The sequence below is a fragment of the Eretmochelys imbricata genome, chromosome 11 (assembly GCF_965152235.1).
Source record: "Eretmochelys imbricata isolate rEreImb1 chromosome 11, rEreImb1.hap1, whole genome shotgun sequence".
NCBI classification, from domain to species: Eukaryota; Metazoa; Chordata; order Testudines; family Cheloniidae; genus Eretmochelys; species Eretmochelys imbricata.
The window spans coordinates 16,871,593-16,940,512 of record NC_135582.1 but is presented as its reverse complement, the minus strand read 5'-3'; the positions used below and the strand labels follow the sequence as shown (position 1 = coordinate 16,940,512).

General features: G+C 39.7%; 1 protein-coding gene across 1 annotated transcript; it reads left to right on the top strand.

The window, feature by feature from the left end:
• The first annotated feature begins 8,661 nt into the window (after positions 1–8,661).
• Positions 8,662–59,436, top strand: ACTR3 (actin related protein 3). The gene is made up of 12 exons (XM_077829808.1): positions 8,662–8,848; positions 37,867–37,922; positions 44,795–44,919; positions 45,394–45,504; positions 47,380–47,475; positions 49,391–49,498; positions 53,083–53,226; positions 54,224–54,397; positions 55,674–55,766; positions 56,632–56,757; positions 58,130–58,213; positions 58,628–59,436. Exons 1-12 carry the CDS (start codon positions 8,805–8,807, stop codon positions 58,721–58,723), a joined length of 1,257 nt encoding a protein of 418 aa, XP_077685934.1. The 5' UTR covers positions 8,662–8,804; the 3' UTR covers positions 58,724–59,436.
• The last annotated feature ends 9,484 nt before the right edge of the window (positions 59,437–68,920 follow it).

Below are 68,920 nucleotides of genomic sequence, written 5' to 3'. Positions count from 1 at the left end.
CACAGTGTTTGTGCTGGCTCTCTGCACAGGGGTGAATTTTACCCTTTGTAAGGACACGACAGAGAGGAATCTAGTTATCTTTGTGTTCATTATTTGTTGCATTGTTGCTCTAAACGTGAGCACTTTGAACATGACCATACTGAATGAGATCCCGAGGATTCCTCGCTGTTTTACCACCCACAATGCCTTTAAACCATATGCCTTCTCTGTGACTGCTGCTATAGTTATTCCCAGATCAACCAGTAGCATTTCAGCATTTTGCATGTGCATTCTTCTTGGAAAAATCAGCAAATGTCACATAAATATCAGCGATGAAAGTCAGAGCTGACCAATGCAGCTCTGACTTATGTAATTTTCAAATTTGTACCATAACAGTAGCGGTAGATACTCCTTACTTTCTCACAATAAAACAAGTTTGGGGCGGAACCTTAGATCGGGGTTATATTGTATTATTTTTTTTGGTTATCAATAAAGGCCAATCTCAGGAAAGGGGCATACTTGGACACTAATTCAGGGTCTCTGTTCTTTGTTGCAGATGCGATAGAGCAGGGGTCGGCAACCTTCAGCACACAGTCCATCGGGGTAATCTGCTGGCAGGCCGTGAGACGTTTTGTTTACGCTGACTGTCCACAAGCACGGTCTTCCAGTGGCCATGATTCGCCATTCCCAGCCAATGGGAGCTGTGGGAAGAAGCACAGGCTGCAGGGAAGTGCTGGCCGCTGCTTCCCACAGCTCCCATTGGCCGGGAGCGGTGAACCGCGGCCACTGGGAGTTGCAGGGGGCTGTGCCTGCAGACGATCAGCATAAACAAAGCATCTTGTGGCCCACCAGCAGATTACTCTAATGGGCTGCATGCCAAAGTTTGCTGACCCCTGGGATAGAGTATCAGCTAATTCATAACTGGTTTCCTAGCATTGGAAAGAGAAAGGTTTACTTTAAAAAGGAATTAATTGTGGGACAATATTGAGTCTAGTGGTGTTATGCCAAGACTGGGGAAGTCACAAGGTTTTGTAGGTTTTCCAGATTTTAAATTTAGGAGTGGAGCGTAATTGAGGGAGGTTGTGGAAGGCGCTATGGGTACCATTGTGTCTCTCATTCTCCATGCTGTAATGATGTATCTTTAGTTGCTGTGATGCCTTAGGACTCAAAATGGCATATTATTTTACCATTGCTCCACTGAAAGTGTCAGGGTAGGAACTGCAGGCCAAGGAGAGAAGAGAGTAGCATTAGGTCTGTGCAGCTGAGGAGGTGATCAGGGAAGACAGAACTTCTCTCTTCTCCCTTGCAAGTCTGAGCAGCTGACACAGAAGGAACTCCATGTACAGAACAAAGAGCTCCACATAGGGTCCATAAGGATACCACATGACAGCCAGCAAAATTTCAGAGATAGGGAGAAGAACTGATAGCCATTTTGGGACATCCCAATTGTCCAGGCTTATCTATTACCTGACAACATTGTTAAAGGAATAAAGATATAGTGGCATGCAGATTCCTTCTGTCTCAACAAACACACACGTGAATCAAGAGCACAGTGTCATTAAACCTTTGCTATTTAAATATTCTGTGAAATTAACTGGAGAGAAGATTGCATGAGGAATAAAGTGAAAAGAAAATTCTCTTCACATGTAGTTTTTCTAAGTTTGCATGATTAAGTGTATCATCAACTTCTTCTTCTTCTTCGCCACTTCCCTATTTGGGGTCTTTGGACTTCTTCCAAAACTCACAATTGGATGTCTAGCTATCCTGCATGTAGTATTTGCAGCAAAATGTAACATAAACCTTGCATGTTATTTTTTAGGTTCTTGCCATGTAAGGAAGCAATCACATTTGAAATTCCAGGCTGCACGTAATTGATCGTCTGTTTAAAGTATACAATTTTTGATACAATAGCAATGACAATGTCCAATGTACTAGATTCTCCTCTGCCAGAGGTTCTGACAAGGGCTTGGGCCCTTTTCTCACTTTCCTCTAGCTGCTAACGTTCCTATGTTGGCTGGCTTGAAACTCTAGCTGTTGTTGCTGCTTTTTTTCTGCTTCTTCATGATATTACAGATTGCCTAATTTCCAATAAGCTTTGTTAATAAAGTATTTTTACTCACAGACTAGAGAAAGCACAATAAGAAAGAGAAAATCATTGTGACAGGACAAATTTAGGACTTAGACTTTATTGTAAATCTAGGGGAAATTATCTTTTGAGTGATATATGGCATTTCTTACAACTCATAGTCTAGAAACAGTTATGTTCCTATATTCGGAATGTCCAGATGATATGCAATTATACACACATACATACACAAACCTACGTTAAAAGAACATTATTAGGGATGCAAAGTCAAATACTCAAAAATTGGGAAATGCCAGAGTTAAGGTCACCGGTGCAACCTTAATTTGCCCCTCCCTTGCACACACGTATTATGATGCAGTCTTTAATTACATGATCACATTTTGTTTTTTTCCCCACAAACCTCTACCTCATTCAATGTACAGAGTGGACAGTGCTCACTTAATGCTCAGCAATCCAATATTTTATTTTCTCCTAATTGGGCAATATGTGGCCCAGTGCCTTATTTACTGTTCAAACCCTGCTCTGAAGACAGAATTATTAGTTTCCTTTATGGGCTTTTCTGTGATGCTCAGCACTATAGTATCTGATTGCTTCACAAATATTAATGCAATCATTTTCACAATGCCCTTGCAAGATTAGGGGAACTGAGATAGAGAAAGATTAAGGTCCAAAGTATCCACCTAATATTGGGTGCCCAATGTGAGATGTATAGGACCTGATTTTTCAGAAGACTTAACATTAATCCTTTGTATGTTCAAACCACAGTTTCTGTTTACTTCATTTATAGCTGTGAGTGCTCAGCACTCCTGCCAGTCAGACCCCAGTGTATCTTAATCACACACCCAGGAAAATCAGGAATACTCAGTTAGTGACCACCTGTGAAAAGTTTGGATTAAGTGACTTTACTTGCATCATATAGGAAATCTGTCCCAGATTCTCTATTTAGGCATTTAACTTCCATTGATTTCAATTGGAGTCAGATGCCTGTATACTTTTGAGGATCTGGGCCTTTGGAATTTTAGTTCTGTCAAGGTTCCTCCCCCACTCTGAACTCTAGGGTACAGATGTGGGGACCTGCATGAAAAACCTCCTAAGCTTATCTTTACCAGCTTAGGTCAAAACTTCCCCAAGGTACAAAATATTCCCCCCCGTTGTCCTTGGACTGGCCGCTACCACCACCAAACTAATACTGGTTACTGGGGAAGAGCTGTTTGGATGCGTCTTTCCCCCCAAAATACTTCCCAAAACCTTGCACCCCACTTCCTGGACAAGGTTTGGTAAAAAGCCTCACCAATTTGCCTAGGTGACTACAGACCCAGACCCTTGGATCTTAAGAACAATGAACAATCCTCCCAACACTTGCACCCCCCTTTCCTGGGAAATGTTGGATAAAAAGCCTCACCAATTTGCATAGGTGACCACAGACCCAAACCCTTGGATCTGAGAACAATGAAAAAGCATTCAGTTCCTTACAAGAAGACTTTTAATAAAAATAGAAGTAAATAGAAATGAAGAAATCCCCCCTGTAAAATCAGGATGGTAGATATCTTACAGGGTAATTAGATTCAAAAACATAGAGAACCCCTCTAGGCAAAACCTTAAGTTACAAAAAAGATACACAGACAGAAATAGTTATTCTATTCAGCACAATTCTTTTCTCAGCCATTTAAAGAAATCATAATCTAACACATACCTAGGTAGATTACTTACTAAAAGTTCTAAGACTCCATTCCTGGTCTATCCCCGACAAAGACCAGCATATAGACAGACCCTTTGTTTCTCTCCCTCCTCCCAGCTTTTGAAAGTATCTTGTCTCCTCATTGGTCATTTTGGTCAGGTGCCAGCGAGGTTACCTTTAGCTTCTTAACCCTTTACAGGTGAGAGGAGCTTTCCCCTGGCCAGGAGGGATTTCAAAGGGGTTTACCCTTCCCTTTATATTTATGACAAGTTCAAAGTGGGTATGATCAGAAAACTAATGGGGATTTCTAAAGAGTCCAATCCGTCACTAAAGGCAAGCAACTATGGAAAGAAGTATATTAAAATGAGATTCAATTTTTTTAAAATAGTATGAATTTCAGTAAAATTTGATCACACACCCTCCCTGCTCTCTAATGTATGCACACACACACTAAACATTTTTAATTTTAAATATTTTAGAAGAAATAATCTATTGGCTTCATCAACATTTGTTTTAGAAAGACAAAATGCACATGGCACTGTGTAAATATTTAGCTGTATATACATGTTTTCTTATAAACTAATAATAAAAACGAAGGTGTTTTATTTTCGAATGTTCCAGGAAAAGTGAGGTTCTATAATTGAAAGAACATATTTCTGCTTTGCTGGTGTAGTGAAATATTCCTGTCTTTAGGACTGCATTTGAACCCAATGTCATTGTTCCTTTGATTTCCGTGATCACAAACTGCACATTCTGTCTGGAGATCTCAGGCACATACAGAGTCAAACCGATCCCCAGCAGTTCTCCACTATTGCAAATCATTGAGCTTGCAGAGGAATAATACAAACAGCAAAGCTGTAGATTAGCAAGGAAATTTATTCAGTCGTCTTTTGGGAACATATCCCTGCATGAAGGTTAATTTGTGGGTTGTAAAAATTTTGTATGTATTTCTGATGGAATTAAACAATAACTGATTTTTCTAAATCCAAGACAAACTACTAAATGATGATTAGACACCAAAATGATATACACCTTAAATATTCCACATGTGGACACACCAATAATAAAGTTAATAACTGATCTCCTTCCTGCTAATTACTTTATTTTTATTACAAAGAGGACAAATTCTGGACCTGTATGAAGTAGCTCTCAAAATCTACATATGGTACTTATTTGGCTTCCATCACCATAGTATCTGAGCACCAGATAATCTTAAATGTGCTTATCCTCACAACACCTCATGAGGTAGTAAAGTACTGTTATTGCCATTTTCCTGACAGGAAACTAAGAGACTAAGTGACTTGCCCAGGGTTACAAAGGAAGTCAATGGCAGAGCCAGCTGAACCTGGGCCTCTTAAATTCTGAGCTAGCACTCTGTTGGATCATAAGAGGTACACATACGTGCTCCAAAAAGTATCATTCATGTGTATCTGCACAGTTCTTCCCCACCATCCAGCAGTGGCACCTTGTTACACGAAGTGCAATTCCAGGAATACATTTCTAATGCCTTTCTTTTCTCCATTCATTGCATCTTTCTCTTCATTTTGCTCTTTGGGCCTCAATCTATATTTGGACACACATAGCTACTCCTTTTGTATCTGGGAGAGGAGGTCAGTAGCTGGAGGGGAATGGCCCAGCATGTTTGGGACTCTGAAAAGCATCCCATCCAGTTTAGTAATGGCATCAACACTGCCAAAGTTTGGCTCTGGTATCTGGATCCTGCAAAATCCTGGGACAAACTTCCGAAATTGTACTATCAAAACAGAAATAAGGGTTGCTTCTGCTATTACATTGCAAAAATCTGTTCTGGAACACATCTAGTATACAAAATCTCTAATTTGGCATCAAAAATCCCTCTAAATCTGGATAATTTTTGTTTAAATACCATCCATTTTTACCATCTAAAGTTGGTATATATGTAACTTCTCCCTGTCCACCAAAGCAGTCTAGATACCACTGTATCATGGCGTAACACTGCCACAAAAACACATATCCAGCAACTATGTCCTGCTTGGTCCGTCTGGATTTTGGCACTGAACATCAAAATCATGCTATTACTATACAACCATACAGGACTTAAAGTTGAAAAGGTGGGCACATGGTTATATTCTTTGCTGTATTGGGGCCAGAGTGCTCAAAACTTTGAAGAATTGATTAAATAAAAAATGAGAACTCAACTCACAGCTGAAGGGTCTAATTCTGCAGCCTTTTCCCTTGGAAAAGCTCTCATTGGCTTTAATGGAGGTTTTGCCTGAGCAAGAGCTGCAGGACTCCAACCCCTACTTTGCATTGTATTCCAAAAAGAGGAACCTACAATATATCACAAGGTACTGAGGAAAATGCTGCAAATTACACATACTCTATTTGTAAACACGAAAACATCTCAGTATACAGATCAAATCTGTGCTTTTGGCTTTTTGCATGTAAATCCCATTGTCATTTAGTAAAACGGAAAATGCAATATCATTGCTCTTCTGCAATGTCATTTTTAATATAGACTCAGACCAGAGAAGCAACACATAAACTGACAGGAAAGGACGGCAATGGAATTATTTGCTACATTTGTATCACTTTCCACATAAGCTACTCTACTTTTTCCTTGTCTTTGGGCTGTCAACCCACAGAAAATGCTTAGAGCAACAGAAGAAAACTACTGGACGTTTTCCATATTCTGCATTAAAGTAAGTGCTTGTGGGTTTGATTTTACATTTACTAGTAAATGGCACTACTATTGAAAAGAAATAATCAATATACCCTTATAGCAGCTTTTTTATTATTTCTTCTCCATTTCAGCTGTAGTTCTAAAGTGCGTTATGTAGACTAATCAGAAGCATTATGTTAGGATATTGGATGCTAGAGAGCTATTAGTCAGTTATCATGCTTTCGCTGTTTTTCCTGGACAAAAGTCCCTACAGCAAAATGTGATCAAGTACTTGCAAGGGATACTGTTTTGCTCCCTGAGTCACAGTCTCCTTTGATATTTGGAAGGAGGACAGCACTCAGGCTATAGAAGTGCCTTTTCTTTATCCCATGAAATTCCATTCTGCTTTTTCTGAGATATTAACCCTTAAAAACCTTCAATTTTACCTTCCCTTTACTTGCCTTCTTCAGGAAAATGTTGGCAGCACCCAAATGTTCTAAAGAAGCAGCAGCGGACACTGTCCTGAGAACACATGGAAACTATGAAAGCAGCTGTAGCAGTGAGGTAGGAAAGACACTTGGGATAGGTTCCCCATCCGCAAACCACTGCACAGGGTCCCATTGAACCATACCTTCAGGAGGCCCTGAATGAGACAGAAGCTAGGCCAGGCTGTCTCCCACCTCCAAATCCTCCCCAGAACTGTTATTTGAACCCAGTTAACATTCCTCCCACATGGCGGTGTCATGACATCAAGCTTGCTACAAAGCTGTAGATGTGCAGAACCACAGTTACACCAACTCTACTGTACAGAAGTGAAATGTGGGCACAGAGGAGGGCTGAAGAACCCCAGATGGATGATTCTTGTCATTTTCATCAGCTGCTCCACATCAAGTGGCAGGACAGGATTAGAAATGAGGATATTCAAAACCGAACCCAGCAACTGCCTTAATCAGCACTGGTTTGGTTTTAGAGGTTTTCTTGGGGTGGACATATTATTAGAATGACAGACCAATGAATTTCAAAGCATGTGTACCAAGGAATGTGTCTACATGGCTGGCAATCATGTGGGTGTCAAAAGCTTTGGTGGTGTGAGAAAATTGCCAGTGATGGTTATAAACTGAATATACAACTAGGCCACCTTAAATACTTTCCCAGAGATCGATCAAGGTGGTGCTCAATTTGCAAGGAGGCCACATCCCTTTGGGATTTGCGGACGATGGTGATAAAACACAGGGCTTGTGGCAAAGCTGCCATAATTGACCCCCGACCTCTTAGATTGTACAGTTTTTTTGGGTGTAGGGGGTAGGGAAATTGTCCTTCTATGTCTAATGGGAAGCATATGGCACATTTCTCAGTGCTATAAATAATTAATAAAAGGACACTGCCAATTTTTTTAAAACAGGTCTTATTGTTATTATTTTCCCACTTATTTTTAGGGGATTTTTTTATTGTAAGACGAGCTACTTGCTTTTTACCAATGGAAAAAAATGCATATACTAGCTACCACAACGAGTACATGATTCACAAAATGTACTCCTGGGAGACAGCTACATCTGTCTGCTCTTGCATTTGGAGGCTTCAGAGACAGAACCAAGCAGGATACACTTCTGCATTTAATGCGTAATCCATATTTATATGGAAACTGAGTACTCCCTCATCCCACCATTTCAAAAGACCCTAATTACTGGGAATTGAGTTTGGTGGTGCCTGCAGCCACTGTTCCCTCTAAGCAGTGCGCGTACGCACACAGATCCTAAACCCCGCGCACACAGCGAAACACTGCGCACACAAAAATTTGCACTGAATAATTTTTTTGCACACACAGCCTGTCAAAAATTAGAGGGAACATTGCGTGCAGCCCTCCTCCCCAATCCCACTATTTCAACAGGGCCAAATTTACAGGAATTTGGTTGATTGTGGTTTAATCTTTGCAACTCTTCCTCCCTCCATCCAACACTCAGTTGTCTCTGTGTCTTTTCCCAAATAACAGAAGGCGAATAATTCTTTCTGCTTCTTTATTCAAATAACTGACAGATCTTTTTTTTTTAATTGATCCTCCTTCAAAAGGACCTTGAAGAATCAGGTGGTGAAACCAAGGCTCTTTAAAGAAAAATAAGTAGGCGGAGAGGAGCCCGCCCGCTTTACTTCACACCCGCTCGTATGGGCGAGGACGAGAAATTGGACGTCACTGAATGGTTCGGTTGTTGCGCCCTCCCACCTCGCCGTGCTGCGCGGGGAGGGACGAGGGAGTCGGCCATCTTGGGTTCGCCCGGGCTGTGAGCGAGCGAGCGAGCGGGGGAGGGACTGGCTGGGTTGCGGAAGTGACCGCGTTCGCTCCCCCGTAGTGGAGAGAGAGCGGCGAGAAGGAGAGTCCAGGGCCCCCCACCTTTCCCCGGCCAGCACCATCTCTAGCGAGGAGGATGGCAGGGCGGCTACCGGCTTGCGTGGTGGACTGCGGCACGGGGTGAGCGCGGGGGCGGCGAGCCGGCGATGAATGGGCAGCAGGGAGACTGCTGACAGTTTGGTACCAGGCACCGAGGGCTTGGGGGGTGCCCCCCTCCCGTGTGGGTGCCCGTGGGGGGTGGGGTATCTTCTTCACCCTCCGGATCCCGCCCCGGTGGGGAGGCTGCAGGGACGTGTCTTGCCCCACAATAGCCCCCGCTGGGGCGGGGGTGTCAGCGGGGAGAGGAGGCTAGAAAGCGGGGGAAGGGGTTGAAGTGCCCCCCCCCCGTTTCTCCCCCACCATCCCCTTTCCGCGCAGCTCCTTCCCTCCTCCGCCTACGGCTTTGTGAGCCCGGGCTCCCGCCCCAGGAGCACCCCCCTCCCCCAGATCTGGGTGGGCGCCGACTCCCACCCTGACTTCAGCACCCACCCCCGACTCCCTGTGGGAGTGGGCCTCTCCCCAAGTAGCACCGTCTCCCGCCCCCAGTTTATTTTGGGCTGACTGTGCAGGGGCAGGGTCTGCTCTGACCCTCCAAAAATCAGTCTGACTCTGGGGGCAGGGTCACACCCTAAGGTGAGCATTCTCCCTTCGCCCTCTTGGGTTTTTTTTGTAGGGTCTCCTCTCTACCCTAATCTCATTCATTCTGCTCTAGAAATCTTCCTGTCTCGGTCATTCAGGAAGCAATGTTCCCCACCCTTGACTGAGAATCTGTCAAGACCAAGCTTGCTGCCTGTGTCTTGAAGGAAGCAGGCTCCTGCTCAGGGGCTGCTGAGGTTAGGGTGGACCCTACTCAGAATCCAGATAGGATAGCAAAATGATTAAAAAAAAAAAAAAAAAGCATTATTTCTATTGTTCAGTCATGTAATTGTGTGCATTAAATATTCTGAGCTCACGGGTTATTGCTAAATACCATGGGTTTTCTTTTTTTAATATATGGATCAAATAATTTATTCGGTATTACTTCTCTATAGGGGAAACCCTCCCCCCTCTTCTAGTGAGCAAGCGCAGCGGAACTTCCTTAGTTTTGTCAAAGCCTCTTCCTGCTTTCAGGCTTTTATACCTTATAAGGCAGTTTTCAGTGTCAAACCTGAACCAAATCCTTTTTAGAAACTATTTTGTATTTAGCAACTACCCGATGACGAGTAGAGAGAAAGTACCAGTGATAGCTAATGCAAATACATGGAAGGGACAGAGGTTCAGAATTCCTTTCAGTTGTTGTCTGTGTTTGCTGCTCCTAGTCTTCCCACTGTGTGCAAGACCGTGTGGGTAAAAGTAGGAAGTAAAGACTGAGTTCGAACTTGGAAGGATTATTGTATCCTTAATGGTAGTAGTGTACTGAGGAAATGCAAGGATTTTTTTTCCTCCTGTGAGCTACTGATTAGTGTATGATTTTAAAGATGGAATGATTTATTTTTAAACATTCCAGAAGGCTTTATTGTAGAATCTATCAAAAGATTTTTTTTGTAGTGGTTCTAGCTCCTCCCTCTTCTCTAGGGAAAGTGACTGTGTTAAGTGACAGGTTTCAGAGTGGCAGCCCTGTTAGTCTGTATTTGCAAAAAGAAAAGGAGGACTTGTGCCACCTTAGAGACTAACCAATTTATTTGAGCATAAGTTTTCGTGAGCGACAGCTCACTTCATCAGATGCATTCAGTGGAATTCAGCTGTAGATCACAAAAGCTTATGCTCAAATAAATTGGTTAGTCTCTAAGGTGTGCCACAAGTACTCCTTTTCTTTTTGCGAATACAGACTAACACGGCTACTCTGAAACCTGTCATAGGTAAGGTTGCATTTAGAGTTACAGCAGGAATAAATATCTTGAATTTATATGAAGTGTGAATGTACTCTTTCCTTTTGTATATCACATTTTATGTATTAGATAGGGAGCGCTTTGTCATACTTGTTTTTTTTGAGCATGAAGTGTTTCAGTGAAGCACCTACTACAAGGGAATACATGGCCCCTGCCCTGAAGAGTTTACAAGCCTAGAGCCTGTAAAGAGAATTACTTATACCTGCAATGAATTTCCATTTTTTATAGAGGTCTTTGTACAGGAGTAAAGGATCCCTTTTTATTATTGGGGCCTACGTTTAAATAGGGGAGTAAGAGAATATATAGAACAAGGATTACAGTAATATGCAAAAAGAAAGGAGTACTTGTGGCACTTTAGAGACTAACAAATTCATTTGAGCATAAGCTTTCGTGAGCTACAGCTCACTTCATTGGATGCATAGCTTATGCTCAAATAAATTGGTTAGTACTCCTTTTCTTTTTGCGAATACAGACTAACACGGCTGCTACTCTGAAACCTGTCGTTATTACAGTAATGTGGTTGCTCAGCAAAGACATGTATAGGTCTTGAGGGTTCTGTTTCTCTATTTGTTTGATACTTTGGTGTTTGTAGGCCCCACTAAAATGTACTTAGAGAGTCTTGTACTGACATTCTAATTATGAGACTCTTCCCGCCAGTTTTCATTTATATCCACTAAACCAATAGATCTCAACTTTTCCAGACTACTATATCCCTTTCAGGAGTGTGATTTGTCTTGTTTGTGCCCCAAGTTTCACCTCACTTAAAAACTACATGCCTACAAAATCAGACATAAAAATACCAAAGTGTCACAGCACACTGTTACTGAAAAATTGCTTACTTTCTGATTTTTACCATATAACTATAAAATAAATCATTTGGAATATAAATATTTTACTGACATTTCAGTGTATAGTATATAGAGCAGTATAAACAAGTCATTGTATGTATGGGATTTTAGTTTGTACTGAATTCGCTAGTGCTTTTTATGTAGCCTGTTGTAAAACTAGACAAATATCTAGATGAGTTGATGTACCCCCTGGAAGACCTCTGCGTACCCCCACACGTACTTGTACCCCTGGTTGAGAACTACTGCACTAAACTATCATCTTTATTATTTAGAATAACTTAGTTAATTATAGTATATTTTTTAATAGTTAAGATTACAATGAGACTTTCTTTATAACCCCAGTTTTCATATGCTTTGATATTAAAAATTCTCCTTTTGGGGTTAAATTTTCCACGTTTAGAATTGATTTTTTGTGTGTGTGGGGAAGCATGAGCAAAATCTCTTGAGCCACTCATTCATGGAAAAGGGAAAAATACCATTTCAGGATTTTAAGGGCTTTTCTGCTTGCCAGTAACTCTGGTGGGGACAGAAGGGTGCCCTCTATGCTTCACGTGTGAATAGGCTCTGTGCTAGATTTGGAGGTGGAGTTGAAAATTTTAAAACTTTTTTTTAAAGTTTTTTTTTAAGTATTTTTAAAACTTATAACTTTTTATTATAAGATTGAAAATAACTTTTGACCATGAACACTTAATAGCTGCATGGACTTTTAGAAGGGCCTAGTGAATCCTAGCCCACTTTGCAACATTAAAATATACAGCTCTCCAGCTGTTGACACAACTTTTAAAAGTGTCTCATTGAAATACACATCACAGTTCATCAAAAATAATGTAATCTATACTTTTCTGTTGCTGCTGCCATTGCAGTTGCTTTTTCAATCTGCTTCTGTCATTTAAACCTCCTGTTGAAGAAAAGTGATTGGAGAATCAAACTAATTCTAAAAAGAGGATCAAATCAGTTTTATATTGTCCATTGGCCAGATGGAAAACTTGCACAAAGATCAAGGGAGAATATGGCCCTGATAGTAGTAACTAACGTTTAGTTGAGCCTACTTGAGAAATATTAATACAATGAGAGAGAAACTATGCGGGGTACTATTCAGCTTCTGTTTTGGTGTTTGGGTTTTTTTGTCATTTGCCCATGCTAATATCTGAGTTGCCCACACCACACAGGTAATGTGGTAGATATGCAGATGAGATGTACATTTGGGCACCAAAATTAGTTGAAAATTTGGCTTTTAGGAACACAGAACCAGTGGTCTGTCTAGTGCAATGCTATGTGGATGATTTAGAGGAAGGTGCAAGAAAGGCAGCAATTGTCAGTTATGGGCTTTTAACTCATGGGCCTATTTATCATCAATATGGGGCACTGGCACGTTGTCAGTTCAGAAAGACACAGTTCCAAACATGATCTGAATGCAAGTTTTCTTTTCAGAACCATAAGGGCTAGAAACTAACTTCTTAACAAAATGAAAGCTTGAGAATCTAATCTGTCATGTGGGCTGGATAAATAGTTAGGTGGGGCTATGGGTCAGCTGTTTGACACCACTGACTTAGTGTATGAGCAGTTTCTTTTTTATCAAAAGTGAAGAAGAAGAAAAAAGAAATCGACTATATGAATGCCATGGTAAGTCTACTTAATCAAGAAGGGTCAGGAAATGCAAGTTATCCTTGGACAAGCTACCTTTCTAAAACGTTTCTAGTCTGAAAGTAGGCCTTGGAATGTGTACCTGGTTCAGGAATCTTTATATAAGCTACCAAGGGAAGCAAGTACTACTAGAATTTTAGGTGGTGTATATGACATCTTGCCAATATTTATTGTTTTTGAGAAATAATTGAATAAGTCAAAGAAGATGATACCTCCTAAATTGAAAATGTTATTGAACCAATCTCTGAACCTTTTTTTTTAATGCTGGAACACCATTCTATTTTTCTCTCTCATCTGAACATGGGTTCTCCATTTTGTTTGATTCTAAACTAGCGTTTAGGTGTGGGAAGTGTCTTATTCTGATGCCTTTCTTGTGAGGCTCCTTTTTTCCCGCTTGTGGTCATTGCATGGTGCTTAGAACTTTACAGCTGCGTAATGTGGACTAACTTAGACTGTGAGGAGTGAGAGACAGTGCATGCTGTCACTGGACTGATTCCAGTGTAATTCTTTGGATGATGCAATATCTCTGATTGTTTTGTTTCTGAGAATGTTGCATACTTATTATTGGGTTTTTTTGTCATGAGTTGCCTTAGATTTATCTCCATGTTCAGCATCTGCAAGAGATTTCAGAAATATCACTGCCCTTGTATATTTACTGTCAGACTTGAGCCTATGTGGTTTTAAAAAAAAAATCTTAAATGAGATTAGCTTTTATTAAGACAAGATTTAATGGCATGTTTTGTCTACAGTTCAGTAGGATACTTTTTCAGAAGACAACTGCTTCTAATTTAAACATTATCCTGAAGTAGAAACATGTTGCAACATGACTATGTAAACTGGTATTTTAATGCAAGTCTGCTCTTGACAAACAAACACCACTTGGTTACCTCCTTAAATTAATATGTTAAGCGGTTAAACCAGCACAAATGCATATGATGCTCTGGACATTTTTATTCGTTGGGCAGAATGCCTGCATCACATTATATGGAAGAAATGCAGTTAAATAGCTGTATATTTTACATCCCCAAAAGATTGGGGAAAATCTTTAGCAAGTCATGATCGATGTGGGTAAAGTGTCTTAATTTTCCTTTGTGTACTGTCACAAAAGCAGAAGTCAGTGGGGGTAGTCTTGTGTGTCCGGTGGCCAACAGCAGGGTTTTCTTCAAGTGCAAGACTTGACTTTGGAATTTGCTGTTTCTATCTGCCCAGCAGACTCCTAGCTAGTTGACTTCAGAGCTTAATAGATGACAAATCTTTTCTCTCAGGCTTCTTCTGATGGATGTTGGAAAGCTGTTGGCCTATTCTAGGGGGTGGGCCTGATTTGTTGACTTTGTCTGTGTAGTGGTATGTTACGAAATTTCATACATACCTGTATGCTAAAATCTCTTCCAAAATTCTAGGGCATTTTGATTTACCCTTTAGTTGGACACACTTTCACATGTATTAGCTATAATATAAAGTGCATTTTAATGTTTTTCTTTAAGATAAGTAGATTATGTGGATGAATTTGAAAGTAATGACCAATTAGCAATACAGCATATGTCCAGCTCTGTCTTGTGTGTTGAAATACAGAGGCATACTGTTAGGACACTCAAAAATGAATGTGCAGGTCCCAAAGGATGTGGTAGGAGAAAGGGAGCATTCTGTCAATGCCAACACAAATTACATTTGTAATACAAATGTAAACATTCAAAGCCATGTGCCATTTCTTATTTTTGAGAACTGCATTCAAATAAGATATATATTTTTAGCATTTTAAAAATAATTACTTAAAAGGAGTTTCACAAATAGAAAGCAAATGGATTCAGAATTACAAGTTAGATCAGGGTGGTAAGGTAATATATAAGTGCTTGTAGTCATGCCTCTATTTGGCTTTGTTAATCTGCTATGGTATAACATTTACAGATATTATCTTCTTTATATAGAAATGGCTAAACTATAAATTGAGGAGATTCTGAGTAAGTTCCCATTTTGAGCAATGGTATAATTTGAAATGGCATCTTATCATCCGCTCTAACTGTTAAATATAAAGATACAATTTCTAAAGAGTCAAGTCACTACTGCAGTTATTTTACGAACCTTGAATACCTGTGAATTTAACTTAGTAGAAAATTATATTTAGGTACCCAAGCCAGTTTGAACAGTTAGAGGAGACACCTTTCTAGTAGCTGCCATAGTGCTGATGGCTGCTTGACCTGATCTTAAGGTAGGTGCTGAAATGACATAGCATGGAAAACTTGATTTTAATTGGGCTTTCATTTGTATATCTTTATCCCAAATCTGAGTAAAAATTAGCTGATACAGCAATTGTGATCTTTTTATTGTTGCCTTTTTTTTTGGACACGTTAAAATCTATATTAACAGCCATCACAACAGCAATATAACAGAACGTTCTTCTTAAATGCAGCGGCATTAGAAACTGTAAGCACCCATGGCTTCCTCCAGTATTTCTACTGAACTTTTTAAGCTCCAGAGAATTAAAACACAACATCTAGTTTGCTTTATCAAAATTGGCAATTTTGTTGCATATCTTAATTTAATATGTGAAATATAAAATTAAGGAAATCATTTTTATCCAGTTTGGGGAAAATAACTAATTTTACCCACAAGCATATCTTGATTGTCAGAGACACCCAAAGAATTGGATAGGTACAATTTGTGTTCACACAAATATCTGCTTCAAAATATAGGTATCTTAATTTGGAGTTCTATCCTCCCTCTCTTTCCCCACCATGTCTCTCTCTTCTTCTCCCCTCCCGGTGCTAGAAACTAGGTTTCTAACTCCAGAGCCTCCTGGTTGCTTCAGGAGTATCAGGTCTCAGCTACTCTACCTCTCTTCTAGTCTCCATTTTTGTGTTATCACCCATGAATAACCCCAGTGTGTGGCTCCTGCTGCTCTGATTTTTCTGTGCTACACCATGAAATTGACATGATTCTTGAAATTTTTATTGCTACCTAGAGGGTTCTGAATGGCAGCAGTGAGACTGACCAGAAAGTTGTTAATTTCACTCTGCTGCTGCTTAACAAAGCCATAAGTAGTACCACACATAAAACCTGAGTGTGCTGACTCAAAGACAGCAGTCTGATTGTTTGTTCCCAGTAGGAAACTTATTTTACCAACCATGACAGCCTGGCATATTTGATAGGTTTTAATTTACTGAAAACTTAAGCATAGTAGACACTGACTAGCGTTACTTTCCCCAAGAACAACTTCCCTCTGGCCACTGGCAAATAGATTCCCAAAGCACTTTCTTCCACCCACGTGTTGTATTCTGGTAACAGTTTTTAGACATGTGTAGTGCTGCTAGATATGATATATTCAACAAGAAGCTTCATTTCAACTGTAAAAGAGCCACATGCAGCTTGTGAGTCATGGTTTGGCCACCCTTGCCATAGACTGTGTTAGAGGTCACTCCTCGTGGTGTTTTTTTAGGAGAGTGCTATACCACCAACAGCAGCATCAAGTGAGAAAAAACATTGTGGTATCCTAATTTTGTTCAGAAACTGTTCAGATCTGTGGGCTTGATTTGTATTTGTTTGGAATTCATAGTACCATAAAGCATCCTCCAGAGACTCCAGTCTCAAAATTCCCACCCTCTTCTGATATCTTAGGAGCTCCAAGATATCAGAAGAGGGTGGGAGTTTTGAGACTGGAGTCTCTGGAGGATGCTTCATGGCACTATGAATTTTGGTCAAGACACTGTTCAATATCTGAATTTATTATAAAAAGGTTGATCCTGGACAGGTTTATCATGCTGTTGTGAATGCCAAGCAGCCTTAATAGTAACTATTCATAAGCTAGCTACCAAAGTCTATTGCTACCATCAATCATAACACGGTAGCAATAGACTCATTAGCTATGTTTACACTGGGAAAATTTGACCAAAACAGTCCCACAGGTTCTGCTGAGTGTCTATACTGTAGCTCCCAGTTTAAACAAGGTTCTGGTGGCCTATGCCATTTTTTTAAAAATTGCCATTTTAATTGAAACTGTGATAAGATGGATTTGGCCACAGGAGGTTTGCTTGCACTGCTGCTTCTAATTGTTTTCACAGTGGTTCAATTGGTTCCCCTGGTTCAACTGGTGGTAGTAGAATGAATGGGAATGTTTTGGTGAACTTCCCCATATAGCGAATGCTTTATAGTAGTTAAGTTTCTGAATTTTGGATTTGTTTTGTGTTAAGAATCTATTTCATTTGTACAGGTCTACTCAGATTCAGGAAGAAAGACACAGATAAAAGCAGAATTTGGATAAATCGTAGTTCTGTTTATTAAATACAAGAAAAACAATAATACTTTGAAATGTAAATCAGCGTTTAGAAGTTTTTTTTTCCTTTCTATTCCAAGATACCTAGACAATTGTCAAAATAAATGGTAGCTTTCTTTCTCTTTACACAGCTATAACTCCCTGGTTGCACTTTACATTTTATCAGGATCTTATTTAATATTAATGGCTTAAGGCAGGTATGTATTGTCACAGTGAAAATATTCACCAAAGTGAATTTGCAGTAGTCTCTGTTTAGGGGAAAAATGGGATTTTTGTTTTTTGGGTTTTTTTTTTTAAACCCCTACATCCTGTTCTACAGCATCCTCTCAAATATCCAGTGTTGCAGTAGTTGCCTGGTCCAGTGGTCTGGTTTTGCACCATCCATAACATCCCCTGTGTCTAGAAACACTTTTAGACTACCGTCTCTGTTTGTCTAGTCTGCATCCTCAGAGTATTTTGTCTGGGATAATTTGAAATTGTGTGCTTCTCCTTCAGTTGCAATTTTAAGTTTCCATTTTTGACTAGTAGTAATTCAGTCCTATGAATTTAAAGTTATTTAAAACCCAACATTTATGATTAAAGTAGTTGCAAACCAAAAAAAAAAAAAAAAAAATCAAAATTCTTAAGATAAAGACCAGTCCCATACTAGTTAATAATTAGAACTTCACTAGTACAGAATTTCGGGGCACTGGACTGAAGAAACAGTGCCCACTGAAAGTTTTCTTGTCAGCAAATTGTGAATTTTAGTTTGATCGTCTCAGTTCTTGCCTAGACTTATCATCCCATGTCTGATTCTTAAGAACATTTGAGAAGAGATATTAGGCTAATTAATTTCTTCTATGAACAGCCCTTTCTTCCCATGTCATTTCGCAGTAATTCAAGTATTGAGGGGATTCTAAAGGCTTCACTGCTTCCTAACCAACTTTTATCTGCTCCAGCTGTAGCACAAAATCTGTCTTACAGGAGAGGGTTTGCAATTTATTTTCCTTTTTTCTCTTCAGGAGAAATGAAAAATATACTCTTCTTGGGCTTTCCAACTGTCCTGAATCTCCATATTAATTCAAATACAGCAACAACATAAAAGACTGAAATTAGTCTTCAACAGTCCCACAGCTTTGTCCACACTTCTTGTGGTCACTTCAGCATACATATGTAAAGACTAAATATGTTCTCATTTTTTAGCAGTGATGTGCTGAAGGAGTTTTTGTAATGCTTTAAAAACAGCTGATCCCTGTCCACATAGTGCTTGCACTGTTGTAAATGTCCTCCTTAACTGTGGAAAGACATCTGATACTGCTTTGAGTGCAGTATGAAAACCCTAAATAGAATACCACCAGGCACAACTGATGAAAAATTAGTACAAAATTTTCTACTGTACATAAGACATTACTGGACTGCAGATTTTCCAGGTCTCCTTGCTGGAAAGGACCAGTTGTGGGCCATTTTTTGGATGATTTAATCCATCAAATATTGCTGGTCATTGAACATCATTGTAAACTTTGAAACAAATAAAACAGTACATTAGCATATGTATTTTGTGCTGTTTGTTGTTGTAAAAGCTGCTACTGAGAGTGTACCTGAAAGGAATTAAAAAGCAGCAGCATTTGTGTGGACTAGATGTAATTTGAGTATAATTGTTTCAGTTGTAAAATGAATGTTGAAGACTCTTGTTTCATCCAGAGTGTGGTGATTCTGCAGTTTAATGATGAAAGACTGTAGAAATGTGTAGTAGATTTTATTCACTGATAAATTGTGCATCACATAATATTTTGCATATATGCTATGTGGAAAAAGTAACAATGTAGAGTAGCGAGGGAGTTAGTCTATAAACTTCCAGTTGGCTTGAATGTCCTTATTAGTTTTATCCATTTTACATTGTGTAACCAGTCATTAAGGACAGCTACGTAATCACTCTTGTCTTAACATTTTGTACCTACCGTCACTCTATGTAACACTTAAGTTTTCATTAACTAAAAGATTACAGGAAAAAAATTTTCTCTCCATTTTGTTTTGTGTATTTGATGGCGCTTTCTGAATAAAGAAAAGGAGGACTTGTGGCACCTTAGAGACTAACAAATTTATTTGAGCGTAAGCTTTCGTGAGCTACAGCTCACTTCATCGGATGCATTCAGGGGAAGATACAGTGGGGAGATTTATATACAGAGAGAACATGAAACAATGGGTGTTACCATACACAATGTAATGAGAGTGATCACTTAAGGTACAGTGCTGGCTTTTAGGGACATAGGGATCACTTAAGGTGAGCTATTATCAGCTGCGGGGGGGGGGGGGGGGGGGAGAGGGGAGTCCTTTTGTAGTGATGATCAAGGTGGGACATTTCCAGCAGTTGACAAGAACGTCCTCCTTTTCTTTTTGCGAATACAGACTAACACAGCTGCTACTCTGAAACCTTCTGAAGTTAGTTTCATTATTTGTGTCAGTGTGTCAAACAGCAGCTAGGGAGACATACTTAAATAAGGTACAATTTGGAAGGGGCATTCGAGTAGAGTAGTACTTGAAGTTACTTTTCCCTCATTTTTAAAAATTAATTATCTATAGATTAAAATACAAAATAGTAAATTTTATTCTAGATATTATGGAAGAAGTAAGGTTTGTTTGTTTTTTTGAAAAGGGATTTTAAATAGTGGAGGTAATGGTCTACAGAATATAATATTGTCTCAAGACCTACAATTTGTCCAAAAAAACCCACAAAAAGCCCACCCCCAAAACCTGTAATGAGGAGAGAAAGCAGCAATCCAAATGAACTGTGAAATATCTGAGTCCGGCAGCATCACAAAAGGTGTTACCCCACGGTTACATCCTACTCCACAGCTATTTAATATATATGTAGAAGATATAATGAGGGAAAGTTTTGAAGACACCAGCCAGGGCATATCGGTCAATGGCATATACATCAACAACATTAGATATGCCAATGACCTAGTTTACCCATCTCTTTCACAAGGGAAGAACTTGAGAACATGCTTATTGCCGTGAACAGTGCCAGCAAGAAATACGGAATGGTGATCATCATTAGAAAGACAAAGAGTATGCTAAGTAAACAGTAGCACACAGGGTAGGCAACAGCAATACCTCAATGCTCAAGTTAAGAACATAACATAAAAATGGCCCTACTTGGTCAGACCAATGGTCCTTCTAGCACAGTAACTTTTCTTCTGACCGTGTCCAGTGCCAGATGCTTCTGAGGGAATGAACAGAACAGAGCAATTATTGAGTGATCCATTCTGTCATCCAGTCCCAGTTTCTGGCAGTCAGAGGCTTAGGGACATCCAGAGCATGAGGTTGCATCCCTGATCATCTTGGCTAAAAGCTATCGATGGACCTATCCTCCATGAAGTTATCTAATTCTTTTTTGAATGCACTTACACTTCCGGCTGTTACGTCATCGCATGGCAACAAATTCCACAGGTTGACTGTACGAAGATGTACTTCCTCATGTCTGTTTTAAATCTGCTGCCTATTCATTTCATTAGGTGATCCCTGGTTCTTGGGGATAAATAATACTTGCTTATTTGCTTTCTTCATGCTAGTCATGATTTTATAGACCTCTCTCAGATTCTGTCTCCCCCCCCCCCCCCGTTATCTCTTGTCTAAAATGACCAGTCCCATTCTTCTTAATGTCTCAAATGGAAGCTGTTCCATACCCCAATCACTTTTGTTGCCTTTCTCTGTACCTTTTCTAATTCTAATGTATCTTTTTTTGAGATGGAATGACCAGAACTGCACACAGGTTTCAAGGTGTGGGCATATCATGGCTTTATATAGTGTGCATTATGATATTTTCTGTCTTATTAGTAAAGGGATAGATGGTTCCTAACATTGTTAGCACTTTTTTTTTCTTTCTGCTGTTGCTACACATTGAGTAAATGTTTTCAGAGGACTCCAAGATTATTCTTGAGTAGTAACAGCTAACTAGACTGCATCATTTAGTATGTATAGTTGGGATTATGTTTTCCAGTCTGCATTTCTTTGCATTTATTAACATGGAGTTTCATCTATCATTTTGTTTCCCATCCATCCAATTTTGTGAGATCCTTTTGTAACTGTCACAGTCAGCTTTGGACTTAACTATCTTGAGTAATTTTGTATCATATGCAAACTTTGCCACCTCACTCTTTACCCCTTTTTCCAGTTTGTTTATGACTATGTTGAACAGTACTGGTCCGAGTACAGAACCTTGGGGGATCCCGCTATTTATCTTTCTCCACAGTGAAAACTGACCGTTTAGTCCTAGTCTTCATTTCCTATCTTTTAATCAGTTACTGATCCATAAGAAGACCTTCCCTCTTATCCTTTGACTGCTTACTTTGCTTAAGAGCCTTTAGTGAGGGGCCTTGTCAGAGACTTTCTGAAACTCCAAGTAGACCGTATTAACTGGATCACTCTTGTCCACAAGTTTGTTGACACCCTCAAAGAATTTTAATAGATTGGTTAAGCATGATATTCCTTTACAAAAGCCATGTTGATTCTTCCCCAATGTATTGTTTCATGTGTGTGTCTGATAATTCTCTTCTTTACTATTGTTTCAATCAGTTTACCTGGTACTGAAGACAGGCTTTCTGGCCTGCAGTTGGATTGTCTCTGGAGCCTTTTTAAAAATTCAACTTCACATTAGCTATCTGCCAGTCGTATGGTACAGAGACTGATTTCAGTGATAGGTTATAGTTAGTACTTCTGTAATTTCAAATGAGTTCCTTCAGAATTCTTGGGTGAATACTCTCTGATCCCGGTGACTTATTACTGTTTAATTTATCAGTTTGTTCCAAAATCACCTCTGTTGACATCTCAATCCAGAACAGTTCCTCAGATCTGTTATCTAAAAAGAATGGCTCAAGTGTGAGAATCTCACTCACATCCTGTGCAGTGAAGACCAACGCTAAGAATTCATTTAGCTTGTCTGCAATGGCCTTATCTTCCTTGAGTACTCCTTTAGCACCACTATCATCCATTGGCTAAACTGATTGTTTAGCAGGCTTCCTGCTTCTGATATACTTAAAAAAAAAAAATCTGCAGTTAGTGTCTTGCTAGTTTCTCTTCAGATTCTTTTTTGGCCTTCCTAATGACATTTTTGCATTTGACTTGCCAGAGTTTATGCGCCTTTCTATTTTCCTCAGTAGGATATGCCTTCTAAAGGATGCCTTTTGCCTCTAACTGCCTCTCTTACTGTGCTGTTTAGCCATGGTAGCATGTTTTTGGTTCTCTTACTTTTTGGGGTATACATTTAGTTTGAGCCTCTATTGTGGTGGTTTTTAAATAGTTTCCATGCAGAGTGAAGGCATTTTGCTCTTGTGATAGTTAAATAGAAGTTAAAAGAAACAAACTTCATCTTTTTTTTATAGTTACCCTTTTTGTAGTTAAATGCCACTGTGGTGGGTTTCTTTGGTATTTTCCCCACTTACAAGGATGTTAAATTTAATTATATTATGGCTGCTGTTACTGAGTGGTTCAGCTATATTCACCTCTTAGACCAGATCCTGTGCTCCGCTTGGAACTGAATCAAGAATTGCCTTTCCCCTTTTGAGTTCCAGGACTAGCTGCTCCAAGAAGCAGTCATTAATGGTGTCTAGAAATTCTCTGCATCCCATCCTCAGGTGACATGTACCCAGCCAATATGGGATCATCGAAATCCTTCGTTAGTATATACTTTTCTGTTTTTGTGGCCTCTTTAATCTCCCTGGGCATTTCACAATCACTGTCATCATTATGGTCAGCTGCTTGGTAGTATATTCCTACTACCTATACCCTTATTCAAACATGGAATTTTTATTCATTGAGATTCTCTGATACAGTTTGTCATTTGAGATTTTTACTTTTTTTGACTTTCTGCTTTCTTTCAAATATATATGCCACTTCCCCACCAGCACGAGCTACTTTGTCATTCCTATATATTTTGTTCCTCTGGTATTATCATGTCCCATTGATTATTATCGTTATCATCATCATCATTTCATCAAGTCTCTGTGATGCCTGTTATATCAATATCCTCATTTACTATCACACACTCAAGTTCACTTATCATAGTACTTAAAATTATAGCATTTGTATACAAGCACTTATTGACAAATTTTATGTTTACTTGTCTGCTTTCATGTGATGTAATTGAATGGCGCTCTTTTTTTCATTTTACTGTTTGTCTTCAGTTCCTACTTTGTGGAACAAGTGAATAGTTTCCCCTACTTGGGGAGTCTAATAACATCAGACAGAAGATGCGATTAAACAAAAAAAATCAAGATCAGGATACAGCTTACCTAAAATGTATTCAGTAACATACAAAGACTTCCGTGTAGTCCAAAAGTTAAAACTGCATATCCGTACTAGATTGCTGATGTGCTACATTTGGTCACCCCTGCTGTACAGATGTGGAAACTGGGCTCTTAAAAAGGACACAGACACAACTCGGAGGTTTTGAGTTGTGGTGTTACAGAAGAACGTTAAAAATTAGCTGGATCAACAAAATGATGAATGATGAGGTGATGAGAAGGATGAATTTAAAAAGAGCATAATTATTAGAGACCCTGTGTAAAAGAATATCATCTTTTTGGACATATTGTTCGCTTATCACAGAGTGACTCAATTTCAGTACTCATACTATCAGACAAGATTGCAGGCAAACCAGGAAGAGAAAGAAAGAGAACCACCTACGTTGGAAATGTTGCTAGATGGACTGGTATCCAAAGGAGAGTGGAAGCTGTGCAGCTGTGTCGTGACTGAGAAAAAAGGAAGGCGGAAATTGACAACCTCTGTATCAGAGATATCACTTGAAGGGAAGGGAGAGAATGTTCTGCAGGCCACAGTAATGCAGACAATTCATGTGTAGGAGGCAGCAAGTTACACAGATTATTCACTGTTTCATGCAATTATGAGGCATTGCTTCAGTTTTATTGTCTGTTCCTTTCCCTCCCGCGCTTAATCCAAAATATGCAGCTTTAATTTTAATTATTCACTTACCATATCGCTTATGAACAATTGGTCATGTCGTGGTAAAACCTTGTGATTTCTAAGAGAAGTAAGTGGTGAAGAAAATTTTCAAACTGCTGTCTGTTTTGTTTAATGTTACCCCTTTGAAGATGTCCTGTTTGCATATGTCACGGTTACATGGCTGATTGGACCTGTGTCCCAATTCTGGTCTCTCTGAGTACACCCCTGAGGTGTTAGGTCTAGTGCTGTGGTGTATTAATTTAGATGGAATATATGGGCCCAAAGAGTTAAAGGTGTTTAACATGACCCTGAAACTGCCCAACATTGAACAGTTTTAAACAAGGTTCAGGGTTTGTTATGCAGAGACCTCTAGCATGCTTAATACCATGGCAACCACATTATTGAAAATCTTTTTTAATATTTTAATAAAGATACAGACAAGAAGGAAAAACAGTTAAAGCATCTGAAATGTTAAGTGTTAAGTACAGTTTGTCATTTTAACAACATCCTTGTGTTCCCTTTCACTCTAGCGGGGGAGAGTTTTTAGAAAGAACCCCCTTGTTTGATGGTCTTAGATGATAACTGTCCTTTTTGGAGAAAAAGTTAGGTGAGATGGGCTGGAGCAGTTATTGCTGCCATTTTAAAGTCCGATCCCGTTTCCTGGATATGACATACCTAAGGGGGGAGAGAGAAGAACAACCCAGATTTAAAAAAGCACTTCTGTCTGTGGAGTTGACTTTCACTTGCAACCTCACTGTTGAAGAAGTGCGGACGTGGCATCTGGTCTCAATATCTGCCACTCTGAGACCTGGCAAATATTTGCAGCATTTGGCTATTAAGAGTTTTGCTTTTAGATGACTCTTTGGTCGCAGCCTTACAACAGTGTTGTAGAATATACAGTTTTGGCTGGCTAAGCCAGACTCTTATTTTAAAAAGGGAAAAAAAAAAGAGAGGGAAAAGAAATAAGGTGGGGAAGGAAAAGACACTGGGTAGGGAAACAGGACGAGACAACAAAGTCTCACGCCCCAGATGGAGTTCAGGATTTAGCTAGAAGTAGTGGAGGTGGCATTGTCATCTGGATTCCTCTTCTTGGACCAGTCTGGTCAGGATATGTCTCAGGATCAGGATGACAATCATAGTGGTGTCACAGTTGATCTCAGGGTCCCTGGAGATGGTGGAGGTAGCCGCCATTTTGTTGAAGCTTACTCCTTCCCCTTCTTTTGCTCAGGCAGCATTGTGGTTTTTAGCTTTTATCATTCTATAAAATTGGAACATTTCATAAACTTATCTGCTGTCTCACAGCTTGAGTTGCTAGTGAGGTAGGCTTGCCAGGCCTCCGTTGTCACTACCACCCTTACCTGTCTTTGGGTTGAATTTCTCAATACTCTCTCTCCTCTCTTGAGTTAAAGGAAAAGAAAAGACCCAACTTGTGTTCTTTTCAGGAACTCGGTGGTTCTTGGGACCCAGCCTGGTCTCAGTTTTCCTTCCAGAGTGTCTCCTCATCCATTTCCTCCTCTGATTGAAACTTCTTTTCTCAGAGTCTCTCTGGTTATGTCTTCGCTGCCGGGTTAGGTCAGGCTTCAGCCTAACCCTGCTTCTATCCATGCAGGAAAACCCTTTAGCTGGGGCTTGAGGGAGTCTCAAGCACAGTTTAAGGGCATTGGCTGGGGTCAGTTTTTGCTTCAACCAGGCTGGCAGCCTGCCTACTTTGCAGTGAGAATGAAGAGTTAGGCTAATTAAACCCAGGTGCTGTGAGTCCTGCAATCCTAGCCTCCAGTTCCCCCTGAGCTGCGCTTTGTCTGCCTCCCTTACTCTACACTGGGAATCACCTGTGCTGCCTCAGCATTTAACCCGAGATTTGCCTGCTCCATTTCTGCTGTGCATCCACAGCATTTGAACAGAGGTGTCATCCAATAAATTCTCTTCTCGTGCTGCCTGGAAGCTGACACCAGTCTTCTGCTGGTGTGATATAAGTAGGACCCATAATTTGGGGGAATACACCCAAAAGAACATTTTTATTTTTAGTGGACAGGAAAGAAACTGAAAGGTGTATATAAGTCAGTCGGGTGTGCCACAAATCACTTAGCTTGCAGATTGTCATTAAGGATTTCATTCGCATTAAAAGTTCTTGTTGCCAAATGTTTACTTTTTTTCTTCAGAATTGTCTGCATTAATAATGAATAACTCCATTTGGAAGTTATGTACATGAAGTATTGGTCTCGTGTCACTGCCACAGACAGCACCGCCATGCTAGGTGTGAGAGAGCACCCTGCAAATGAAATCATAGAGCAGCCCAGTTTCTTGCACTGCTAAGAACTATGGGATATCTCATCAGAATTCCATCCCAGCGTACGGACTAGTACAGCACCACTGGATGCAGTTATGTAAATCTGGCACAGGTAGCAGTTTTGTAGTGGGGATATTCCACCCAGACTATATTAACTGGTTTAACTGCAGTGGAAACCACACTCCCTGTTAGCACAATAAAACTGTGGCTGCCCTACGTCCGCTGATTCAGGCTTGCAGAACTATAAACATAGATATTTGGGCTCAGACTGGAGACCAGGCTCTGAATGTCTGCATTACAATTTTTAGCCTTGCAAGCTTGAGTCAGCTGACATGGGCCAGCAGTGGGTGTTTAATTGCAGTGTATGTCTGAGCCCAGTTACCATTTTCTCAATGGCTTCTATTACAGGGCCTAGGTGTGAAGTCTTCCTTTTGTCTCACTGTTTTTTTCCACTTGGCTAGTCAGGCCATTTGAGAGAATGTTGCTGTGATGTTTGCTTCCTTATTTGGTAGCTAGACCTATTCAGGCTTCCTGGTTTGCAATTGCAAGTCTTGTGACTGAGGGGACATGTGCTGAAATCTATACTCTCCCTGACATTCCAATAATATCAGAAATCCTACACCTAAAACATTTGGGGGGACAGATCAGTATTTATTACTAAGCACTCCCACATTGGTCATGGCATATAATAATGGTAACTTGTTTAGTAATTGTTAATGATTTTAAGTGGTTGTTCAGTAGTTCATAGGCTAAAAGGAGGATACTGTCTTCCATTTACTTTCAATTATCGTTTGGAATTGGGTAATACTTTGCAGTGAAGTCTATATTGGCATGGGGATTTATTTCTGATAATATTCTGTATTCAGAGTAGCAGCCATGTTAGTCTGTATCCGCAAAAAGAAAAGGAGTACTTGTGGCACCTTAGAGACTAACAAATTTATTTGAGCATAAGCTTTCGTGAGCTACAGCTCACTTCATCGGATGCATGCAGTGGAAAATACAGTGGGGAGATCTTATATACACAGAGAACATGAAAGAATGGGTGTTACCATGCACACTGTAACAAGAATGATCAGGTAAGGTGCACTGTTACCAGCAGGAGAGAGGAGGAGAAGGAAGAAAAAAAAAAAGAAAAGAAAAAAAAACAACCCCTTTTGTAGTGATGATCAAGGTGGGCCATTTCCAGCACTTGACAAGAACAAGAATGTGTGAGGAACGGTGGTGGGGGGGGAAATAAACATGGGGAAATAGTTTTACTTTGTGTAATGACACATCCATTCCCAGTCTTTATTCAAGGCTAATGTAATGGTGTCCAGTTTGCAAATTAATTCCAATTCAGCAGTCTCTCGTTGGAGTCTAGTTTTGAAGTTTTTTTGTTGAAGAATTGCGACTTTTAGGTCTGTAATCAAGTGATCAAAGAGATTGAAGTGTTCTCCGACTGGTTTTTGAATGTTATAATTCTTGATGTCTTATTTGTGTCCATTTATTCTTTTACGTAGAGACTGTCCAGTTTGGCCAGTGTACATAGCAGAGGGGCATTGCTGGCACATGATGGCATGTATCACATTGGCAGATGTGCAGGTGAACAAGGCTCTGATAGTGTGGCTGATGTGATGAGGCCCTATGATGGTGTCCCTTGAATAGATATGTGGACACAGTTGGCAACAGGCTTTGTTTCAAGGATAGGTTCCTGGGTTAGTGTTTTTGTTGTGTGGTGTGTGGTTGCTGGTGAGTATTTGCTTCAGGTTGGGGGGCTGTCTGTAAGCAAGGACTGGCCTGTCTCCCAAGATCTGTGTGCGTGATGGGTCATCTTTCAGGATAGGTTGTAGATCCTTGATGATGCACAGGAGAGGTTTTAATTGGGGGCTGAAGGTGATGGCTAGTGGCATTCCGTTATTTTCTTTGTTGGGCCTGTCCTGTAGTAGGTAACTTCTGGGTACTCCTTTGGCTTTGTCCATCTGTTTCTTCACTTCAGCTGGTGGGTATTGTAGTTGTAAGAACGCTTGATAGAGATCTTGTAGGTGTGTGTTTGCTTCTGTCTGAGGGGTTGGAGCAAATGTGGTTGTATCGTAGAGCTCGGCTGTAGACAATGGTGTAGTCTGGATGAAAGCTGGAGGCGTGTAGGTCAGTATAGCAGTCAGTAGGTTTCCGGTATAGGGTGGTGTTTGTGACCATTGCTTATTAGCACTGTAGTGTCCAGGAAATGGATCTCCTGTGTGGACTGGTCCAGACTGAGGGATTTTTTTTGTTTTGTTTTGTTTTTTGTTTGTTCTCTCTCTCTCCTGCTGGTAATAGCACACCTTACCTGATCACTCTTGTTACAGTGTGTATGGTAACACCCATTCTTTCATGTTCTCTGTGTATATAAAATCTCCCCACTGTATTTTCCACTGCATGCATCCAATGAAGTGAGCTGTAGCTCACGAAAGCTTATGCTCAAATAAATTTGTTAGTCTCTGCGGTGCCACAAGTACTCTTTTTCTCTTTGATCTGTAGTTACTCATGTTAGTATCTACGCCCTGTGGCTTTGCTTAATATTTGTATATAGTATGCCAAGAACATTTTTACTCCACTTGCCTAGCCAGATTTACATAATCACATCCTGGAGTAGTGATAGCTGAATTATTATTTTGTAAGTAGCAGCTCCCTACTGAATTTGGGTAATGTTAGCTGTTTTAAGTAAATGCTAAGATTCTGATTACCAGATAGGAACAATTGTTGCATGCAGTGTTGTTGTAGCCATGTTGGTCCCAGGATGTTGGAGAGACAAGATGGGTGAGGTATCTTTTATTGGGCAAACTTCTGTTGGTGAAAAAGACAAGCTTGCAAGCTCCCTACAGACCAGGATACACCAACTCGAAGTGGTACAAGACCCTGCCACAACAATAGATGCAAAATCTACAGACAAATCTCCGTTGCTATAGTTATCAACCCCTGCACAACACACTTTTCAAGATCCATGGGTCTACACATGCCTGTCACAACTGTAGTGTTCCTCATCCAGTGTGCTAAATGCCCCAATAGCAACTGGATGAAACCAGACAATCACTACGATTCTCAAGTGAATTCACACAGGAAAATGATTAAAGAGAAAAACACCCTATCGCCTGTGGGTGAACGCTTTTCACAAAGCGATCATTCTATACCTGACCTCTCAGTCCTCATCGTCAAAGGAAAGATGCACAACACCTTAAAAGATGACCCTGTGAGCTTAAATTCATAATTTTGCTAGACACTAAAAATCTTAGGGCTAGTCTACGCTGCCCCGGGAGCGCTTTAACGTGGCTTGTGTGGTCGCGGCGCAGCGCTGGGGGAGAGCTCTCCCAGCTCCCTTAAAAAAACCACCTCAACGAGAGGCGCAGCTGCCAGTGCTGGTGCACTGTTTACACTAGCGCTTTACAGCACTGAAACTTGCTACACTCAGGGGGGTGGCTTGGTTTTTTTTACACCCCTGAGCGAGAAAGTTGGAGCGCTGTAAATTGCCAGTGTAGACAAGCCCATACACTGAATAGAGATACTGGATTTATGGCTTGTTACAACAATCTAACCCACTAACAACCCCCCACCCTCTTTCTTCCCTGTGAGTGGACGGGTGTTAATTGGCCACTTCACCTTGAATAGTCCCTTGAAATGTGTTAACTACTTACGGTAAACAAGTGTGTCAAATCTTATGTTTAGCAGTGACCGTTTGAGTTATGCTGCATCTACACTAGAAGTGCTACAGCGGTCTAGCTTCACCAACGCAGATGCGCCACTGTAGCGCTTCTGGTGAGGAAGTTCTAAGCTGATGGGAGAGAGCTCTCCCGTTGGCATAGTTACTCCACCTCCCACAAGAGGCAGTTCTCCCGCTGATATAGCACTGTCTACACTGGCGCTTAGGTTGGCGTAACTCTGGTGTGGATTATTCACACACCTAAGTGATGAAATTTATTCTGAAGTAAGTTCTAGTGTAGACAAGGTCTTCATTTCCCAGACCTGAAGAAGAGCTCTGTGTAAGCTTGAAAACTTGTCTGTCTCACCAACAGAAGTTGGTCCAATGAAAGATATTACCTCACCCATCTTGTCTTTCACAGGAATAATCTTAGTATTTTTCCCTTCTTCTAATGAAGAAAAATAAGTAGGTCAACAAGAACATTTAATAATAGGTAGCTGAATTTGGAGAAAACTATCTTAATGACAGCTTGACCAAAGAGGATCATAAGATTATTTTTCTCTTCTAGAAACTTGAAAACCATTAATAATAGTGTTCTGTAATTCAGGTCATACAAGGTGATCTACCTCTCTATTATGTTTTACATTCATTTGTGTGGATTTGGTACTGTGGCATCTTAGAAGAATGTTATAGAACAATATAACTTGATTGAAGCAATGTGTAATATGCTATTAGTAGTACAGAATTCTGTTCGGGAAAGTTAGGGGAAGAGAACTCAAAGTGCCCACCTTCCTCCCTGTAAGTCAGTCCTGACTGAGAGAGGTCTCCAAATCTAATAAGGTTTTTCAAATTTATAGAAAGTACTTTAGGGTGTAATCTGTAATCAGTGGTGCTATATCAGTAGTCTCTTCTGCAATCTTTCTTATATTGGGATCTTTTCAGTAATGGAGAAAGGGACTCAATTGCTAGTGCAAATAGGATTGAAGACAGGGTGTCTCTCATACTTCATTGATTCATACATTAGTCAGACACATCTTGGTTTATATGAGCGGCACTAGGGAATTTGTAAAAGGCGTCACTTTTTGCCTAAGGCGTCACTTTTTTTTTTTTTTCAGTGAGTAGAATCTTTCAATTTTAACATCAGCATTGGATGGGTAGATCTGGTAAATTTGAAAAATAGTTATGCAAAGCTAGAGGGTGCTATTAGTTATATAAAAAGTAATCATTAAAAATGTATTCATTATGACTTTTTTCCCCTGTTTTTTTCTCTTTTCTTCCTCACTTTTCTACCTTCCCCTCCTCTCTGATGTCTCAATTTTTGACCAGTCCGTGTTAGCTTACAGAATAGTATTTGTAAGTCTAGTCTAGTTTGTTAAAGGTGAATCCTCACTTTAAGAGACTACATTGGTAGTACAGCTGATAACAGGCCTGTTTTGCACTTTTGAGTGCAATAGTCAGGTCAGCCTAACCCCAGAGTAGATGTGAGTAGGTCAACAGAAACCTTTTTCCATTGACCTACCAACTGTCTCTTGGAGAGATGGATTTACTAAATCAATGGAAAAACCCTTTCCATTGATGTAGGAAGCATCTACACTACCTTGCTGCAGGAGCATAACTGCAGCTCTGTACATGTAGCAGCTGTAGTGTAGATATGCCCTCAGAGACCAAAGTAGAATGAATGTTTCTGTTCTAACAATTAAAAAAACCAAAACCCCAACACTTTATTTTTATTTTTAGGAGTCAGGCTGCTGTGTTCTAGCTGAATAAGCATTGTGTATTTTTAGATCTGCTGATCTGTATGCTTTGAATGCAGCCTTTTTATTGAAAATACATCTTTCATCTGGCTATATTTTTCTTTCAGTTTTCAGAGTGTGTGTGTGTGTATACTGGACTGTTTCCTACACCACAAAACTACTAAGCAGCATGTTGCTATCTGCAACAACTTACTTTTTGTTTTTCTTAGAATCTGCTGAGTTTGATATAAAACTATTTAACTCTTTTTATATGCTGGGACGCTTCTTGGCTTTTTTCTGTGTTGGATGTTGCACTTGATGAGGCTTTAGCTTTTTCAGGACGGAGTATAATTTTCCAGCACTTACTGACACTATTCCCAGAAGTACAACTATTCAGAACTTCTTCCAGTGATCTCAGAGTTCTTTACAAACATTAATCTTCCTCACTTTAGTGAGGTAAATATTTTCCTTGTTTTACAAATGGGGAACTGGCCATAGCAGCAGTCTGTGCCAGAACTGGAAATAGTAACAAGTTCTCCTGAGTCCCAGTTTGCTGCATTAAGCAGAAGTCCATTTTTTCTCCTATGTAAAAGTGAGCTGGATTCTGTTCTGATTTTCACGTTACCAGCAGACTAGTTAGTAAATTGCAGTTGTAGGTGCAGCTTCTGCCCAGTGTTCATACAGGTGAAATGGAGGGCAGATGCTGGCCCTGCAGACATGTCATTTTTAAAAAAAACTTAGAATCAGAGACTTGATTTCAAGTTTCAGGGTTGTGTGTGTGTTTGTCAGTTAGAAGAATCTTCCTTGTATCCAACCTTGAAGTTCCACTATTGTGTTTTTTCTCTGGTATCAGCTGTGACAAAGTTCCTCCTCTACTTTGGTGGGTCTTGTGCTTATTGGCGGATTTGCTCGCCTTGGAGCTTCACGGCAGCCCTCAGTTTGGCCGTTTTAGTGAATCCACAATCCAGGTCAACTCTTGACTGACCAGGAGTTGGGAGGTTTGGGGGAAACCCGGGCCTGCCCTCTACTCTGGGTTCCAGCCCAGGGCCCTGTGGAATGCAGCTGGCTAGAGTCCCCCTGGAACAGCTGTGCAACAGCTACAACTCCCTGGGCTACTTGCCCATGGCCTCCTCCCAACCCCTTCTTTATTCTCACCATAGGACCTTCCTCCTGGTGTCTGATAATGCTTGTACACCTCAGTCCTCCAACAGTATGCATTCTTACTCTCAGCTCCTGGTGCCTCTTGCTCCCAGCTCCTTACAAGCGCACCACAAACTAAAGTGAGCTCCTTTTTGAACCCAGGTGCCCTGATTAGCCTGCCTTAATTGATTCTAGCAGCTTCTTGATTGGCTGCAGGTGTTCTAATCAGCCTGTCTGTCTTAATTGTCTCCAGAAGGTTCCTGATTGTTCTGGAAACTTCCCTTTTACCTTACCCAGGGAAAAGGGACCTACTTAGCCTGGGGCTAATATATCTGCTGTCTATTACTCTCCTGTACCCATCTGGCCCGACCCTGTCACACAGCATAAATAGGAGGCAGGTCTAGATCCCAGGAACTGAGCCCACTGCTCTAACTAGTAGACACATTGCCTCTTCTGTCTACTTTTTTAGTTGTCAGTCATACCACACTTCTTGATGAGACATTCACTAGGAGTGTCTCATGTGAGAAGGCTTGTACAGGTAAAAAAACATCTCGTGCCTTGCCAGGGGCGTACCCCGTACAAGCCACAAATCAGGTTTGGGAACCCCTGCTGTAGATACTCATTTAATTGATTTTTACCGCTTGTAGTTATGAAAGCTTCCAACAGTAATTCAAAGTGCATTATAAAATTCTGAAACCTGTCATCCTTGATGTGAAAAGTTAAACATGAGCAACAAGTAGTCTTTAAGTAAAATGAGCTAATTATAAGGTTAAGTCCTGAATGCCCTCCAAAAGCAAGGGTAAAATGGGCATTCTGCACAGAAGTAATTTATAAAAACTTAAAAGAAAACCGAGTGCTGGTTACTGCTGTTATACTTGTTGTTTTGGGCATTAGTGCATAACCCTACAATTTTCACATTCCTTAGAAAATACTAGCAGTTAACTTTAAAGAGTTAATTAGCTTTTCTAATAATACATATATCTAATATTCCCTTTTTTTGAGTGAACATTGCTAAAAGAATGTCCAACAGTAGGTTTAACTAGCCATAGTCAGACGGGTAATATACAAACTTCCTTGCACTACTTTTCTAGTGTTGTTCGATCAGCAACACCCATGCTAACCTGGATTTGGACATCTCTTAAGGATAGCTTTTTTCCGGTCATGACAGATGGAGTGAGTACTCTGATTCTAATAAATGGAGACTAGGAAAAGATAAATCCTCCTTTATGACCTGAATGGAGCTCCAAAACGGAAAGGCCAATATAATTGTACTATATGTACATTTTAAGAATGTTTTATTAAACAATTCTAAGAATACATTGTTCAGCATGTGAAACTTGCTCCTTTGAACAGCACTATTATTCTTATAGGCCAATACTGCTATTCTGTTTTATATATATTTTCTCTTTAAAGCTTAGCTTGGATGTAATTAAATATAACTACATTAAAATAGTGTTGAGTTCAAGACTCAAAGCCAGAAAAAAAATCACAATGTAACACAGTGAATTTCAACCTATTTGGGCACTACAGCAATTTTTGATACTGTTATTAAGCCTGTGCTTCTCTTGTAGTAGTGTTGTTTTAACGCCTAATAGGTGTGATCATAATGGATGCTTCACTGCTGCTGTGGGTCTTTCGGTCAGTGAGGAGAGAACATAAGGGCTAGACTGAAGGGACCTGGGAAGATGTAAAAATGATTGGAGGTGAGAGAAATGATATAGTCCCAGTAACAGGCCTTTACTTATCATATTAATACCTTCATGTGAACTCAGAGTAGTAATGTAGAATAACACAAACTAGTATAATACAAATAATTTCTGTATTAAACAGTTAACTGGAGATTGAAATTCAAGTTGAAACCTGTGCTATAAAGTAAATCTCTGAGCAATCTGAACTCTCAAGGACACATTGGAGGAGAAGAAATGAGGCTGAGTTAGGTATGGGGGGAAAAGCCTCAAAATAGTCTTGGAACCTGTATGAATATAGGGATACAGTTAACTACAGATAGGACACTGTCTGCTCTAATGAGAACTGTCCATGCAGAGAGAAGTACCATGCTACTCTAAGTTTGAATACATCTGTAAAATAATTTCACATTTGGAGGTAAGAGATCCATGAGACTGAATACCATTCGCTAAATGTATGCAAGGTAGTTACTAAGGAAGCACACAAATGGTGGTCATTACTTTTTGAATACAGTAGAATCTCAGTTATCAATAAAGGGTGGTTGGGAAACTCATAAGAACTCTCAGCAACTGAATATGGAAGTAAACAGCACAGCTTTAGGTTCAGATTTGTTCTGTAATTAAATTTGTGTTTAAAAACAAAACTAAACAGACACAACTTTAAGATCTTTTAATGTGCGTGTTATAAAATCCATAAATGCTGGGAATCACACGTTTCTTACAACAAACTTTGGTGTTTGGACAAGTGAGGCTCACCCACTGTCCAAACACCCTTTGGAAATAGATATGTCTACACATCAAAGAAAAACCCGCATCTGGCCCCTGCTAGCCAACTTGGGCTCATGGGGTTTGGGCTCCAGGCTCAGAAGTCTACACAGAAATCAAACAGCCCCACTGCCTGAGACCTGGGAGCCTGAGTCAGCTAGCAAGGGCCAGATGCGGGTTTTTCTTTGCTATGTAGACATACCCATTCCTTAGTTGAGAGACTGAGGGCCAAATGTGGGATAGTCCTTAATGCACAGCTGACGATTGAACCATTAACTGTCTTCTGCTGGTATTCCAGTTAACTTCTGTTGTGAAACGGTAAACTTTTGAAAATGATGTTTAAAGTGGAAGTGCCAAAACTTAACTCTAGTTCTGTATAAGTAGTAATGGAACACTCACCTGGTCTTTAATTATTTTAGTAACTGGACATCATTATAGAATTTTTAAAACAAACATATTAAAGATCAATATTTTTCTGAGAATGAATCCACAAGTTCAAATAGATTTCAGAATAGCATATAACACGACACTGTGTCAGCAAAAGAGATTCATTTGTTTCTATCATTCTCCACTGTATTAAGTTCTAATATGATCTCCTTGAACATCAATCAAACCAATCTTGTTTTGCCTATTGTATTTTATAGAAAAATTAATTTTCCTTCCATTGGTCAAAATTAACTTATCTAAATGGTTCTTTTCTACATAGCCTTTGTAATATTTCTGACTCTAGTTTCACAAAACAACTTCCAGTGTTACATTCTGTAACACTGACATTCTGGGATAATAGTTCTGTCCTCAGAAGAGAAATTGATCATCTTTTAAATTGTGAACATCGTGTTGATGCTTAACTTCATACCAATACGTGTCCAAGATCAGAAGATATGGAAACATTAGTGATTAGATGAACAGAACAACAGCCTCTGAGATTAGCATGAACAAAAAGTAACGGAGCAGCACTCCTGCCCATGGCTTGTAAAACCAACATGTTGCTGTCTGTTTTGCAAGACTTCTTGATTTTTTGTTGATGTGGAGTTATATACTTTATTAAAATTTGTGGTTTGCCATTATGTGGTTTGCCATTTTCTCTGTCTGTATTTGAAATGTCAGATCTATAGAGATGCCTGTATGCTGCTGCATATGTTTTATACTTTTAACTGATTGTTATATAGTCAATGAAACCATCTGACTGTATAGAGAAATTGAGAAAATTTGGATGCACCCTTATTTAAATATTGATAAATAGGTACATAGCCTGCAATGTTTAGGTGTAGTGCATAGTTAGTTTACTAATTTAAACACTTCATCTGTGTTACAGCTAGGTCTTAATTTTACAGTGTGGTTATCATTTCGTCCAATACATCAAAAGTAAGAATATCGTAATTAACTTTTCAGTGGTAGCAAATCGTTTACATGCTTTTAAGCCAAGATGTTTATTACAGTTTCGCGAACTCAGTAGAATCAGATTATATTTTCAGGCATTTTGATATTTGATATATCTGAAGTTCACCATATTGCAATAATATAAGTGATGTATGGTACACTGAATAACGTTAATGTCCAAAAGACACTATAGGGCTTGAATCTGGGAAGTATGGATGCATAGTTTTCCTCATCTATGTAAAGTAAAAATATTTTAAAATCTGCATATTCCATGTGTGACTCTGAAAAGGTCTGTGTAATTTGTCACTCAGGGGTAGCTTTTTCACGTCCCTAAGGGACGTAACTTATACCACATAAATCGTAGTGTAGACATAGCCCTAAAAACTTGTTTTCTTATTTCATAAAAAATATTCGTATGGCACTGGTGAATGTTGGACAGAGAAGAGCAAACTTACAGTAACTTGCTGCGAAAGGCTGACTCCATTCGTCAACAGTGATAAATATAATTTAAGGAAAAGTTAAAATTTTAAGAAATTGTAGTTTCTCTCTTGATGCTCATAGGAGGGTGGGGTTTAATATTGCACATTCCTTTCATGCACACAGCTATGCGTTTGTAAATATTTCTGTTTTCATGAGGATGTTTTTCCCTGAAGTACATAAATAAGGTTAGGGTTGTGCTTTAAACAGTAAGATATTTTAGAAAAACATTGTCAGTTTCAGGCTTGATTTAAGTGATTCAACTCCATTGGAAGTCTCAGTTTGTGCCTTTAAGACTACTCTTAAGAAAGGTATTTAACCAATATTTCAGTGGCATTAATCATCACATAGTATCTTAGACTCACTATTGATGGGAATATTAATAACATAACCCGTTTGCTTTTTGTTTTGTAGGTATACAAAACTGGGATATGCTGGAAATACAGAACCACAGTTCATCATTCCTTCATGTAAGCATTTGTTTACACATGCACTAAAGTTCATGGTCTGTTTATTTTTAAAATTAGAAAGGTGGCCAGGAATACAGAATCACCATGCACAGGGCTGGAAGTGGAACGTAAGCATTTGTCCCTGGGCTTTAGGTAATTTTCCTGAAAATATAGCCTCAATTTATGCAGAAAGTAAGCTTCATTTAAAAGCAAAACAAAACCTAGCCTTTGAGGTTGAAAGGCTGGTAAAGGAGGCTGACTTTAAAGTAACAGTAGCACAGGTATGGTTCACCTTTCAAGAGACCATGTAAATATTTCAAGTTGTGACCATATATAACTGGAGAAAACCGCCTAATTTACAACTTTTTGGTATGTTTTCATATCTTCAGTTCTTTTGACTTGATGTATTTTCCCCAGACTTTTTCAGTGTTTCCATTAACAGTTTCCCAACTTAAGTTTTGCAAATGGTACTTGTAGAAACTGATTTTTTTTAACTTTCTTTTTTCGTGTAAAATTTACATCTTTATTCCATCCTCTTCATGAAGGGGATCCCGGTGATTGTTGCCAAACTGGAGTAGAATGTAGAATTCAATTAATTTCCTTTTGGAAGTCCATCTAGAAGGTTAAAAGATTTGGCACTATGTCATTGATCACCTGGGTCAAATCAATCAAGTATCAATTCTTGGTAGAAAAACTAATCAGCACAAATGAATTTCACTGAATGAGTACCAAATGGAAACAGGATAAGAAGCAGTAGTGCTTAAAAATTATTGTTGTAAAATAAATATTGTGGCTAGTTTGGGCTGTCTTGCTTCTTTGGCAACAAAATACTTGTATGGGAAACTAAGCTTGATGCATTTAATATTTCTTACTGTTCCCCTGATTTACTCCAGTACTATAGATCCATTTCTTTTCTATGTGGGTTTTTAATTTGAAACTATCCACCTTTTTTTGTTTGTTTTGTTTTTGATCATTTTTGCTTTTTTTATATGTTTACTTGATATATCCTCTCCAGTGTACTATCCTCAGTTTTGCTTTTCCCCTTAAACCTTCACTTTCGATGTTGCCTTGTCAATACTGCCTATTTCACCAAAAACTAGTAACTGCTAGCCAGTTACTTCCCTTTAGAATTTTAATGTTAAGTGTGTTGTGGAAATTGCTATTTCTCAAGAGGACATTGAGAACAGTATTTAGGAGCTAATGTTGGATTTACAGAAAATGTTGCTGAACAAATGCCTTTAACTGAATAATCCACTTGTCATTCTTTTTGCATTATAATATTAAAGATAGACTTTTCACTTCAAATATGGACATAAATCTACTTACATGGATTAGAATATTTAAAACTTGTATTTGTATACTCCCAGATATTCAGATGTTTCTTCTATTTATTCTTCCTGCATCTCTTCTTCCTTGCTAGTAATTCTAACATGATCATAATGGTCTGCTTTAGACATTAAATACTGGAATGGGAATTACCTAAGAGATAAGCAGGGAAATTATGTAACCGGTCATCAAGAAAAGAGGATAGTGGCACATATATATGTTAAATCTTTGAGGAAATAATGGTTTTTAAATATCCATGAATAAGTTCAGTTATTTGTATATCAAACACAAAAATTGCCATACTGTGGAAATAGCTGCAGTCTAAATGGGACTGCTTTTGAAAGTATCCTAGTCTGCAACACTATCATTTGATGAAATTAAATATTTCGTCATCTGTTCTTTAGGCCAAATTATATAATAATTACACTAATTGCATAATAAACTAATCCGCCACCCAAAATGGGGTAAAATAGAATCAGTAATCAACATTAGATACATTTCAGCAGTACATATACATAAAATCATACTGAAATAAGTGAGGCTTTCTTAAAAGCTTCTATATTTTTAGCTTCTTTCACTCCACCTTTGCTATTTTAATGTTTTTTCTTTTGACTTTAAATATTGGCTGTTGCTCTCTCTTTGATTCTTTAGGGGGGAAAAATGCTTACTATATAACCAGTTTGAGCAGCATTCCTTCCCTCTTGATCCGTTGTTTCTCTTTCCTGATCTCCCACTCTCAAAGAATATTTTTCTCTCCCACTGTTCCTTTATATTGATTTCCTGCTTAATTCTGAATATGCATCTGTACTGCACAAGGAAACTTGCTAGAAAAATAAAGTAAATGTGAAATATTAGGCCAGCTGCATTGGCCAGGAAGACTGTTTTGTCCCTGTTGGAGTTCAGTGGTTCATTTTCTTTCTTTGCTGTCTCCCAGCTATTTGTTAATGTCCAGCAAACCTTCTTCTTTCTTGTCTTTAATTTTTACTGTGCGATATATGTTCAAAATATCAAGTAATTGATATCCCTCCAGAGCAAGCACTCCTAGTTTCTTGTGTCCATATCAAAATATTTTTTGTATGAACACAAATTTTAAAGACTCATTCTCTTCTTTTTCCAGTTGTTATATTTAAAACAAATGGCCCCATCAGTTTTTGAGTATAAAAGTCAGTATGACACAAATACATCCTCTTTCTTCTAAAAGCTTTTCAATCTTGTGCTGAACAACCAAAGCCAACTGCTCTCTGATACTGCTGCAGAAGTTCCCATCTTCGAACACCATGGTAACCTAGTTCTTTCACTACTCAGATTTAATTTCCAGTTTGTGTTGTCACAATGTGCTGCTTTTGTAAATTGCTTCTTTTTTTATTTTCAAATGTTGCCCAAAATGTAGGCTAGTTTCACATTCAACAAGAAATATGGAGTCATCCTATTTTAGGTTAGAGCAATGGTAAATCACTTTAAGTGGAAAAACTCTGGAGGTTTATAGCAAGTGGTGGTGTCTGTCTCAAAACTGTTTTTAAGATGTCACTGCTGGGCAGCAAGAGCCTTCTTAACCTAAAGTATCAAAGAGCTTTATAATAGAGCTCTTAAAAATGCTTGGCACAACTCTTCCTTTTATGTGTAGCACAAGATTGTCTTGCATCCTCCTATTTGAGTTGGACAGAATTTTCTTCAGAGAGTAAATCTGCCAAAAAATATGCCCCCCCCCCTTTTTTTTGGGAAGTAACACTTTTGAAATAAAATGTTTGCTCTTGAAACAAAATTCAAAGCCTTTCATTCAACCTGAAAGATATTTTTTTTATTTTTATTTTTTTATTTGGCAAGAAAAACAATCAATCCGTTTTGGGTCTGAAACAAACTGAATATTTTAGAGATCCCCCCCCTCCCCCCCCCCCCAGTTCAGCCACAGAACAGAAAATGAATTATTTGCTCAGTTCTACTCCTGTTGGGTGCTTTTCTCCCTGTACCCCTTACCATCTATGAGTAAGCTACTATAATTTATAAATGTATAATACCATTCATCTCTTTCTGTCTCACGCCTAGTTTCAGTCTTGGCTCTTCTATGGTTCTTGCTGTCTCTGTTGATAATTGATTTGTCTTCTTTCACTGCTCTGAGGAGCAAAGTAGGATTCAGTAGTAAATGCTTAGGATTTTTATGACGAGCAAGTGCTCAGTTAAGATCCTCTGTTCATTAGCAAAAGTCACTATCCCCAAGTGGTTGAATTAGGATTTTTCACACGTTGCTTCAGCATCCTTCACTATTATTGGTCAATACCTTCACAGGTCTAGGTATTGACCAATAATTGAACACCTTTTGACTTACATATGGAAGTGTATATGACACCTGACTTCAGGAGAGGGTTTAATTTTAAAGGTGATCTGCAGGGTTGAAAAATTTACCAGGCACTCGCTAACCCAACTAGCCAAATCAAGCTGCAAAAGATTGGAGGCGAAGGTCAGGTGCATGGTACCCTTACTGGATCAGGCCAATGATCCATCTACCGAGTATCCTGTTTTTGATATTGGCCAGTACCTCAAGCTTCAGTGTGCAAAACCCCCATAATAAATAAAGAAGGTGCTATAAGGGAAAGTGTCTTCCTAACTTTCATTCTTGTGTTGTGATAGAAGGTAAAGAAGAATACTTGACCGATCTTTTCAATAGTATTCATTATTTTGTATATCTCCCTCATGTCCCCTCTCTAAAAGATAAAGAATCTTAATATTCCTCTCTCTCTCTTTGTGGAAATCTTTTCTCCCCAGACTTTAATTGCATTTTTGAATCCCTTCTTGGTCTGTTAATGTCTTGATGATGAGGTGTCTAAAACTAAACTTCGAGTTCAATCAGAGCGAAACATCCATTTATATAATGGCATGGTGTTGAAAATATCTTTATCCCATTCTTTATACGTTTTTATATCTTCTCTGCTTTTTTTTGAATGTGGGTGCACATTGAACAGATGTTTCCTTTTTTCTTCTGTCTTTCTGGCTGCTGAGTCGTTGTTAGTTGAATGTGGAGGTAAAGTAGTCCATTGCCAGTTGAGGCAAGTCTTCAACAGGTGGAATTAACAGCGAGTTTATTGACTCTGCTAAAATACTAACTTCTTCTTTTGAGTAGTATCTCTAGGGGTGCTCCACTTCAGGCGCTCATGCATCTCTTGAGCTCTTGATCAGAGATTTTTCAGTTAGCTGTGTCCATTCGACCTGCGTATGCACCCTTTGCCTCCTCATGCCAGACACCAAAGCTATGTAGGAGTGTGTGGTGTGAACCACCTTCAGTTCCTTCTCCACTGCCTCAGCCTTAGACTGAGCCCGAGTATGTCCAACTTGAGCGTGCCTTGGCTTTCTATATTTCTAATAATTGTATAATAAGAGCCCATGATCAGCTTCGGCAACCATGGCCTTAGCTGCTGCTTCAGTACTGATCTCCTATTTAGTACCGCAGGAGTTCAGATATACTAAGGACCTCTTGATAACAGATTAACCAGAGTCTCTGCTCCTCATGGGTACTGAGGGTCTCTTGGTACCAAGACTCTGATCTCTGGACTACCGTCCTCCAGTACCACAGGATTCTCCAGTGAGGCCGCCGCGCCCCCCCCCCCCCCCCCCGGGCTGCTTATCGGCGACATTTTACCAGACCACTGGTACCGTCTCATAGGGAGGCCAGAGTTGTATAGCCCTCTCCTCCCCAGCCAGCCCAGACAGGAGGAAATATTTGAGGAGCAGGAGGCTAGGGCAGATAAGGAGGCCACCTCTCAAATTCCTACTTCATCCTCCTTCTGGACAAGATGGTTATGGTTCTGCCACCATTCACAGCTGATGATTTTTTTTCCAGTAATTTCATGATCTCAGAGAGTGACTGACACTTTTCAAATTCCTCTCAGAGGTGTCAAGAATTCACAGCAAAAACTGATGGTTATCCTGCAGTCAGCAATACCCCCAGAATAGTTACCCATCAATGAGGTACTCCTGGATCCAGCTATACTGCCATGGCAGACACCTGACATTATTCTGCCCACATGTAAACAGGAAGATGAAAAGTATTATTGTCTTTTTGTTTTCCCACCTCCCACACCTAATTCTCTGGTGGTGGATGTGGTAAATGAGCAAGGTAGTCAGTATTTCAGTAAGTCTACTCCATATGACAAAGACCAGAAAAGGCTGGATATCTTTGGTCCAAGGGCTTATTCTTCAACATTCCTCCAGTTCAGGATTGTGATTATTTGGCAGTCATGCCCACATATAATTTTGCAAATTATAACCGGTTCACAGCTTTTATTGAGCATCTCCCACAAGATCATAGGGAGCAATTCCAGTCCATCTCAGAAAGGCGGTTGGTGGCCGTAACCACTCTTCAAACATCCTTTGATGCTTCATACACTGCTACCAGTTGCATCTTTATGACGGTGGTTATGCACAAGGCATCATGGTCATTTCTTGGGGTTTCCAAGAGAAGTACAGAACACCATGGAGGAGCTCCTCTTCAACACTTGCAAGCTGTTCTTGTAAACCGCAGATGAGTTCTTGAACACTCTAACAAATTCTAGGGCTACTTTACAATCCCTGGGCACATATACACCTACAAATAAGAAAAGGTTTAGGAGGTCACAGACTACCCAGAGACTGCATCCTGCTCTGTTTTCCAGGTCCCATAGATCCACCAAACGCCCTGGAAAGAGACGTAAGTTTAAGAAAAAGAGGGCTGCCCAACTGCCTTCCATGACCACCTAGCCATCTTCGAAGCAACATTTTTGTTGGCTTGGTCAAGGATTTGAATCTTCCCGCACTTTTGTATTCACAGCTGCTCCTACTAGCCCACCTCCCTGCACTTTGGAGACTGCCCTGCTTACTTCCAACATGCCTGGAGGTGGGTCACTTCAGATAAATAGGTCAGAGCATTAGGCTACACGATACATTTTATATCACGCCCTCCCTTCCTCGTCCCTCAGAAGTCACCTCAAGTGGAGCATCCACAGGGACACCACTCAAAGAAAGTTACTCATTCTGCACAGTAATTGTTGTTCTTTGAGATGTGTCCCCCTATGCATACTCCACTACCCACCCTCCTTCCCCTCTGCTTTGGACTGTTCCTTAGGGGTGTTTGGGTAGAGAAGGAACTGAGGGCAGCTCACCCACACACCCCTATATTGCATGAGGAGGCATGGGCCAAATGGATGCTAACTGAAAATCTTCAATCAAGGGCTCGAGAGGTGCATGTGCTTCTGAAGTAGAGCACCCAGAGGGACACACATCTTGAAGAACCACAGTTACTGCACAAAGTAAGTAACCTCTCTTTCTGCATTGTATGCTTTGCATTGCACCATGTTCATATTTTGTTTTTCATGACTGTGTTGTATTATTCAATCCTAATAGTGTTTCATTATAGGTGGCCTTTCAAATGAGATTTTTAAGTGTTCTATGCAGACTCATTGTACCTGCACTGAAGCTAGGAATGGTAAACTATTTCCAGGTGGCAATGTTTTAATCCAGAATATAAAGCTTTGAAGTATGACAGAAGTTTCAGGATGTACAATCTACAATGTCATTTGTATATCTGTTGCTTATTAAAGGTATTGCAATCAAGGAATCGGCAAAAGTTGTTGATCAAGCACAAAGGAGGGTTACAAAAGGTGTGGATGATTTAGACTTCTTTATTGGGGACGAAGCAATAGAAAAACCAACTTATGCAACAAAGGTATTAAAGGATAGTTCTTCTTTATGAATTTAATACTTCTAAAAAATCCACTGTAAAATAAATGGTTTCTCATTGATCCTTAACTGTAAAGAACTCTTTATTTTTCCATTTTTAACATGTACTTTTTAAAAGAAAATGATATTCATATGTGATTTAATAGTCAACCAGTTCTGGTAACTTTCAAAACATTTTGTCTTCACTTGGGAAAAAAAGTACGTTAATTTTTTTCTTTGAAGTAACACTGGAGAGTGAAGCACATTTGTTTACTGTCTATCTTCCAGCATAGATGAGTACTTAGAAAGACTTCAGAATTTCAAATTATTAATCATTCTGCGGTAGGAAGAACTTACAGCACAGTGTTCTTACTGTGTAGTTTATCGCCACTTTCAGTGAATTTTTTTTCCTGCACTTACAATCAATAAGACTTCTTATTTTAAACTTTCCAAATATATACTGATGCATCTGTTTTAACAGTGGCCTATCCGCCATGGTATAGTTGAAGACTGGGACTTGATGGAGAGGTTTATGGAGCAAGTTATCTTTAAATATCTAAGAGCAGAACCAGAAGATCATTACTTTCTTTTGGTGAGTACAAATTACTTCCTGTTTATGAAAGAATATGTAAGAATTTTGTGTTTATTACACAAAGATCCTTTTATGTAAATAAACCTTTCAGCTGCGCCACCTGTGTAGGAAGTTAAAGGTTATGTGCATTGGCTGAAGCCAGGATGGTCTGGCTGCTTCTCTATATGTTGCTGCTTTATTTTTTATGAGCTTTAAAAGCAAAGGAGTGTCTGATCTACAAACTCCTGTTCTTCCTTTTATTTCTATTGCCCCAAACTTTCTCTGTTGCAACAGCTCTCCATTGAAGTGAATAGTGATGTCATGGAAACTACATTTTACGTAAGTATTTTTCCAGTGATGCAGTAGCAGTCTGTGCGCTGTGTTAATAGCAGTTGTATTAAAACGGAACAATTACTGTATCATTTGGATGCAGTTGCTGAAAGTTTCATTTCAGTTGCCGTTCTTTTTACAGAGCCTGTGGAAACATGGATTGTAAGTCTATTCAGTGGGATTTGTTTTGCAGCTTTGAGTAGTTGACATTTTATGGTTGGATTTGGGGCAAGTTCTGAGCCTTCTTAATTCCTCACAACTGTTGCTGAAAGCTTTTTCTTGGATTTTGAGAGTTGAATTTGCTACACAATTTAGTTACAATTAACTTGTCAAGTTGCCCACAACTTCAGTCTTTTTTTACAAGACTCTTCTTTAAAAAAAAAAAAAAAAAAAAAAATGTCCACATATAGAAGTTAAAAACATAGGACTGGAAAGAAATTTCTGGATCATTAAGTTCAGTCCCCTGCTATCACAGGCCGCTCTGTTATTTCATCCTGTTCATGAATTCATCAACCTCCATTTTAAACCTAGCTAAGCAATTGTTTCCACTCTTCTTAGTAGGAGGCAGTTCCAGAATCTCGTTCCTCTGATGGTTAGAAACTTTCTTCTAATTTTCAGCTTAAATTTTATTCATGACCAATTTATAACTCTTCTTGAAAATTTCCCCTAATTATTTATAAAAAAAAGGTAAAGGCAGAAAATGGCTTTAGTATCACAACCGTAGTTTGTTCCATGAATATAGAGCCTGAATCTGCATCCACTAACCAACCACATTGAATCTCATTGAAATCAGTGGCACTTCAATGAGGGTTGCAGGTTGAAGTCCATATTCCTCCTCTACTGGAACTGTAGTGTATGCCTACACGAAAGCAACTGGTAGCAACAAATATTATGTTTATTTGTTTAAATATGCCTCACTCATATAACATTTAGAATGCATACTTTCAAAGAACAAAGAGAACTATAGTTTGTAATAAGTCCAAGTTCACTATAGTAGCACATCATATGTATTCAGTCCCAGTCTCTCTTTAATATAATTAATTCAGATGGTAACAGACGATCTTTTTCAGATATTGCCTTTGAGAAGAAAATAGAACATAATATCTATGTTCAGTTAGATGAATTGCTGAGGAAAAAATAGCCTTTTTGTAATTGGGGGTATCAAAATAGTTGGAATATACAACAGTCCTATTTTTGGATGATAGTGCTATATTCTGTTAATGGATACAATGTTGCAGTGAAATAACCAAGATAAGAGGACACCAATATATCTTGGTAAATTGCGGCAAGAATTAATTTTCACATCACTTTGTGTTCCTGCATTATCACATAGAGTGGTATATCCCTATGGTGCAGTTTTCATTAGTCTTTCAGCCTTCACGGGAATTGACAGGTTTACTAAATTAAACAGTTTGCTTTTTAAAGCACAGTGTGAATGCCTGCTATTTGTACTCTGGGTAAATTATTAAGCTCACAACCTGAAAACTTTTCTTGGTGTGTTTTAAAATCTGAATAAATGCAACTGTTGGATTTGAATTGATTTTAAAAATCACTTCTGTCATACAGACTGAACCTCCACTAAATACTCCGGAAAATAGGGAATATACTGCTGAAATAATGTTCGAGTCTTTCAACGTTCCTGGGCTGTACATTGCTGTTCAGGTGAGAAGGCAACTGTTAAGTGGAGGGAAGGAAGGATGATTTTTCTCAACTTTAATTTAAATAATCTTTAAACCCAATGAAAAAATTGTGCATAATTCTAGTGGTTGGAAGACGTTTTGGAGTTTGATATTTGGGTCAGAGGTTTTCATGGGGTGACTGGCTCAAATCCAGTCTAGTGGTCAAAAATACGTACTCCAGCTAGCAGCCAAATGATATTATGTAAAATTAACTGGTGGTTTCAACTCAGTTTGTGAAGGCCAGGTTTCACATGAGAAAACACACCATAATAAGTAGCAACAGGCCAAGAACAGGAAGTTGTCTTTCATGTCTAGAGGTAGCCCTTTGGATGGGAGTACCTCTGTTTTGCAGAACTTGCATTGCTGTATTTCTGTGCTGTGCCTGCTCTGTGGCTAGAAAACATTAGGGACAGGAACTATCAATACTTCTTTTTTGTTGGTTTTTGTTTTGGGAAAGCTGTTTTATATAGATATTCCACCACTCCACTGTTACTTTCCAATCCATAAATTGTACTAATGCACACAAATTAGTGAATTACACTGAAGATTATTCAGAGAGAGATTTGTAACTTGAGCTTTAGTGAAAAATTTTATTTTTAGAAAGCATTGATGCTGTTTCCTTAGGAATTTTTGTTTTAGGAGCATGATATAGTTTATATTTGTTTAAGGAGATGGAACACAATAGCACTTAAGCAGATTCCCTTTAGAAATCAGTTTCAATTTTGTGATTATGCTTTTTACTACTGGATAAATTCTTTCTTCTATCCTGGTGTATAATCAAATATGCAAATAACAAATAAATAGGTACTAATTTGCCATTGGAGAAATCATACTGACTCACATATAGGTTCATCTAGATTCCTTCACATTTTCTATTAGTTGTTCATCCACGGGTCTAGACCCATCCCCTTCCTCCAAAATATAAAGTGGATGTTCCACTTCTTTCATTCAAGCTTCCTTGGAGAGATGTTTTTCTTAGTACCGTGTCAGGCAGCGACCTTGATATTCAAACATGCATTTACCATTCATTTGTATAAATGTGTAGACCTCTCCAAGTGGCACCTATCATCATATGGTTATTTTCTGCCAGTAGTGTCCTGCTCTCCAATTCGAACATTTAAAAAAAAAAAAAGTCTTCAGTGTGTGAGGAATACAGAGGATGATGTATTTTGTCTCCTAACAGTTTGAAGTTCATTTCCTCCAACGCTTCAGATAGTAGAAATACAATCTGATGTTCCTTGCTTGTGTAAATCACTTAAGTGGAGGTTCGAACAAGAATTGATGTTTAAACTTGCATCCTTCAATGAAATCAGTGGAACCATGCCAGCTTACACCAACAGAGGATCTAGCCCAGTGGTTTTCAACCTGGGGTCTACAGACTATGTCTCAGAGGTCTGTGAAAGATGGTTGTTACCATAGAACAGTGGTTTTAATCTGTGGTTCATGGACCCCTTGGGACCACCTCCATTTGAAATTTTTTAGGGGTCCACAAATGAAAAAAGGTGGAAAACCACAGATCTGCCCCTTAGTTTATAAGTGTATTTGCCTATAAAAGGAAACTAACTAAATGCCAAACTCTAATAATTCTAGTACTTTTGTTTAGAATGCAATACATCTTCAATTCCCTTTTCAGTACATGGTAATTTATGCTATATTAGTGTCAAAATACAATGTACTTGTTTTGTTTCCATTGTGCTGTAAGGGAAAAATGAAAAGTGTTCAAATATTGAGGGCTTAGGTTATTTTGCTTCAGTTGTGTTTAAATAGACTTTGCTCACTTTGGCTTTTTTTGTATTTTCATTCAAAGGGTATAAAACATCAGCTGTAGAGGAACCTCAGTATAGGCTTTATGCATCAATGTAAAACTAAGGTTCAAATTCTGCTTTCTCTTTTGCAAGGCTGTCCTTGCCTTAGCTGCATCTTGGACATCAAGACAGGTAGGAGAACGGACATTGACTGGCACAGTTATAGACAGTGGAGATGGTGTTACTCATGTCATTCCTGTGGTAAGTATCAAAATATCAAAGCCGCATAATGTAATGCTATATCACGCATTGTAACCTTGCTGAAGTGAACATTGATATGGGTGGCTTTTGTTGTAGTTAAAACATGACTGTTACTGAATGACCTCTGGCAACTCTCACCTGCGGCCCTCCTATGCTAAGGTGCTGAGAACTGCAGAGCACTCTCGTTTCCTCATTAAAAGTCAGTGTTAGTTCAGTGTCCTCAGAAGCTCACAGAACTTGGCCCTTACTCTGAATCAATTTTGTCATCTGTAAACTAGAACCCTAATATTCATGTACATCAAATGTTCTATATTAAGGTCAGAACTTTCACTTATCCAAACTGTTAAATCAGAAAAATTACAATTCTAGTTATCATACAGCAAAGATCAAACAGGTAGGAAAATTCCTACATGACTCAAATAATAAAGTTGGTTAACAGACTTATAAGATCTTAAAAATAGAACATATAATTATTTTATTTTATAACTAATGTATAATTTTATTAAATGTCAAAGTGTTGTTTTTGCTGTAGGCATGCAATGCAATTTACAGAATTGCACACTGAAAGTTTTATAATTGGAGTATATACTAGTTTTCTTCTCCAGATGAATGGAAATACATCTCTTTTCATAGCTGTCTTTTGAGGAGAGAATGGGTATCTGGTGTTTTGTAGGACCAGTCTTACAAAATAAAGAACTATGTAAATGAGCTTACTAATTGTAAATTAACAGTACGCTCATTTGCTTGATTCATTATATTGGAAAGTTACATTGGTTATGATCTAAATGTGCTTTACAGTTTTTCATCTCAGCTCAGTGAAAAATACTATGTAAAATATTTCAGATTAGACTCTTATTAGAGATGGCGTTTTTCTGCTAAGGCTTATTAGATTACTGAAATTTCAACTCTTGTAATGGTAAGTTAGGTAGTTTTTATTATGCTTAATCGGTTTTAAATGGCTATTAAAAGACAGCAGAACTTTCTTAATATTTTAACTTAAATAGATGAACAGGTTGTACGTAATTTTTTTTTGGTATCACTTGGACAGTTAGGGGACGATATATTTACAAAGGAGTTTCTTATTTCCAGCATTTTTCAACCTTTAGCATACTAAAGCAAATACCCAGGATGTAGGCTTAGACATCCAGCCAATTGACTGGTCAGCTGACCATATACTTGACTCTTGTCAAATATTCCGTCAAAATTGCCCTGATGTAGGCAGCAGCTACGTTTTTGGGTGCATGAGGGTGCCATCTGTTAGCCTACTGAACTGTCTTGATCACTCACTTCTGTAATTCTTTCACTTTTCTTTAGAACTTCATTTCATTGTTTCACAATTCTCTGAGTTGAAATAACTTAGTTAAAAGTACTTTTTATGTGTGTAATTAGGCATAAGTATCTATCTTAGGCTAAGCCTATTGGTGACCATAAAGTCTTACTCTTTTTTTTTGGTTACTGTTCTAAGAAATTAGTGCTTTAAAGTATTTGACAGTTTTCACATTTATTTGACCAGTCAGTTAACTAATTATTTTTGGACGAGTCAAATGCCCATCTATACTCTAATGTAATGCAATAGATGAAGTACTAAAAATGTAAGTAGATGAAAAGGAATTGATAGATGAAAATGTAGTCTCCGCAATGAGGCAGACATACATGTGAATTTCATTTTGATCATTTTTAGTTAAAAATACACATTTTAAGTATGGGTTTGCTACTTACAAAATGTTTTAGCTCATTATTAAAATTTCAGAGATCATGCAGAACTTGAAATAGTTAAGACATTTCAAATATTTTAAATACTGTAAAGAGTACTGCATATGCTGTACAAACAGTATATCTGATAATAGAATAATTTAGTCTTCTCGTTTGATCTTCCTTTTTAAAGGTTGAGGAATCTAATCTCCTGTTAAAACATATGCAATTTACAAGTTAATCCACATGAACACCAATATCCTATCACTTACGATAGAATTAAACACCTGCCTCCCCTATCCTTCTTTATGACAGGTGAGGATAGGGAGGGTGGAATCATAGAAGATTAGGGTTGGAAGAGACCTCAGGAGGACATCTTGTCCAACCCCCTGCTCAAAGCAGGACCAACACCAACTAAATCATCCCAGCCAGGGCTTTGTCAAGTCAGGCCTTAAAAACCTCTAAGGATGGATATTCTACCACCTCCCTAGGTAACCCATTCCCATGCTTCACCACCCTCCTAGTGAAATAGTGTTTCTTAATATCCAACCGAGACCACCCCCACTGCAACTTGAGACCATTGCTCCTTGTTCTGTCATCTGCCACCACTGAGAACAGCCGAGCTTCATCCTCTTTGGACCCCCCTCCCCCCCTTCAGGTAGTTGAAGCCTGCTTTCAAATCCCCCCTCACTCTTCTCTTCTGCAGACTAAACAAGCCCAGTTCCCTCAGCCTCTCCTCGTAAGACATGTGCCCTAGTCCCCAATCATTTTTGTTGCCCTCCCCTGGACTTTCTCCAATTTGTCCACATCCTTTCTGTCGTGGGGGGCCCAAAACTGGACGCAATACTCCAGATGTGGCCTCACCAGTGCAGAATAGAGGGGAAAAATCACTTCCCTTGATCTGCTGGCAATGCTCCTACTAATGCAGCCCAATATGCCGTTAGCCTTTTTGGCAACAAGGGCACACTGCTAACTCATAGCCAGCTTCTCATCCACTGTAATCCCCAGGTCCTTTTCTGCAGAACTGCTGCTTAGCCAGTTGGTCCCCAGGCTGTAGTGGTACATGGGATTCTTCCGTCCTCAGTGCAGGACTCTGCACTTGTCTTTGTTGAACCTCATCAGATTTATTTTGGCCCAATCCTCCAATTTGTCTTCGTCACTCTGGACCCTATCCCAGCCCTCCAGCATATCTACCTCTCCCCCCAGCTTAGTGTAATCTTCAGACTTGCTGAGGGTACAATCCATCCCATCATCCAGATCATTAATAGAGATGTTGAACAAAACCGGCCCCAGGACCGACCCCTGGGGTACTCCACTTGCTGAATGAAAAATGATAAAAATGGTGGACCAATGTGATGTGCTAAATGCCATTTTGATCACTTTGCTGGACTTTGCTGGTCTCCTCCTCTCATCTCTTTTGCCCGTATGGATTGTAAACTCTTGCATACTTAAGTGCCTACAACTCTTGAGTGCTATTGAACAGTAGTGGATGAGAGAATGCCTCTCATCATTCAATGGCACTCACTTTCTCTGACTTAAGGAGCAAATAGAGAGTAAGATGTTTACTTTAAGTGCTGACAGAATGGATGTGTCTGGTCCCTGTTGCCTGTAAGAATGGTAACCAAATGCAGGGCCTCAGAAATGGAGCGTAAAGAGCTATGAATAACGGGAATGTCCTCAGGACTCCATCAAGGGTGCAAGATTATGAGAGGGATTGTGTGTGTAAGTGTAACTCTGATAAATCTGAATTGTGGTAGTGAAGACCCAATCATGTAAGGATGTGACTAAGCATTTTCAGAATCGCACTCTATATGCTTCAATAAGCAACTATTTTTTTCTGAAGCTGATGAAAGGCATTTTTTTCTCCTTCTCCAAATTAATGTTACTTCCAGGCTGAAGGCTATGTGATTGGCAGCTGTATCAAACATATTCCAATTGCAGGACGAGATATAACATACTTCATTCAGCAACTGCTGAGAGAGCGAGAAGTAGGAATTCCTCCTGAGCAATCCTTGGAAACCGCTAAAGCAGTGAAGGTAAAATGAGAATTCATGAATGGCAGAGTTATACCACAATATACATTTATATTAAAATCATATTAAAAATAACTCCCTTCTTAATGATACTCTTTTTCTAAATGAGACTATAAATGTTGATATTTAAATACCTAAAATATAACATAATATTAATATACCAATGTCCGTCTAGAACCATCTTTTCCCCTGAGAGTAACTATTGTAATACTTAACTGGAAACTCTCCTGGTGCTATCTGTAAAATGAAAAGCCATAATTGCTTATCGTTTTTTGATTCACACAATGCACAGTCAACCTGTGGAACTCGTTACCAGGGGATGTTGTGAAGACCAACACTATAACTATAAATTATTTAGTTTCATAGAGGATAGGTCCACCAGTGGCTATTAGTCAAGATGGTCAGGGATGCAACCCCATGCTCTGACTGCCCCTAAGCCTCTGAAGATGGGACTGGACGACAGGGAATGGATCACTCAATAATTGCCCTCTGACGAATCTGGCGTTGGCCTCAGTCTGAAGTCAAGATACTAATCCAATATGGCCTTTCTTATGTCCTTATGACTTCTTCTGCATAGGTAGCTGTCTTTTTTTTCCTGCAGTACAAATCTGTTATACCTGATCCACTGAAGGATGTTCATCTATGAAATACATTATACATTTAGTACTCCTTTTTCATTACCATAGAATTTGAGGGAAAAATGGAATCAAAACCAACTTGCTCCCAGTGATGCATAGAAATGATTTGTAGAAGCAAAGTTTATTATTTAATTGTACATAGTGTCAGCTGAACTCTTTTTTTTTTTTTTTTTTTTTTTTGGTACTCTACTATGGAGCTACTTACCAGCTTCCAACTCTTCCCAAGAGCCTGGACCTTTTTTTAAAAGGCCCCTTATTTGTATTATATGTAATTGGGTTCAAACGGCTCCATATTGTAAGTACCATCATTTTCCTACTATTTTGGGGAAGATTTCTACAAATGTGTGTATTTAATTTTTCAGGAGCGCTTTAGTTATGTCTGCCCTGATTTAGTAAAAGAATTTAACAAGTATGACACAGATGGTACAAAATGGATTAAACAGTATACCGGAATCAATGCAATCTCAAAGAAGGAATTCACCATTGATGTTGGCTATGAGAGATTCCTGGGGCCGGAGATCTTCTTTCATCCTGAGGTAAATTGGTGTGAATTATAATGGTCTTCAGATTTTTTCAATTCAAGCTGTAGAACAGCAGTTTAAAATTGGTACACTAAAATCTAAATGCATTTGAAAGATGTGAAAACTTGCCTCTCTGTTTATATTTTAAAGTAGATAATTGCTGCTGTAAAAAGCGAGTGAGTTTTACTTCTTGCTATTGGGTAACCTTTCAGTATACAAATTAAAGCACTTGAGCAGACACAAACAGTACAACCCTAGAATGTTTTAAAGAATTGTATTGCTAATATGGGTTATTGGTCCTCTCTTCTCCTCCTCCTCCTCCTCCTCCCCCCCTAACCCCCCCCCCAATGTGGTCGTGCATGGTTCTGTCCAGTCATTTAAAATACCAATTTTAATTTAATTAAAAATTTTCCCCCTCACTTCCAATTCTGTGCCACTAGTCCTGTTTTCAGGGTCATTTTAGAAAAAGCAGATAGGAATAACTCTACCTATTTCTTCCTCAGTTCGTTCGTTCTTCTTTCTCTTTCTTTCTGTTGTCATGGCCACTTCCTCATTCTGAGTTAAACTGTGTGCTTCAGTACCGAGCATCTGAGAAGGGTGGGAGGTCTTTGAACTGTTGCAAAAGAATCGTTAAAGTTACAAAAGCAGTACAAGAGAACAATTGGCAAAATGGGGGAAAAAATCTAATCACTTTTCTTTTTAACCTTTTACTAAATGGCCATTAAAATACTCAGGTTTCTGTTTCCAGTATTAGTTAATGGTTGCATATGTACTGCAATAAGATGGCTTGCTTCATTTATTTTCTCCCCTCTTCTGTTTGGTATAAACTGTGCAACATTTGACTTGACCGTTTTCCATTTGTGAATGTGCGGGAGGGGGGAAAACCCTCAGAACATCCTTCCTATTACTCCTGCATGTACTAACACTGTTTTTTCAATTAAGGACGTGTCTGGGATTAATCTTGAATTTTCCTTTCTCTCTTTCTATTACATGTTGATCTCAAGTACTCCGACTCCCTACTACTAATGAGCTTTCTTCTCTTTCAAGTTTAATTGTGTTCTTACTTTTCTCACTTCCCTGGGATCCCCTGGGTAACCTGTGTACGCATAGTAGGTCAAGAAAAAGGGTTTTGCTTCTAAAACGCAGAAAAGAATTACTGCTGTTTCAAATTGCACTTTGATTCTTTTTCGAATTAAAAGTGCAAGATTTTTGAAGTATGTTGGTTTAAAATCTTGATGTTAGCTACCTAATGACTGCTGTTTTTTATATCCAATTTGACTTCTGATTTTAGTTTGCTAATCCTGACTTCACACAACCCATTTCAGAAGTAGTAGATGAAGTTATTCAGAATTGTCCGATTGATGTTAGACGTCCTCTGTATAAGGTCAGTAACAGTGAAGCTATTTTAAAATAGTTTTGTTTCAGTGGGGTCCAAACATGCATGTCCTTTACTAGATATAGATGTCATCTTTTTATACAGTTGGTGGTAGATTTTTGATTAAAAGCAAACTGCACTGTCATTGGGTCTAACATACAGAAGAGCACTCAGAGTGAAGAAATTTTCACTAACCGTTTAATTTTAACCAGAATTGCAATTTGAACATTTTAATCTATTTTAATGTTTCGGGACCGTAGTACTGTTTAAAAAAAGGAGAGGAAAAGGGTTAAAAATGAGGAAAAATGTTGAGGGAAAGAAAAGATGATGGTAGGGATCAAAGGGAATTTTAAACCTTTTTGTAAACAATTTACTTTTCTTAAGAGGAACAGCCCAAATTATGTGTGGTACTTTATCTAACGTTTTAAAATTTAAATAATTTAAAACATTCTGTGTAATAACTTTAAAATGCCATGTCAAATTGGTGACCATAGGTTGAATATCCATGTCCAGGGCTGAATAAATATTGAGGAGCTAACTTTTAGAAGTGACTAGTAATTCTTGATGCCTCAATATTGGGTGCCCACATTGAAACCCTGAAGAGGTCTGATATTCAGTCATGCCAAGTATCCAAGTTCTGAAAAATCAATCCCCGGTAACGTCTCTCCTATAGAGTACCCAAAAATGGAGGCCCCTGAAATCACTAATCAGTCAGAAATTTAGGTCTGAGTCCTTGTAAACAGGAAGCACCCTTAATATAATTATAATAATCAGCATCTGTCTTCACTCTTACGTCAAAGACTAATATCTAACTTTTGATAGTCTTAAAATTACTTAATGACCTATTTCTAATGTATATGCATATTCATTATAGAATATTGTCCTCTCTGGAGGTTCGACCATGTTCAGGGACTTTGGTCGCCGTTTACAACGAGATTTGAAAAGAACTGTTGATGCCCGACTGAAACTCAGTGAGGAACTGAGTGGTGGCAGACTGAAGGTTTGTTTCCTTAGCCAATACATTAAACTAACGTTCATGACTCATGTATATCTCTTTTTTTTATTATGCTTTTTTTTACTGAAAATTCTAGGTCTTAAGTAACAAGAAATTACTGCAATGACACTCTTCTGTTTGTATTGTCATTTTGAACTAAAGTTGATTCTTCTTTTATATAAAGATTTTCTAGATTATTTTAACAAGGATTAATATACTGTAATGGGCTCCTGAGAATAATCTCAACACAAGTATTGTGTAATAGAGCGCTATGGTGCTGCTTCCCTTGCTTCACAGCTGGGCTGCCCATCCCTTGCTGCACTCATGAGCTGTAGAAATCTCTGAGTATGTCTACACTGCAATTAAACACCCGCGGCTGGCCAATGCCAGCTGACTTGGGCTTCTGGGGCTCGGGCTAACGGGAGGCTGTTTAACTGCAGAGTAGATGTTAGGACTTGGGCTGCAGACCAAGATCTGGGACCCTCCCATCTTGCAGGTCCTATGTCCCCATGGCACTGTTGCTTTTAATGTCCTAGTGCATCCATTCAATCACGGCTGCCTCAGCACCGATACAGGACTCCATCCCAGACCACCTACCTAGGCCCTTTGTTCTCCCCAACAGTAAATCAATTACTGAAAAATCAAAACACATCAGACTTCCTTATTGCATCACCTTAAATAACACTATTAGTAGTTGCAAACAATAACCTTTCAAAATGATGAAACTTATCTGCAGTGATTGCTTGAAACACTCGCAGAACCACAGCACCTCGCTTCCCTCCAATAAATCTTTCCCTCACACACACATCTTATTTCCTCAGGTTACCTACCACACTCGCTAAATTTCAGTCAACTTCATGCACTCACACCCAATACACACGACACACCCAAATATACCCATCATTATCAAACTACATCATACACACTGTTGCCTGCAACACCAATACTCCAGACAGTCAGGAAACATCCATTTCTAACCACTCTAAGTTTGGTGTTACAATTTCTGTTTTGTGTGAATGTAGAGAGGAAGATGCTGCTTTGTAGGTGATCCAATTTAGAAAAAGAAAGCTATGGCTGTAGATTGCGAAGTGATGACACACGTCTGAGATAGGAATTTCATGGTTTTTATTGTGTTTATGTAGGTGGAATCACCACATGAAATTTTAAAAATTAACGTTTTAAAAATAGTTTTTATTTGGGAGAATAGTAGGTGTGTGGTAGTTGTGTAAATATAGCGTAGTGCAAATATACATGCTGTGTTTAAGAAATGATTTAATTATGAGCACTGAACTTAGATCTGTAAAGAAAAACGTACACACTCTTGAGTGTTACTAGTAATAGCAAGTTTTAATTGTATTCATTTTGTTTTCCTTTATAGCCCAAACCTATTGATGTACAAGTCATTACTCATCATATGCAAAGATATGCAGTTTGGTTTGGAGGATCAATGCTGGCTTCCACAGTAAGTTGGTTATAAAACTTAACATGGTTCAGTCATTCTAGGTACACTTTGGAATCCTATTCTGTCCTTGATGCACATTCATAACTCCTATTGATGTGTTTGGGGAGGCGCATATAAACGCCTTTGAGTCCAGTGAAGACTTTAGAGATTTAAAGGAGCAAATGACAACCAAGTGTCATGAAATGTATCTGTTTATAATAGTTACACGATTCTGAATGAGTATTCTTATCGAATACTATATTTGGCTTTATGGTCAAATGTGAGGTCTGTTGTATGGATTTGTTTAGCAGTAATTCAGAACGAAGTACAGAGTTTCCAAATTCAATAAACCTTTGTTTTCCCAGTTATTATTGAGATTTACGTATAGTTGAAATGCAAGCAGAGCATCTGACTTTTTGTTTTCCTCTTTTCCAGCCCGAGTTCTACCAAGTATGCCACACCAAAAAAGATTATGAAGAGATTGGTCCTAGCATCTGTCGTCACAACCCAGTGTTTGGAGTCATGTCTTAAAACTGACCTCAGAGGGGTCAGGGCTAGGGAAGGGGGGGAAAGAGGGTCTTTCTGATTACTTGTTTGTCTGGATGGCGGCTATTGAAGATAACAAACATGACTTGACAATAAGAAAAAGCCCAAACACAATTAAACAGGAATATTTTAATAAGTGTCTCAATATGCGGATATAGTGGAAAGCCAAAATAATTAAGTGTTTTTCTTTAGATTGAATATTTGAACCTGTGCGTAACAAAACAAAGAAGTGGGTTTTAGTTCTTTCTGTGCCCTGATATTTTGTATATTAAGGAATTATCCAAGATTTGATGGGATTTGACGGTGTGTAGATAGTCAGCTCTCTAATGCTTCAATTGTACTCTTACATGTGTACAACGCAAGAACTTGTTTATATTTCATACTTTTTTATACTTTGAGGAAAAATATCAATTAAAGAAAAACTGTAATATTTGAGGAAAAAATACCAGTGACCACCTTAATGGTAAATTTAAAAAAATATATATATAGGGCACATGAAACTTACTCATGTGACTCTAGTTATTGCAAATTATGACCAGTCTAAGCCCTCGGTTCCAACTTTGCAAGTGCTTTTGGAACGAAGAAGCTAGTATCTTGGGTTAACCGATGCCTGCTAGTGCTTTCTGATTACTCGGTGCATTTTCATTCTATTTCTTGCTTAAAAAAACAAAAGTAAAGACAAGACTGTTGGACCAGTATTGCAGTTCCGTAGTGTCATTTCTAATTAAAAAACAAATAATCTGATTATCAGAAGTGGTATATTTTTAAAGCCTAACACCATTCCAATAAAGGCACACCATTTCTTTTTATATTTGTGTGAGGCTTTGTTGATCACATTGCACGAAGTCTTCATACACTCCTCAGTTGGTTTGCAAGATAGAGATCGCTATGTGCATTGCTCAAACTAAAGTGAAATTTTTAGAACTGAAATTTGTATGGCATCATCTAAATTAATCAGTCTATACATCTCAGTATTTCGTTTTATTCATCTCCATAGCTTATTGCTAAATTTTTTTTTCATTTTAGTTCCTGTCGTGGTTTGCAGGAGACAGCATTGCCTTTTTTCAATTTTCATAGCTTATGTGCAAAAGTAAAGTGAAGCGCAAGTTTTTTTTATAGTTTCTAGAAAGAAGTTGGATGTATTTAATGTGATCATCTGCAATTGCTGTTAATGTTTGAACACAGAAAATACAGGGAAATCTTTCTAAAGAATGTGCAGCCGGAGATTTTCTGCTGGACTCACAAACTTAGTTAAACCAGTTTACACAGAAGACCACAAGAGGGAGATATTTTACTTGAGTTTTCCCCCCAACTGAAATGAAAAATGGAGACACTAGAAATCAAGGGTAGAGGAAAGAGATGAACGTTTAGATGTGATATCTTTCAGTCACTTGAAAGAGAAGAGAGAGTATGACAAATGAGACCATTCTTTCCAGAAAACGAGGATAAATATGGAAAGGCATTTTTACAACTATTACTAAGACATTTTTTGTGGAGAAGCTAAAAATAAACAGAACCTTGAAGCAAAATAAGAAACTGTTAAACAATCATGATATAAATTTATCTTTATCTTTTTAAATAAAACTCTAGGTACGATTCCTATTCTCTCCTGACAACTGCTATAATTTCATTGTGCTTTGTTCGTTGGTTAATATCAGTGCAAAAACATTGCACTTGGCTTCTAAGGTAGACTTAGTGGCTGGAGCATAGTACTTGGAGATGGAAGTTTGAGTTCTATTCCAAGCTCTTACATTAACTCAGTGTTTGTCCTTGGGAAAGTCTCTTAACTACTCTGTTTGTCAATCTATAAAATTATGGATTATACATCTCATGTATATTATAAGGATTAATGTTCTGCAGCACTTTCAAGAAGTAAAGTGCCCTATGAGTAGGCTTTACCAAATTCACAGCTGTGAAAAACGCGTCATGGACCGTGAAATCTGGTCTCTCCCCATGAATGTGGTCTTTTGTGTGCTCTTACCCTATACTATACAGACTTCATGGGGGGAGACCAGCATTTCTCTAACTGTGGGTCCTGACCCAAAAGGGAGTTGAAAGGTTATTTTGCGGGAGGGGTCACAGTTTTAAGGTCAGGCTTGACAAAGCCCTGGCTGAGATGATTTAATTGGGGATTGGTCCTGCTTTGAGCAGGGGGTTGGACTAGATGACCTCCTGAGGTCTCTTTCAACCCTGATATTCTATGATTCCATGATATTGCCACTTCTGTGCTGCCTTCAGAGCTGGGCAGCCAGAGGGCAGTGGCTGTTGGCCAGGCGCCCAGCTCTGAAGGCAGCACCCTGCCAGCAGCAATGCAGAAGTAAGAGTAGCAATACCATACCATGCCACCCTTACTTCTGCATTGCTGCTGGTGGTGGCTCTGCCTTCAAAGCTGGGCTCCTGGCCAGCAGCTGCTGCTCTCCAGCTGCCCATCTCTGATGACAGGGCCGTCGCCAGCAGCAGCACAGAAGTAAGGGTAGCAATACCGCAACCCCCTCTACAATAACCTTGTGACCCCAAACTCATTTTGGGTCAGGACCCTTACAATTACAAAACAATGAAATTTCAGATTTAAATATCTGAAATCAGGAAATTTACAATTTTAAAATCCTACGACCATGAAATTGACCATAATGGACTGTGAATTCATAAATAGATAAATTCATGTAGGATAGGTCCATCAATGGCTATTAGCCAGGATGGGCAGGGATAGTGTCCCTAGGCTCTGCCAGAAGCTGGAATTGGGTGACAGGGGGATGAACAACTTGATGATTACCTCCTCTGTTCATTCCCTCTGGAGCATCTGGCATTGGCCACTGTTGGAAGACCAGATACTGGGCTAGATGGACCTTTGGTCTGACCCAGTGTGGCTGTTCTTACGTGAATTTTGGTAGGGCCCTACATATGAGTGCCAAGTGTTCTAGAATTGCATTCCGTACTGCAGCAGCAGGGAAATAGCAAGTTGCACACTTCAGTCAGTCTAGTCTTGAAGGTAAAGCTGTATGTACAGCTATAGTAGTGCTGTTGTCTGGCGGAAAAGTGAAGTTCAGTTGTGCCTGTAGCTTTTGAGGCTTTATTTTACTGTATTTTGCAAACAAGAATGATACTTTGCCTGAAACCCATCCAGCCAATAACAGAATACTGTTAAGATGGATATGCTGCCTGAATTGGGTTCAGGAAATAAACTACTGTTGCTTAAATTAATATCTATTTCTTAACACATCTGCATTGAAAAATAGCAGAAATCCCTCCACCTGAGAAAAGGAAGAGGCTAACAAGTGGTGTAATGTAGGGGGCCCAACCTGCAGCCTGTACATGACACACCAGAGCAGCATTTCATAAGGTCTGCAACCTGTTTCAACACAATATATTAACAGCCAATTCATTAGTGTTTTGGTGTCAATGTTTGCATCATTTTGGTTTACACAAGAGGGTAAATAGAAACAACCTATGTACAGTATTGTCTGTCTAAATACATACGAAACAAACTGGACTTAAAATATAAATCAGTACAGGTGACTTCAAATTTTATGAAAATATGTAGAATTTGCTTTGCCCACACAAGCTCATTCTTAGGTTTATGTGGCCCTCCTGTGTAATAAGGTTGGGCACCATTGGTCTAATGTGTTCATCAACAAGTGCCTTACGCATCAGCTAATACCCAGTGTAGTAAAGTGTGTGTGAGAAATCTGAAATTGCTTTTAAGGTAGGAAATGTAGTGCCAAACACACATTAAATAAAAACTCCATTTTTTGATGGTCTCCCCTATACCACTATATTATTCACACAGTTGATTTAGGGTATGTAGATAGAAGACCCTTGGTACAACCATGGCTGGCCTGAGTCAGCTGATTCAGGTTCATGGGGCTCTTGCTGTGGGGCTGTAAAATTGCAGTATTGATGCTCAGACACAGTGCCATCGGATTTTTATTGCAGGTACCCAGACTTCCAGGACAAGCAGGTGCATGAAAGATGGACCCAGATGATTTAAGTGTATTTAACTTAGTGTCCCTATCCATTGTTATCTAGCCATCCCCCCCCCTCATGTATGTTTAATTGGGTCCTGTGTGGTGTTTAAAGGGCTCACACCATATAATCAACAACTTGGGGTTGATCCTCCTCAGCCTAACCCCTAGGCCTCAGCTCACTTGTAAATCCCCTTGCATGCCCCCTCAACGAGGTGACTGAGGGAACCAATGGGGACCTTAGTCTGTGAAGACTTTAGGACTCCACTTCTCTTCATGGTCAAAAGGTTCTCCAGCCATAGTCCAGGTCTCATTTATTGCTGGGAGTTGGCCTTTTTAACCTACTTCTACATTGGATGTCGGCCACATGGTGCAGCAGACTGAACATTCCTCTATTCCTGCATGCAATATGTTCCTATTCTTACTCCTTTCAACCTGAGCTGTTCTATGGTGCTGTGAGGAAGGCAAAAACCTGGCAGCTGGTCCCTGTGGCCCAATGTGAAACAATTATTTCCTAGTCCTCAAAACAGGCTATTGGGCAGAACTACAGCATCCCGGACACACCAACATTCCCACCTGTGGGGGAGGAGGAAGCAGCAAGATAGCCCTTGGTCTCGGCTTTAAATTGATAGGGGGAGGAGAGGAAAAGGCTTCTTAATCCTTCCCTGGCTGGCCAATGGGAAGCAGAGGAAACAAATGCACTCTGAGCCAGGAGAGGCCTCTTCACCAGCTTGTCTTAGCATGACCTGTGTCTGCCCTACTGTGGTCCATCCCCCTGTTGGTCTGATCCAACTTTCCCTGCTGAGATGGGGAGGAGCATTTGAATACCAGCAAGAGAGCTGGAGCAGATGAGAATGCAAGTGCAGGAAGAAAAGTCAAAATGGTACTGCAGTTCTTCAGGTGTCTGCGATATGACCCTCCCTGCCATCCTATCAATAGGCTAATGAGCATGCTGGCAGTGTCAACTGGGTGCACCTGCAGAACATACTTTCTTCTTCAAGTAGTGTCCCAATGGGTGCTCTACTTCAGGTGTCTGTGTGCCCCTGCACCTCTAGCAATATCTTGGAGATTTTTGGTAGCAGTGTCCCATTGAGCCCGGGCATGTGCTCTCCCTCCCTGCTGGTCTGCCTCGAGGCTATTTAGCACTACAAGGGCAAATCCTTCTCTACTGCCTTTGGCCTCTGACTGAACTGAGCAGTTGTCCCTTCTTTATCTGTGTCATTAGCATAAGTAGTGTTTGTTTTGTTACCTTTGTTCTCCCTAAAAGTACTCAGGCTAGTATTTTATTTTAGGTTTCAGAGTAGCAGCTGTGTTGATCTTTATCTGGAAAAAGAAAAGGAGGACTTGTGGCACCTTAGAGAAAAATAAATTTATTTGAGCATAAGCTACAGCTCACTTCGTCGGATGCATGCAGTGGAAAATACAGTGGGGAGATTTTATATACACAGAGAACATGAAACAGTGGGTGTTACCATACACACTGTAACGAGACTGATCAGGTAAGGTGAGCTATTACCAGAAGGAGAGAGGAAAAAACCTTTTGTAGTGATAATCAAGGTGGGCCATTTCCAGCAGTTGACAAGAATGTGTGAGGAACAGTGGGGGTGGGGGGGGAATAAACATGGGGAAATAGTTTTACTTTGTGTAATGACACATCCACTCCCAGTCTTTATTCAAGCCTAATGTAATGGTGTCCAGTTTGCAAATTAATTCCAATTCAGCAGTCTCTTGTTGGAGTCTGTTTCTGAAGTTTTTTTTGTTGAAGAATTGCAACTTTTAGGTCTGTAATAGAGCGACCAGAGAGATTGAAGTGTTCTCAGACTGGTTTTTGAATGTTATAATTCCTGACGTCTCATTTGTGTCCATTTATTCTTTTACATAGAGACTGTCCAGTTTGGCCAATGTACATGGCAGAGGGGCATTGCTGGCACATGATGGCACGTATCACAGTGGTGGATGTGCAGGTGAACGAGCCTCTGATAGTGTGGCTGATGTTATTAGGCCCTGTGATGGTGTCCCCTGAATAGATATGTGGACACAGTTGGCAACGGGCTTTGTTGCAAGGATAGGTTCCTAGGTTAGTAAACACTAAGTGTTACCTGATCACTCTCATTACAGTGTGTATGATAACACCCATTGTTTCATGTTCTCTGTGTATATAAAATCTCCCCGCTATATTTTCCACTGCATGTGTCCGACGAAGTGAGCTTTAGCTCATGAAAGCTTATGCTCAAATAAATTTGTTAGTCTCTAAGGTGCCACAAGTACTCCTGTTCTTTATTTTATTTTATTTTATTCCTTTGGTTTAAAAAGAGAAAAAGGAAAAGAACTTCACTTTCCTTCCCTGTCTGGGGGCATTCCCCCCCTCCCCAGGCATCTAGTAGAGCGGCATAGAGAAACCCTTTGGTACCCAATGCAACAAAATTCCCATCTAGGAAGTGTTCTGCACCTTCCCAACCATTGATACCAACTACAGACACTCCTCTGGGGTTCTGGATGAGCCTTTGGTAACACAGGTACTCAGATACTCTGGAGACCTGTGGCCTCAGTACCCAGGGAGAGACAATTACCATACCATCTCTAAAAAAGTGGCACTAACAAACTTTTTTTTCTGGGCAAAACTGTCATTTAGGGAGTGCTCTGCCTAACTATCAGTACTGACAATGTACCATGGACCCTCCTCTGTGGTACCAAATGAACCCATAGTACTGCATGAGCTCTGGTACCCTAGAGACCTGATGAATGGGGAAGAACCACAATGCCCATTACTTGGTACCAGGACCCCGGTATCGAGCACATCCCGGCACCCAGAATCGCTCTTAGCACTGGGCTGTATACTGCCAATACCCCAGTCAGTGGCACCCTCACCCACTGACAAATCTGACGCTGGGCAGGAGGAGATCATTCCCTGGCCCCTCAAGGTGGCCCACCACCACACTACAAGGGACATCCCCAATTCCATCACGCCAACCGCCTGTGCCTGCCTTCCTGCCTCTCCCTCCCAAGGCCATATTGTAACTCTTTGGGTATAAACACACACATGGCGTGACTGTCTCCGGTATCTCTCAGGGAGAGTCCACCGGATGGTTTGCTACGGCCTGGCACCTGAGTCAGGGCAGGAGAGCACCTGAGCCAGAACAGGAGAAAGAAGCGGGAAGCGGGCGGGGGGAGAGAGAAAAAACACACCTGAAGAGGAAGCTACCTCTTCAGCACGCTTCTCCTCATCTCTCCCAGATGAGACTGTGCTGCCCACCCTTCATCACTAGGTGAAGATTTAAGAACTTTCTGGATCTTACCAAGAGGGTGGCAGATGAGCTGCAGATTCTCTTACAGGAGGTGGCAGATACACATCACAAGTTGGTGGAAATTCTGCACACTACCTTCTCATCTAGAACTGTCCTCCCAATTAATGAGCTGATTCTAGATCCTACCAAAACCATCTGGCAGAGCCAGCCTCCATCGCACCAACCAGCAACAGAGTGTAAACAAAAACAACCCTACATCTCTCCCCAAAGAGGCAGACTTTGTTTTCAACATCTGCAACCCAACTCCATCATAGTGGATGTGGTTAATGCATGAAGCAAGCAACATAATGCCAAGTTAACTCCATATGATCAGGCTTTGCAAGGTGGCGTATTCATCAACAACATTACTGTTTAGAGTCATAAATTACCGAACTGTCATGGCCAAAACAATTTTGTTAAATTTGGGAAACCCAGGATGTTTCTGAAACATTACTGGAAACACAAAAAGAACAGATTCAGACCATTCTTAGAGAAGGTCAGTTAATAGCCAGACCGGTCCTAGAGACACCACTGGATGTAGCTGTTACAGCTGCCCACCCAGTCTCCATGACAGTGGTACTGAGGTGGGTTGTGGGGTTTTTTTGTTGTTGCTGTTCGCTACACCTCTCTAGATTGCCTGAAGAGCTACAGACTTCCAATTTGAAGGGCCAAACTCTTTGCGGAGAAGACAGATTTTCCCTCCACATCCTGAAGGATTCTCGGACCTCACTACACTCCTTAGGAATCTACACTGTGGAACAGAAGAGAAGATATACCTCTCAACCTCACCACAGATCACAATCTTCTCAATACTCACCATCTCTGTACTGTTATGAGCCACAGTGTAAGAGGCGCAGGGCTCAAAAGTGAGAACAGTCTGCACCCCAGTCCATGACCTCTCAAACTGCCTCTTATAAGCACTTTGATGAGCTGGTCAGGGGACTGAACAATGATACTTTACAGCATCAGCTTCCATCTGTACACCTGTCACGCCACTCAGAAATCACCTTACCTTACTTCACAGCAGTTAGGACCAGCTCTAGAGCAAAGAGATTGATTTCTAGCCCTGAACCTACAGGGTGCCTACTTCCATAGCTCAATACAACCATCGTACAGGAGATTTCCTACTGCTTACCTTTGGGGCAGGATCATTATAGGTACAGACTGCTCCACACAGGGTAGTCTCCAAGGTTCACTTCATTGTAGTGGCATACTAACCCCGGTACAGTGACTGGACTTGATCAGCACCAACCTGGTGCAGTACAAGCAAGAGTGCTCCTCTCACTACCCACATTCACCACCCTGGGACACGTCTCCCTAATATGCTGGGGAGCTCACCTACACAACAACAAGGTTCAGGACAAATGGCCTTCCACAGAAATGACCTTCCATATCACTCTTTTGGGGCTAGGGGCTGTCAGGAGTGTCTGTGCACCAATTCTGCTTTTCATCAAAAACAACACACAAAGGTTATGATGGACTTAATGTGACCTGTATGTTTTGTATAAACTGCCAAGGAGCTGCCAGATCGCCCTCCCTCTGCAAGACAGCATTCAAACTTTGGAATTGATGCACCCATCACAACGTGCTCATCGCAGCTGTCTGTCTACCAGGGATACAGAATGGGATAACCAACAGTCTCAGTTGGAATTTTCTCATGACAATAAGTGTATACTGAATTCACAGGTGCTTCAAGATATAGCCACCCTTTGGGGAAACATTCACTGGCAGTTGCCCTCATCTTTCCAGCGGACAGCGCCCACTTGTATGTCTTTTCCCAGTTTCCTACCCTATCCAAGATTCTGTTGAAAATTCAACAAAACAAAGTGAGAGTTACTGTGATTGGCCCTCTTGACTATGACAAGGCTGGCTCCCTTATCTGATGCAGACGCAATATGCCCTCCTGTTCCTCTGATGTCAGCCCATTCCTCACCCACTCTCTCAAAACAATTGGCTGACCCTTTACTCGAATCCATGGGTCCTCTGCCTCCAGGCTTGGATCTTTCTTTGTTCCAAGGCTTAGAAGCAGAATGCTCTGACAAGCTGAAACACATTTTGCAACGCAACCACAAGTTGACCATCCACATACCTATCTTCAAAATGGAAACGACTCCAAGTTTGTACCATTCCAAATGGAGAGACCCATCCTCATCTTTCCTCCCTCTGATTTTGCACTACATTTTAAACTCTCACTCAGCTCCCTTAAGGTACACCTCATGGTGAAAATGGCTTCCCACTTGGAGTTTGCTCAACCACTAATGCGTAGACTCTTTAAGGGCATTGGGACTCTCTTCCCCCCATGTGACACCACCCGCTGCAGCCTGGGACTTTAATCTAGTTCTCAGGGCTTGGACTAGACCTCCCTCTGAGTCCAGGGCAACTTGTTCTCTCCTAAACCTGTCCATGACAACAGCATTTCTAATTGCCATCACCTCAGCTAGGCACATAGGAGAAATAGCGGCCCTGATGGCACACCCATCATTCATGGCCTTTGTCTTTAAAAAAACAAATAATAATAATAATAATAATAACAATAATAACTCTAGGGCCATATTCCAAGTTTCTCCCTACTTTTTCTGCACTTTCCATATGAATCAAGAGATCCATCTCCCTGTTTTTCCCCAAAACCACATTGTGACAACTGGGAGACAATTGTGCATATGCTAGATATTAGAAGGACATTAGCATTCTACTTGGACAGGACTAAGGACTTCAGGAAATTCCCTAAACTCTTCCTTTCATCCACTGAAAGATCCAAAAGCTCTGAGTTATCTCCTCAAAGACTATCCAAATGGGTCTCTAGTTGCATTAATCACTTAGCAAGGGCGCAACTTGCTTCTGTCCATACGCACTCCATGAGATCAGTTCCTACCTCAATCACATTCCATAGGGATACTCCTATATCCCCAATCTATAGAGCAATGATTGGGGCCTCT

Coding starts and splice junctions, on each gene's coding strand:
- ACTR3 (XM_077829808.1), top strand. CDS start 8,805: ATGGCAGGGCGGCTACCGGCTTGCGTGGTGGACTGCGGCACGGG. Junction 44,920..45,393: donor AACCAACTTATGCAACAAAG/GTATTAAAGGAT, acceptor CTGTTTTAACAG/TGGCCTATCCGCCATGGTAT. Junction 54,398..55,673: donor AGATCTTCTTTCATCCTGAG/GTAAATTGGTGT, acceptor TTCTGATTTTAG/TTTGCTAATCCTGACTTCAC.